General features: G+C 38.3%; 2 protein-coding genes across 13 annotated transcripts; one reads left to right on the top strand and one right to left on the bottom strand.

Moving 5' to 3' along the window:
- Positions 1-13,872: 13,872 nt before the first annotated feature.
- TRIP13 (thyroid hormone receptor interactor 13) lies at positions 13,873-27,608 on the bottom strand. Its single transcript, XM_063323944.1, has 14 exons — positions 27,525-27,608; positions 27,020-27,122; positions 25,280-25,445; positions 24,861-24,990; positions 23,533-23,588; positions 22,067-22,157; positions 20,542-20,614; positions 19,439-19,502; positions 19,159-19,245; positions 18,268-18,374; positions 17,073-17,226; positions 16,776-16,888; positions 15,497-15,566; positions 13,873-14,912 (listed from the first exon to the last, which is right to left on the bottom strand). The coding sequence occupies exons 2-14, from the start codon at positions 27,109-27,111 to the stop codon at positions 14,817-14,819; spliced, it is 1,299 nt and encodes a 432-aa protein (XP_063180014.1). The 5' UTR covers positions 27,112-27,122; positions 27,525-27,608; the 3' UTR covers positions 13,873-14,816.
- Positions 27,609-27,673: 65 nt separating this feature from the next.
- Positions 27,674-54,775, top strand: BRD9 (bromodomain containing 9). 12 transcript variants are annotated; one of them, XM_063325704.1, is made up of 18 exons: positions 27,674-27,793; positions 28,597-28,817; positions 30,558-30,690; positions 32,150-32,210; positions 33,127-33,271; positions 36,979-37,089; positions 37,931-38,043; positions 40,113-40,241; positions 41,073-41,205; positions 43,028-43,103; positions 44,248-44,343; positions 45,101-45,233; positions 46,051-46,162; positions 49,204-49,242; positions 49,703-49,774; positions 51,186-51,288; positions 52,915-53,082; positions 53,835-54,775. In XM_063325704.1, the coding sequence occupies exons 1-18, from the start codon at positions 27,721-27,723 to the stop codon at positions 53,933-53,935; spliced, it is 2,019 nt and encodes a 672-aa protein (XP_063181774.1). In that variant the 5' UTR covers positions 27,674-27,720; the 3' UTR covers positions 53,936-54,775. The 12 variants fall into 12 exon arrangements, with proteins under 12 accessions (XP_063181774.1, XP_063181776.1, XP_063181773.1 ...); XM_063325706.1 differs by having other exon boundaries at positions 37,928-38,043; positions 40,152-40,241; XM_063325703.1 differs by having other exon boundaries at positions 37,928-38,043.
- Positions 54,776-55,159: the final 384 nt, after the last annotated feature.

Raw genomic sequence — 55,159 nt, 5'->3', positions numbered from 1 at the left:
AAAGAAAGGTGATTCTTACAGATTATCTCTTTCTGTGGATCTACAGAAGCAATATCTTATAGCTGAAGTTCTAATAGAGCATCCAGTTATTATATCACTTCTCGATGGCTTGATATATTTTCAGGATCTGAATTTCTAAGATGAACCTCAACAGGAAAACCAGATATTGTTTCCTAATTCAGTTCTATTCCTATTCTAAAGGAATGTGGGCACAAATCTACTTGTAATTTTTTTTGCAAGAAGTGAGAAAATCCTCACAAACAGATTGATGCTGTTGAATATACTCATTATTATCAATAAACGTGTCCATTAAACCAGTAACAATATGCCTGCATGTTACTGCTGTCATACTCCAGTCAGACAAAGACTTAATATATGAAAAAATATAACTAGCTCAATGTTAGAGTCAGACTTAATCTTGAAATAAGCGATAGCCAACTATGGATTTTCCTTGCATAGAGACAGGGAGGACATTTTAAACAACATTTGACGACATTAGGTCTTCCTACATCCTCTGTCCAGGCTTACCCTGGAGAAAAACTGTTCTCTTTCCATGACTAAGAAAAAGAAGTTCCAAAAAAGCAGACGAGTGCAAAAATAAAAATCAAAATATACAAAATTTCTTTGCAACAAGGACTTTTTGTTAAGAAATGCAGTCAGAAAATGACACAGTAGTCAGAGTCTGTGTAACAGCCTGCAGCTCAGGTAGCACAGAGACGACATGCTAGGGAAGAAGCCTTTCCTCCCTCTGTGTTCCATAGAAGAGTGAAGTAAAACTGTTTTTTCTGTGGGGAGGTGATCACAGAATGCATCTCCTAATTTCCTTCACGGGCACAAAATCTGAACATGGTAAACCCTTGAGCCCCATGCCCGTGTGCCTGCTGTGTGAAATCTCACCAGCCTCTGCTTTGGCAGGACCAGCATATTTCAGTGTTAGCTGCAAGAAACTGGCACGGGACTGCTCATCTGTATGCAAATGCAGCAGGTAGTGGGGCTGATTGCTTAAAAAATACTGCTCTTTGGATATATTCCATAAGCAATACAGTCGAAGTTGGTCCTCCCTTGAACAAGGGGTTGGAAAAAATGACATCCAGAATTCCTTTCCAGTATAAATTCTTGGAAGGGTCTATGATTCCACAGGGGCTTTGGGTGGGGAGGAGGACTGTAAGGGCCTATTCACAGTGCCAACATGTAGTCCTGAGGTATGAGCAGAGAGAATCTCTCAGCAGGACACCAATACCAAGCCTGCTTTTTACATGCTCCTCAGAAGACACCCATTTGAATCAAGGAACTGTCCTTGTAAAGTCCACCCCACAACCAGAAAGAGACTGACCTTTTCTGGGAAGTATACTTTGCATGTTTGGAATGAGATTAACACAGAAACCAGACTGGGACGTGTGTATGCCGGACTGTAACAGGCATCAGCGGATGCAAGGGAAAGCTGGGTGGATGGCAGATGATGCTTGGGTAGGAGGGATGGTGATGGGCAGACCAGGCCCGTGCTCGGGAGGCACAATGATCAAGATTGTGTTCCTGACATCAGCGTACAGACCAGGCTAGATAACGTAGAGCTCAAGGATGAGACAGGTCTCCATGGCTTATATCAGACCTTGCCCTTTTGCAAAGTGTTGATCTAGCAGAGTTAAACCTGGGATATGGAAGTAGTAGTCTGATAGTCTGGGAATATACGTAAAGACAACTCCACCTAAAGTCAACATAGTTTTTTTTTTTTCTACTCGTGTACCCATGCATTCATAATTCTGGTACGCTCGTTGAAAGACCCTAAGCAATTGAGGCTACAGGGGGCACATCCAAACAGGCTTCATCTGTATGCTCGAATAAAATCTCCTAATGAATGCAGTACCATCAGGCGGGTGTGTGAATAAGACACTAGCCAAGAAATCATGATGTGATTAATTAGTGTCATCCTGGCCATAATATCACTGGTTGCTAGGCAGATTTGAATCTTCTGACAAGCCTAATGTAGCTACTATAGCGGCCAGGCCAAGATTTCCTCTCTACTGTTGCATCCCTGTCTCCCAGAGCTGTTTTTGTAATATCCCAGATGTGTTTGAAAGCATGGTCATTACAGACATGTGAAGGCTGATCTCAAGGGCATCCACACAAATGCTGCCTCAATACACTTTAGATAAAGCTTCAATAAGTTACTCAAAGCTATTTAACAGTCAGTAGGAAGGCCAGGAATAGACTATTCTAAAACTAGGCATGATCTGGCTCAAGCACATCAGTCACATTTTCCGATTTTCTTTTTGTGAAAATCCTTAGTATTATGTTGAACAAAGCTGGAAAAAAATAATGTAATAAGCCCTGTGCAAACATCCGCACTAAGCATCCACATTTTATTTCAATAACTCAAATTTTTTCCAATATTATAAAATGCCACTTAGTTAATCACTTCAGTAAACACTTGCTGAGCACTCCAGCCTCCCAGTTAATGGATGTGGATGATTAAAAAGGGGAAAAGTAACAGAGCATCCACACACAGTACATATTATGCTATTACAAATATTGAATGCAAACGAAAGAACAGCACTGACCAAAATGGTAGAAGAAGAACAAAGCTAACAAAGGGGAGAAAAAAAATTGTATTTACATGCTAAAGAATTATCTTTTACACAGACTGTATCCCACAGGCACCTTCAGAGAAGTGAAACCTGGCTCACCTCCCATTTATGAATCTGACTAACTGTCTTCAGAAGGTTCCCAAATCCAGCCAAGCATATGGTTTTATATCAGACAAGAGTCCAAGTATTTAAACTATTGCAACAGCTGCAAAGCAGGTTTGCAGGAAATCCTACACTTATCCAAGTTCTATTTTGTTTCAAAATGCAGAAACAATGCTATGAAGTACATTCGAGGTGGCATTAGCGCATTTAGCTTCAACGGGCACATGCCAACAGCCAGGTGTCAGGGCTCTGAGTGCACCAGGGCCCCCTTAACGGCCCCGAACAGCCTCACGTGGGGCCTCCACCCACACCCTCTGCCCACAGGCTCAGGAGCACCTTCACCCTTAAGGGAAACCCACTAAGATGGAGGAAAGAAACTCTCATCCAAAATGTCTTGTGGAGACCCCAAAGGGGTATAGGGCTAGGGTATAGAGGTTATTGGATACAGGGGGAAGAGAATTTTATAATCATGTGAAACATTATATTATGTCTAAAGGGAAGGATCAAAGGTGACGAAAAGCAGGGACCAAGATGGACTGGGGAGGAACAAGTGTGGCAAAATAGAGGTAAAACTGGATAAGAGGTCAGTTGTACGTAAACATGCCAGTGCTCAGTATGCTTGTCTGAGTGTCATCACTGTACTCTGTCCTGACTTATTAAATCCTGGTCCTAGCCATTTTCTCCATGGATGTGCTTGATTATGTGTGGGAATGCTAGCAAACTTCAAACCAGACACTGTTTCCGTCTGTCACAATTTGTGGGGTCAGCTGTGTTAACAGTCCTGTTGAGCACACGTGCTTAGTCTCGCTGCTGGCTGGACCTGGGGACATGGAGCTGCAGCAGGTTTGCATTGGGCGGGCTGGGACAGCAGGAATCCTCACGGGTTCTGAGACTTGCCAAAATTAGCTACCTTCTAGCATCCTCCTCAGAAAAAGATAGGGAAACTAGCTTTGGTGTGCAGGGGGTTTTGGGGTAGGTTTTTTTTTTGGTTTTTTTTTTATTTTGTATGTGGGGTTTTTTTCCTCCCAAGTCAAAGATTTTGCTCGTCGTCTAATTTCTTTGAACAAAGCATTAGCAGAAAGTTAATGCTTCTAGGACAAATTTACCAATTCTGCTTCTGATTACTCACCTTTTTTTGGTGAAAAACCTGTTCATAGCTAGCTTCTTCAGAGAGGAGTAATGTCTGATGCGGATTAAGAAATTCAGATTTCTGGTATAAAAACTTCATAATAACTGCACCTGAGTCTTGATTTCCTTGTCAAAGGAGCCATCAGTTGACATTAATCTTTTATTCCATTTAGAACTAGGTTACACTCCCTAAAGGTTCAGCGATTTAGCTATATGAAAACTTGACATAACTTACTGTTCAGTTTCAGAAGTGTTGCTCTACATTACATTTAATATGCAATCTACAACTAAGAACTGAATATTAGAACAATAATTAGCAGCAGGTTAATGCAGAAAAGAGGGCTTCCAGAAAAGCAAATGCTGTTCTAGTTCCCACGGCACCATCCCAATATTTGTTTTATATTCCTAAGAGAAAAGAGGAAAGCAGAACAAATGTTAAACCTCCCACACAAAATTCTCAAAGTAACATTATTCCCCCTAAGACTCCAGCCTTGCTGCCAGGCTGCTTTTTCTGTCAAGTTTCCAAATTCTTTTATTGAGAAAGGATATAGTTGTAATTATCCAAAGTGTAAGTCAGTGGGTTTTTACTCGAATAGATTAGCTGCACACTCTGTCATTGATAAATCTTGTACAATCATTCATCTAATTTGCATGGTATGATTACCACAACTAGAGAGACTCATATATATGCTTGTGTAAATGGGTTATTTGCCTAATCATCACCTTTACAGGAAAATTCATGGTTTGTATTAGCAATCTCAGTATTTATTCATACAAATGATCTCAGTATTTACTTCTACAAAGAAATATTCACTTGTGTAGATCTTTTGTTCTACACCTTCCAGTCATAGAATCATAGAATCATAGGGTTGGAAGGGACCTCTAGAGATCATCTAGTCCAACCCCCCTGCCAGAGCAGGGTCACCTACAGCAGGTTGCACAGGAACGCGTCCAGGCAGGTTTTGAATGTCTCCAGAGAAGGAGACTCCACCACCTCTCTGGGCAGCCTGTTCCAGTGCTCTGCCACCCTCAACGTAAAGAAGTTCCTCCTCATGTTTAGGTGGAACTTCCTATGCTCAAGTTTGTGCCCATTACCTCTTGTCCTGTCTCTGGGCACCACTGAAAAGAGCCTGGCCCCATCCTCCTGACACCCACCCTTTAAGTATTTACAAGCATTGATAAGATCCCCCCTCAACCGTTTTTTTTCCAGACTGAAGCGACCCAAATCCCTCAGCCTTTCTTCATAAGAGAGGTATTCAAGTCCCCTAATCATCTTCATAGCCCTTTGCTGTACCCTCTCCAGCGGTTCCCTGTCTTTCTTCAACCAGGGAGCCCAGAACTGGACACACTACTCCAGATGAGGCCTCACCAGGGCAGAGTAGAGGGGGAGCATGACCTCCCGCCATCTGCTTGCCACGCTCTTCTGGATGCACCCTAGCTTGCCATCCGCCTTCTTGGACACAAGGGCACATTGCTGCCTCATGGTCATCCTGTTGTCCACCAGGACTCCCACGTCTCTTTCCACACAGCTGCTCTCCACCAGCTCAGCCCCTAACCTCTACTCGTACGTGGGCTTATTCGTCCCCAGGGCCAGCACCCTACGCTTGCCCTTGTTAATTTTATAAGGTTCCTCTCTGCCCAAATCTCTAACCTGTCCAGGTCTTGTTGGATGGCAGCACAGCCTTCTGGTGTGTCAGCCACCCCCCCCAGCTTTGTGTCATCAGCGAACTTGCTGAGGGCGTACTCTAGCCCCTCATCCAGGTCATTGATGAATTTATTGAAGAGGAATGGACCCAGTACTGACCCCTGGGGAACACCACTTCTCACTGACCTCCAACTAGACTCTGTGCCACTAATCATGACCCCCTGAGCTCTGTCTTTCAACCAGTTATCTATCCACCATACTGTCCATTCATCTAGCCCTCTCTTCCTAAGCTTCCCTATGAGGATGCTGTGGGAGACCGTGTCGAACGCCTTGCTCAAGTCAAGGTAGACCACATCTACTGCCCTCCCCTCATCTATCCATCCAGTCATGCCATCATAGAAGGCTATCACGTTAGTCAGACATGATTTCCCCTTGGTGAATCCATGTTGAGTACTTCTGATAGCTTTCTTTTCCTCCACATGCCTTGAGATGACACCCAGAACAAGCTGTTCCATCATCTTTCCAGGGATGGAGGTGAGGCTGACTGGCCTGTAGTTCCCCAGCTCCTCCTTCTTGCCCTTTTTGAAGACTGGAGTGACATTGGCTTTCCTCCAGTCCTCAGGCACCTCGGCTGTTCTCCAGGACCTTTCAAAGATGATGGAAAGCGGCCCAGCAATGACTTCCACCAGCTCCCTCAGCACTCTCAGGTGCATCCCATCGGGGCCCATGGACTTGTGAATATCTAACTGATCCCTCACTCGATCCTTCTTAACCCAGGGGAAGTCTTCTTCTTTCCCCGTTACTTTCCCCAAAGTCCGGGACTCCTGATTGCTGGGCCTAGCAGTAAAGACAGAAGCAAAGAAGGCATTCAGTAACTCCGCCTTCTCCACATCCTCCATCACCATGGCTCCTGTCTCATTCAACAGTGGGACCACAACTTCTGTGGTCTTCCTTTTGCATCCAATATACTTCTAGAAGCCCTTCTTGTTGAGCTTGACATCCCTGGCCAGGTTTAATTCCAAGGCAGCCTTGGCTTTCCTCGTTTCATCCCTGCACGCTCTGGTGGCATTCTTGTAATCCTCCCAAGAGGTCAGTCAATTCTTCCACTTACTGTAAACTTCCTTCTTCTATCTGAGTATTTTATGTATATATACAGCCTACACAGTTTTTAAACGCAAGATTATATAAACTGACCAGCTTTATACCAATGAAATGTAGTTAGGAAGATAACTGCTAGAACTGGAAACAGTCACAAAAGGTTAAGCGATAATACACCTTAATAAGCAGCTAAATTCTTGAGTTCAGTTTCAAAGTCTGTTCTGTATTTCATTCAGTTAGTAAAGTTGTAGGATAATCTTACAGCCATCAGATCTGTTTTCTTAGACAAGTTTTCTTAGACAAACTTTGTACCCTAGACAGCTTTTTACTGAGTAGGAAACATTAGCTGGGATATTACTCCCATTTAGGTGCACTTCTACTTCTGGTAGGTCCCAGCAATTTTATTTGTGTAGTAAGCGTGTTGAAAATATCAACCTTTAGAGTGAGTTTAATTAAAATGTTTAACAAAGTAATTTGATGATTGCCCAGTCCTCAAAATAAAGACTAACCTTCCAGGGTTAGTCTTTACTCTGAAAAAAATGTTTTGGAAGCAAACCTCTTACTGGACAGCTCTAGAGACTGCCAGTACAAGAGGCAAATAAACAATCTACTCAGGTGCTCTTCCAGCAAAACTGAGAAAAGCCTAAGCACCTGCTGAGAGAGGCCAAGTACAGCGTAGCACAAATCAGCTCTTAATGGCTCTTCTTTCCTCTTTGTGATTCTCCTTTCTTAATGACTGTGACTGAAGAGCTGCAGTGGACAAGTGCAGGGAAGCCTCAAGCTGCCTCTGGCTCTTAGGTCTTTTCCACAGACCAAGCCTGATCTCGAAGCCTTCTGAAATCAAAAGAAAGATCTAAGCCCTGAAGTGACCTTAAGGGCTTTTCGATCAGCCTGAAAACGGGGTATTTGTTATTCTTGACAACATTGGCTGTCACTTCTCACCACCGACGAACTATTTTTAAAAAAATAGCGTACTCTTTGGAGGGCATAGGGAAATGGATTAATATTTATTGTAGCCAGTAAGTCTCCAACAGTAGAAATACACGTAAAGATAAGAGCTACTGTAGTTGGTTTATTGGTGTCTATCTGTAATTATAAGCTCAGTTTTACATTGAAACATAGCAAGCTCCTGTCTACGTAAAATGTCAAGACATTAGAAAACATGAGCTTCTGCAGTGTTGTTGATAGCAGATGGTAAAAATTAGAGGGGCCTGTAACTGAGTGGCCTACGTTTGTGTTTTGCTCTGCTTTATGCATGGCCCCCAAGCTGTGTGTCCTGGTTCCAGCAGGGATAGGGTTGGCTCTCCCCAGGCTCCGGCAGGGACACAGGTATTCCATCCCGTGTGAGCCATGCCCAGTCTGGAGCTGGGAGCTGCCGGGGGAGCGCGTGGGGGCGTCCTGGCTCCGGCCGGTGAGCTGTGGTACCGTCACTGTGTTTGTACATTCCTCTGCCACTGTTATTGTTGGTGTTTTCTTCTTCCCTTTGCTGTTCTGTTAAACTGCCTTTGTCTCAACCCACAAAGTTTTGCCTTTTTCTTCCGATTCTCCCCCTGCGGCCGTGGTGGGGAGCTTGAGAGAGCGGCCGTGTGGTTCTTTGTTTCCGTCTGAGGCTGAACCAGGACGATGTGGTGCTCATATCAGGGCTTGGAACAACACCAACGTGTTTGCAGGTGGCTTTAAGATGATGCTGAGCTGTGTTCAATGGAGAAATTGCCTTCCCACAGTCCCTCAAGCAGAATTCGCTGCGACGGTCCTGAGCCAGAGTGAAAACAGTGGCATGCTCTTCCAGGCCCTTTTGAATAGAAGCACAAGTGTGTAGTTTTAGGATGAGGGCCTTCCCTGGGAGCAGAGTGATTTTTGACCGCTTCACACCTGGATTGCTAAGGGGCCTGAGTACCAGCCTAGCGCCATTCCTAGAAGATTACGAAGTGCAGTAAGACGACAGCCCTATTTAATAATTAATGATTACCTCAGATGGATAGCAGCAAAAATCTGCTCTAGCAGCAAAAATCCTTAAAGACATTTCCATGGCAGCTCTTTGCTTCTTCTTCCGCAGAGTTCTGCAAGTAGTGCACCAGCATAAATGAGGAGATAACAAACTGCTGCAAGAAATAGGAATGGTCAGCTGGGGATGGAAATTTAAAGCATGTTTGCAATCAGAGAATATGCAGCATCATGCTATTGCTTGAGATTACATAAAATTGAATTCCAGAGCAAATTACTGTACAAATAGTTCTACAGTTCTGATAACTACAGCTTATTTCTATACCGTAACAAAAGAAATCTGGGGGAAAGGAAAGTTGCTTGGAAAACAGCATGCTCCCTAGTCTACTTTGCTGCATATTGCTGAGTACGTTTTGCTCTAGCCTTGAAAAAAAGATAGTGCAGAAGATGGCAATAGTCAAATAGGAAACAAAGAAAAAGTCAGAAGAAAAATCAAATGTTATTTAAAAAGAATGCAAAAAAAAAATGTTTTCCTACACAAATTTAAGAAATTATAATATAGGGTAACTGGAATGCCTACTTTTAAATGAGAATATTGGTAAATAGTCATGTCAAGAACAAAGGAAAAAAATCAGTGGGAGGATGTAACATCAGAACAAAGTATGCCGGAAAGGCTACTCAAGGAACCCGTAAGAGAAGAAACAACTCTTAACTCGATATTAAAAAGTATACATGATCTGATTCAAAAATTTACCATGTAAGTTTCCATCTCAACCTGTGACACAGACTGTGACATGACTATGACATGAACTGTGACATAACTGAGACAGGAGCTTATATTGGGCAGCACTTTGCAAACGGCAGTTCTTGTCAAACAGCGGCAAACAGCAGCTCTTTGTGAAGGGCAGCCTTGTGCACGCTGCATCTCTCCACAAATGCCAGGAAACAGCAGCTCTTTGTGAACAGCTGTTCATGAATGGCAGCTCTTCAGCAGAAAAAAGACTTGCATCAGGGGCGTGGGGATGTGCGTGTGATTTGTTTTGTTTTCTGGCTACTAGCAACTCATCCATGCATGATATAAATGCCTTCAAGGTATAAAACAGCAAAAAAAAAAAAAGGTTAAGGAGTGTGCTGGAATAATCTACCTTCACTTTGCGTCACGCTCACCACCGTTCTGTGGGGTTTTTTGTTGTTTATGGGCTGAACTTTGAGATTACCCTCTGGAATTTTAGGCCATTTAGAAAATTCTGAGTTTTGAATTTGATCCCTTTTCAGACATTATTGTTTTCTTGTTTTCAAGCCTTTCATTATAAATTCAACTCCTTTAAACTACTTGGCTACTTTGAGGCCAGCAGCAAGAAAAAAGACACCCTCTCCTATGGCACAGAGGTCCCTGCCTGAATCATGCCATTGTTCATAAGCACGGTAGGTCAAACCAGCAACTGGTTATAAGGAAACGTGCTTTACCCAACCTCTACTTACTACGTTAGTGCCTCAAGAATCCATGCAGACTGAAAGAGGAAGAAAACAGATTGCATCCTGCTTTTCGGTTTAAGGTGATCTGCAGCAATGTAAAGGGTAAAAGGTGTTTTACTATGACTAGGAGCATTGTAGTTTGGGCTTTCCACTGGAAACGCTTTTTCCCCTACCAACTCGTACAGAGATGGTAAAACAGTGGAAACTTATTCTTCTCAGAAAGTTTGTCTCGGGAGCAGCAGAGAGGAGATGCTGTATGGCAGCCTGACTAGTAAAACACAATGCGGGGCAGTAACAATCACTGCTACAAATTCTGCAGAGAAATCATATCACTGAATACCCTAATTCCTGTCTTTCTGTGGAAGTGGACAAAAGTTGAACACTGTTCCTTGAATGACATAGTAAACACGTGAAATACAGGCAAATACTGACTATTATATCCTTTGAACACACTTCAGGAGGACAGATGAATTTAAAATCACAGCTAGGAAAATTGGGGTGACTAAAATATAAGCAACTTGTCCATAAATGCCTTCAGAGGATGTAAGAGCAAAGATGCAAGTAGCAAATTTCTTTACGTGGCACAGAAAAAATGATAAAAACAAAAGGAAGGATTATAACTTAAATGCAATTTTCATTAAGTAGACAATTATTCCAATCAAAGTATATATTTTGTACTTACTAATGTACAGAACACCACAGTTTTATATACAATGCTTTTATTTACTCAAGTCTACCCAGAAGACTTCGATGGACCTTCAATCATTGTTCCAATAAAGGCTCATTATATATGAAATATAACTTCATCTGGCTTGAAGTTGAGCAAGGAAATGCTTCTTTAGTTAACTTGTTTAATGCTCTTAATTATCTTTCATTTAAATTCAGGGACGATACTTAGAGAATTCAGTGTACCATCAAATTTGTAGAGAAAGCTATTTTGTCTCAGACCCAGCAGTTTTGACTTACAGCCCCAGATGCCTGATTTAAAATGCGTGCATCTGCATCCTCATTCTTTATCAAATAGCCTGACACTAATTTTTTAGCAGACCACATCAACTTTATTCTCTTCAGCTCTTATGAACACATATATAACAGATAAATACATTAATTAAACACGAATCCTCTATTGATTTCTAGAAACGTGCCTTAAAATAATCAAATTGTTCTCAGTGTCTGGCCTTGGCTCTTTTACCCCGGGTTCTCATCCCTTTCTAAACTGAAAAATTTTGAAGTGCAACACCACGCTGGAAGTGAGCCATGAAAGTAGGATCATTTGACACGAACTGTTTATTTCCACAGGTCCAAAGTTTTAGACAGTTATTTAACCTTCAAGATTCATTTTAGAAAAATCACGGTCTTCGCATAATTTCCAGGGGATAAATTGGGTAATAAAAGCCTTCCCTCTTCAACCTCCTCTCCCACAGTTTTGAAAATCATGTCACAGAATCTGGATCATAGATGAAAACTTTCAGCTGCTTGGAAAAATGTTAGTCACAGAAGTATCTCATAAAATAAGCAGTGCTCAGCTTGGCAAAGGGTCTAAGTTTGCTTTTTGCAAGCAAGAAAAAAAAAGATTTTACTTTACTATTTCAAGATTATTTAACTGTTACAAAATCCCACATTCTATGCACTTTAATGTGCTACGCTGGAAGTCTTTACCTTCAGAAGGCTCAAAATATCACCACCTACGCTTATACTGACCTAGATCCCATGTGTTTTTCTAAACCCACCACCCAGTGGATGGGATGGTTAAACTACGGTACAAAATAACTTCTGTCATAGCATGGAAAACTCACTGTTTTTCATCTTTGGATCAAATTCTGCAACAGCTTCTTTTATTTGGCAAAACATTTTCTATCCCAGAATCTCTCTTTCTGTAAGGCTAAGCAGCGAAATTCTACGGTGTTACATTATGTTACACCTAACCTTACATTTAGAAGAGGCATTTTTACTGCAGCAAAGTAAATCTTTCTCATTAGGGCTTTTCAAACTTTCAGTCAGCATTCCCATTCTCACGACTTCCTAAAACTCAAGGATTCATGCTTGCCATCTAGCGGCTTTGAACAGAATTAGAAATCTGTTAACAACAACATAGATTATTTTTTTTTTTTGTGATAAAAGATGGTTGTTTTAATTTATGGTTATGTTTGAAAATCAAAAAATTGTTCTGGAGCTGTACCTGGAAAAGAGGACTATTCCCTCAATATAACCATTAACTGAACACAGAAAGAAAACAGAGGATTAATGCGTGGGCACTGTGTCTCCTGTGAAAAGAACAGCCACGGTTACTGCTTTTGAGCATGCAATAGATTTGCACCAACTGGGGGAGAAGGTCTAGAACCTCTTAAGCACCCTCTTTCCGCCAAATGGCTTAATCCCTAGGATGCTCCATATTTTATGTTGTCTAGTTTCATTTATTTTGTAACTCCTGCGTATAGAGGAATGTATCGTCAACAAAAGGAGCAGAAAATATTTCCCTCAAAAGCAAATACAACATGTTTCAAGGCGATTCTCTTCAAAGATACGGATGCAAAGTCTTCAGAATTTAAAATCGTGTTGAACTAAAATTCTCAAGAGAAAAAAAATCTAAAATGTCCATTTTCTGCAGGGAACGTAGGGCACTACTTTCCCCACAACTGGAAACCAGGGAGAAATAAGCCTCCCTCTTTGTGCAAGTCTTCTTTCTGGAATTGCCACCTAAAATAAATCATTCATCAGAACTAGTTAACTAGGATTTTAATAAAAGATTAACCTACTGCAAGCCACAGCACAAATCCATGTACTACCAAAACTGCACATACTAAAAATGGCCTCTAAATTCTGCTCAACTCTCAGAATACTAGCATGTCCTAGCTTGAGTAGAAATACTCAGTGCATCTATGAAATGCTAAGAAAAAGGTAAAATACATGGCTGGGGAAAACGACATCATCTCAGATCAAGGAATGAGGAGGGGAGGAGGAGCAAACTGCAGAAACAGCTGGTCTTCACAGTGTTTATAGCCTTGATGCAATCAATGAGTCTACAGAAAGACCAAACAAGCAGTGCTAGTAAGGTCTGCTTTTGAAGCAGAGAAAATGTATATCTCCTCAATGACACATACACACGAACTGGAGATTTGTAGAGCCTCTACAGTTCTTAAGGAATCTCAAAGCCAGACTAGAAGGCAATTCCATGCTTTTGCATTACCATGGAAGTATCTATTACATGGATCACCCAGACAGACACACGTAATAATATACACCTGTATTGAACGAATCCTTATTCTCAGTCTCTAAATCTCTTTACTTTAAAAGCCACAAATCCACTATGGACTAGGGTCTGCATAACATTTTTCTTTACAGTAGTCTTTCTATACCTGGCTTTGATGGAAGTTTCTTGCATTTACCAATATTTCCAAAACAATGATCGTGGGGAAAAAGAGAGTACACAATTGCAAATGACTGAATGTTGTACAATCTTCTCACTTCTGTTCCCACCCCGCTCAACTCCCCTTCTTTTTTGGGGATAGGGAATAATATTTACTAAGTTATTTTCAGAAGTAATATAATGAATAGACACTTAGACAGGCTTAATAAAAAGGCTCTCTCTACATAAGTATAGATACCAAAATAAACATTTACTAGCAATTGACAAGTTATGTGCAGTTTTTTAATGCACAGTTTATAGTATTCATCAATAAAAATAGCTTATGACAAAATCTTTCATCTCATGCATGTATAGTATAACATTGATTTAAAAGATACAAATTAGGAAGGAAAAAAATGCACTATCATTAAAGTATTTCCAATACCAACAGCTAGGAGGCATTCTTTAACTGGGTATCATCAACTTAAATCTCACTATTTTATCTTCATTTAAGAAAAAATAAACTTCTAATTTGGAAACTCCCCTTACATTTCATTCTTTCAGGTGACTGCAGATAAAATACTTCTAAATACAAAAGAAAAAACAAGAGGTGATGATTTTGTAACCTATATCATATAGGATATGTATTTACCATATAAAAGTTGACTCTGTTCCTTTAGGAACTGGATGCATACATTTCCTGGCTTTTGCACTACAAAATATTTTTCTCCACAGATGATTTGTAACTTTTATGTCATGTTTATAAAACAAATCAAAACCAAACTTCATGCATTTTAAAGAACCTTTCTTAAGCAGTGTAAGAACCTTTCTTACACAGTGTAAGTTTTCAGTGAGAAAACATGGTCCACTCAGGTTGACGTTCCTTGCAACAACACAAAAGCACAGTATTACAAAATACAATTAAGTGATCTCTTGATTTTAAACTTTTGAATCTGCTGTAATTAAAAAGTAATACTTGATATTAAATGTCAAGCTAAAGAGATGTCAGTATAAAAGGTCTGGGCCGTCATTGAGCACTTTGAATCCTTCCCAGTTTCATGCTTGTTGTTTCAGCAGCAATAACAGTGCATTTAGGACAGAAGTATCAGATCCAAAGACTGAATTTCTAATGCTATTAAAAATATAAAAAAAATCCAAAGTATAAAAACTGATGCTTGGATAGAAAGTTAGTGATTAACAAACAAGGAATGGAAGACTGCCCACTTCTAATAACTGCAAAAGATGAAAACCGACTTTCAGCAAGAATTTTTTAGAATTCTCTTCTTGGCATTTGAAATAACGCTTTTGAAAAATATGCTGTAAAATTTCTTAATTGTTTATTAATGAATATTTCAAAAAGCTGTATTAGGCATTCCATTTTTTTTAAGGTGTTGACAATTCATTTTACAGATGCATAGAAGTTCCACAGTTTGTATGAAAAATACGTACTTTGCAGAGTTAACAATACAGACAACTATAAATCAGAAGAGTATCACACGCTGTCTGCGAGTTTCTTTCTTTCTTCGAATTGTTTATCTACTGCAAGTGAAAGAGCCTGAAGAAACGTTGTCATTGTAACACTGGGGGACTGAAAATAAGAGAACATTTTGTTAGACACACTAGAGCAACAAGCATGCATAATATTTTACATGCTGATCACAGTATTTAAAAGAGAACTATTTGACTTCCATATTACAGATTTTTCAAAATGCTACAAAACATAAAAATACAGGTTTCTTTTAAAACAGCTAGCATAGTAAAGTCAAAGTCAAGCTCTGTAAAATCAATCACTATTACTGTGGACTTGCTTCAAAAAAGGTTTTTAAGAAATTAGTATTATTTATAAAGTGGCAGAGTTTTCTTTCAGCAAGAAATTATTAGAGAACCAGTATCTATCAATATCTGCCATAACATTTAATTAAAAGTACAATGCTATTGGACAGGTCAATTCCACACCTCTTCTTCAATCTCGTTTTATTATGGGCATTTTATTATGGGCAGCACAAAATTGTTTCAGTCTACAAAGCTGCAGAAACAGTGTAATTTAGCTTAAAAGCGGGGTTTAGGCCCAATCTTTTACTTCTGGCAGTTTCCAAATGTCTTCCCACCTCTCTCAAAACCAACCCAAAATACAATGACTAGAATACACTTAATTGAATATAATAAACTTACTTGAATATAAAGCGCATGTGCTAGGAAAGGAAGTTTTCTCAGGACCCGGCCACTAAGACCTTCACTTCTTCTATAGTAAAACAGAGACAAGTGCAGCTTAAATGCTAAATACCTGCTCTTAAAAGAAGATCTTTAATTTTTCTGTGTTTCTCCCCTAAGTTGCTCTAAAAAACCTCAAACCACAATTCAGCAGGTCACTTGCAGCACTTTTAGCAGAAGCAGGAAGCAAACAGCCGACTTCAGCCTGTTTGAGGCTATACAGTACAGAAAAGCAAGCAAGGGTACAGAAAGAGCATAGTCACGTTTGTCTGCTGAAGCTTACATCATGCTCTTCACATCACTGTGCCATATCTCATAAATTCGGGGGAATGTCTACATGGAAAGGGTATGGTACAGACAGAACCTTCCATCCACACTTGGAAGGAATTGAAAAATTTGTTTTCAAGGCTGGACCTCACGGCTACTGCTTATCTCCTTCCCACTATTTACTCACAGCTTCTTTTACTTTGCCTGCTTCGTATGTTTCTATGTCCTTCAAGCACCACTCTGTGTATGTAGAACCCAAACCTCAATGCCTGGAAAAACTTACTTCTTTTTTTTCCACTCCTTACTGGTTAAGACTGCATACTTAGGAACAGACGGAAAACACACTTTCATGACTTAATGAATGTTATTTTATTTTGTTCCATAGGGTCCAGCACTTTGGAAAAAAAACATTGCTTGATATTGTGAATATCATTTTTATTGTTTCAGGATTGTTATGCTGTCATGAAAGACTATTTGTTCTTCTAGCATACTCAGCAAAACATAACACTCTCCATTTACACTTCACTCCTTTCCCCTTTGCTTCTGTCCACTTATATCTTGATGCTAAAACTGACTTAGTCAATTGCAAGGCATTCCAAGACACTCTCTTAGCAGGAACTAAGGCCAATGCTATTTCTGCTAAACTCCATTACAATTCACAATATCCACTGAAACCTAAGGCATCTTGCTTATCCAGACAGCAATTTGTCAAGAGGACTTCAAAGGGCAGAGCAGAAACCAGAAGCAGTACTAAGCCAAGCCAGATCTGAGACTAAGAAATGCTGGCAAATCCTGATTGCTTCCACCTTTTGTCCCCTGAAAGGTTTTGCATGAACCTTAACAGAAAATAAGTGAGAGTTTCAGAACTCTAGCTATTATGAAATTCAATTAATCACTTCACAACTCATTATATATATACACATACAAACATAGATACATACATATATATAAAGGTATAATTTCAGAATCTTACCTTGAGATTTCTTTTAGTACAAGGCTTAACCGTGACACGTTATTTTCTACGAAGCCTATCATCTCTAGCTCTCTGAGTGTTAGGAGCTGCTGTCGAGGATATATGATTTGACACTAGAAAGAAGAGTTATACACTGTTGTGTGAAAAACTCAGAGACGTTCAAAATTAAACTCTACAGTAAGAGTGGAAATACAGAGAAGGAATGAAAATGGTGTATTTTTGTTATTTAGGAAGTATGACTGAAATGTCAAATTTATTAAAATATGACATTTTACAGTCTTGCTTTCAAAATATTACCTTCATCAGTTCTTCCAAGCAAGAAAGATATATTCTAAATATTGCCGCAGTGGATGGAGGTCCAATGTATTGCTTTATGTCAGCCCTGTCTACAAAGGCCATGTCAATTTTCTCCGTAATATTTGAGGTAGTCAGGATAACTACATTTGGATACCTTCAAGATAAAAGCATATTTTTAGGTCACATGTACAAGAATTATCTCCTTTTGCAACTGGCAAATTGATACCTTCCTTCTTATGACTTAAGCCATTTCATGCAATAAGCAGACACATCACTCTTGTCAGGCAGCAATTATATTAAATGATCTGAAGCTCTTGGCCAGTTATCACCGATCTATTTCAATGCATAGACTCTTTCTTTCAGCTGTTTTGCAAGTGTCTGTAGTTTCTCCAACCCTGTTTTAGAAGTGATGTACATTAACAACCTAGAGCCTACTGGTATAGTTTCTGCCACACACACACAAAAAAAAGATTATGAAAAGACGACTTGTAAATTTGAACCTTTAATCTACATGTTTTCCATTTCAATTCAGTGAAAGTATGTGACACATTCTAACTGCAGATGATATTAAAGTGAGCTTAAAAGAGAAATAACATCTCCTTGCTCTAAGAAATACTGAAAGAACATTCTCAACCAGAGCTATTTTTAGACGAAGCCTGTGAATTTTCACGTATGAATAAGTCACTCACCATTAGTTAGCCGCAAGACAGGGCCAAATTCTAGGGCACCTTTCTTTCTGTGAACAGAGCCAAGTATGCCCCAAAATGGGAGGGAAGTGGCAGGAATAAAACAAGACACAGTACACTGCACTAAATCTAGCACACAAAGCAGACCAAGCATCATTAACAATTGCTTCTTAGCCATGTGTCGTGCAAGTCTGCTTTAGATTGACATCCAGAAGCTGTAAATAGTGAATGAGTGCTTCATTGATCTTATTCTTGTCTCTCCAAAGCAGATATCATGACCAACTGTCCTGCCTCTCTCCCTAGCTTTAAAGGAAGTATACCACCTGTAGATTTGATTGTTCACTCAGTTACATGCAAAATATTCTGTCGGATTACTCCTATTTCTTTTCACAATTAGCACCATTAACAAAGAATAGTTCACTAACCAATTTGGTTTAGTAGGAATTAAGATTTAGCAGGAATCCTGAAATTGTCAGTTACCTTTTGCTGTTGCAAGAATATGAGTTTACCTTTTAATCTGATCTATTTGTGTCAGTACAGCATTCACCACACGAATAGCATCTGAAGGCTCTGTGCCTGCCTTGAAGGCACTGCGGGCTGCCGTGAGGCTTTCTACCTACAAAAAAACAAACAAACAAGAAAAAATACCAGCGATCATAAAAAAAGACACATAAAAGATTGCACATTTGGAGTGCTGGCAGTAAGCAAATAACCCAGACAATGCACCTTCAGATCCTTGTGTCTGGTATCTAAAGATTCATCTTCAAAATCTTTTGTTAAGTAGGAATTTATAGGGAGAGCGAAAGAAATGTCATGGAGGCAAAGTGTAGTGAGTAAAATTCTGGTTTAGAAACGAAGGCTGGTTTTCATTTTAATTAAATTACAGGATGAGGGGACATACACACAACAGAATAATGAATACATTGACTTTAGAATGAGCTTCCCCATAGGAACTCCAATATAACAAAGCTAATAAGGTACATACTTACTAAGTTGCTTATGTATGCAAGTCTGAAGAGAATCTAGACAATGAAACCAACTGTAATAATGCTTTTTAGAGCTTTCCAACACAGTAAGAGCACAACTAATACAAATCTAGGCTACTTTGAAGTTTAAAACAATACTCCATCTCCACACAGCACCAAGGGAATTTCCACCAAGAAAGGTTTTGCTTCATTTTCAGCTGGAATTTGCCTGCTAAATCATTCTGTGTTCCTCCCAAACGTTTCAAGACTGCAGTAGTCAAGATTAAAATTCACTCTTCTGCACAAAGTTATGTAACTTACAAAAAAGCATAAAGATGCTTTTATTGTTCTTTACAAATAAGCATTATCACAGTTCCCTCCCATCAATTTACTTTCTGCTAAATTTTATGTACCTCAACACCATTAGAATCATACCTCATCGATCAGTACGAATACAAGAGCATCTTTGTCATCAATTAATTCTTGAATCTTCTGGAACATCTTGGTTACAAGCTTGCCACTCTATAAAGAGACCATATGCTTATGTTTAACTATTTTCCTTATCACACAACTTTCCAAGCCTTACCATATTTAAAGATGGAAATTTATTCTGAGTAATCTTTGGAGCACACAGTTATTTTATGAAACAAGCTCAACAGAAAGACTGTAATTTCTAAAACACAAAGTCTACTTAATTAGCTACATCAATACATACCTCAGAAAACCATTTAGAGAAAAGGCTATGGCTGTTTATCTCAATTAACTGTCCATATCTATACCTAAAGTATGAAGGGAAAAACAAGTATCAACTCTACTGTAAATAAAAGTCAGTAATATCATTAACTTCTGTAAGTCTCACTCCCTTCACCTCAACCCTGTAATTCTGTGAATTAGTATAATTAGTATTTTAAATTACTTACTTTTAAAAACATAATACCTGTTTTTAGTTTGTCATTTCCAGAAATGTGTCTCACTAGAATTCTTTATATTAAATTGCTATCAAAATTCCTTCCTTAGAGCAGGTGGTATTTAAATATAGTTTAAGTAACAGTTACAATGCTAATGGCCTCTTTCTTCTGTTCTTGTAAGATTTAGTCAAGTATATAAAGAACACATATAAAAGCATGAAGCTTATTTCCTTAGCTCTGCATGCATATCCTTAGGACAAAACATCTCAACCACACTTTATATCGCCCATGTTTATCATAAATTCAGCTTCAGCTAGAGTCAGATCACTCCAGTTATTACAGTTTATGTCACATCTAGTACTTTATATAACATTTATTTTTTATATAAGTTTGTTAAGTTGCTATGAAGTTTAAGGCTAACCCTTATTACTTGTCTAATATACAGACAGATCTCTGTAGACTGTGGCATTCAGACCATCCAAGTAAAAAACAAACTGGTTACAAAATCACTACCTATTAAAAACAGGTTTTCTTGACCATGAAGATACAAACAACAGCTTGACCATGAAGATACAAACAACAGGCTCATTACTCTATGATCCTTTTCCCTTTAATATTCCTTGATGTGCAATATGAGCACAAGCAAATGACGATATCACCACTGGAATTTGGTTTACGTACCTGGGCACAAATAATTACACATTTTAAAAGGCACTAAAATATCCTAACCGGTGTCTCTATCAGATCAGCTTTACTGTTAGGTAAAGGTAGCCAGGTGCACTATAAAAGAACTATGAACATTAGCACTTGGCACCAGTTACTTGAAATCAAATATTAAATATCTTTGTGCTACTGAAAAAGAACAATTAACAATAGTAAACTAAAGTGAAAAATTTCCAAAAACGATCACCTGTATGACAGTCGAATTGTCAGTTTCTGAGCCAATGCTTTACAGAGAGAGGTTTTACCAGTTCCAGGAGGGCCTAGTTTGAAATCAAAGCCATACATTATACAAAATCTGCATCAGATTGTTAATTACATGTAACACCTTTTTAACTACCGTATTTCATTACAACACTAATTGTAGAATAAAGCCACAGCAAACAATGATTGTATTTTGAGACTACAGTCCTACAGCTGAAAATTATATAAATTCGAGCTCAATTATTAGTATAGGTAGCGTAATAGTTTGTGTGCAGACACCATAAAGTTAAAATATTCAACAGCCACAGAAGCAAAGTGTATCACCCTAGCCGGGCTTATGCTTATTAGCAGTCTCAAAAATCAGTGCTATGCCTAAACTTATGTCTTCCGGAAATATACTCTTCTAACATGCAAAACAGAAACACATGACGCCCAGTTTGATCAGCTGTCCACTTTCCCAGAAGTCTCTGTCCTGGGGCAACCCAGAGCATCTTAGGAAGTAAGCTCTGGGACAAACCTTCTGGACCTGGCTTGACGCTTTATGGAAGAGCCACACAAACTTTCTCCAAACAGACAGGTACAAGCATAGTTAAACAGAATATGAATGTATGGAAGTTGATGTGTGGGTGCTAAACAAACTAATAACATCAATCAGATGACAGTGCTTCCATTCAAAGCCAGTACTGCCATTATAGCGTAAATGTATTTTGCACTACAACAGTTGTATATTTCCCAGTATTAACTTCTTTGTGATGACAATAATGAGCTCATTTCTAAAATTAAATATATCTATCATAGATATATTGTTAACAGTCTGAAATAGTTTTCCAAGCAACATCCTGCAGCTTCTAAACTGATAAATAGTTATAACTTAAGCATAATCAAGACTCACAACAAACATTTCCACTATGACCTTATACTTTTGAATACCAGTCTTGATGACAAAATTGTAATTAATCAATAGCAAGCTGCATTTTGCAAGAAAATAGATGGAGTTGATACTTATCTCGTTTATGGTATAACCTCCAGTCAGCTATGACTGAATATTATGGCTTCACTGAAATAGTAATAACTAAATTAGCAAGAGTACTGCCTTCATAGTTGGCAACAGAACACACAGCATTAATAACACAACACATAGATTGATTTCCCAGTTTCCTCTAAAGTTTTTATAAAGCGATAACTAAACAATTTTTTTAATACTGCAATTGAACTATAACTAATATATGGCTCCTAACATCCTCAGTATCTGCATTATTTTTGCACTTTATAAAAAAAACACAACCACTTAAAAAATGAAAATTTAAAAAACAACTACTGTCACTGCATTATAAGTTTCATTGATTTGATTCTGACATTACATTTCATCTAAATTTGTATTATAGAGAGAATACTTCTCTCTGGTGCTTTTGGATCATCTAATTTCACTACGCAGAAGTGCAATAGAAGTTTTTTCAGAAAGAAAGTATAAACAGATGAACAATGAATTACTTAAGACAGATATTTTTTACCATGCAGCAAAACAACTCTGTTCCACGATATCAGGTTGCTGTCAACATTTTTGTCAGAAAATAGTAATGTTGTCGTCACATAATCAAGTAACTAATTGAAGAGGAGAAAGAGAGACATACAAATTAGAGTCATATCAGCAAATACAATTACAAATACAATACCACTTCTTTCTACCAACATACATGTACAGACAACAGTTCTATAAGCTCTGGCAGTTATGTCATTGCAACTTTTGATGAATGCACAGAATCTTCAAACTAGAAAATGACCCCATGGAACTGTTTTGTTTCTTCTGACTGTCATTTAAATTAAATGTCATTAAATGTCAGCAGTCAAATGGGAGAGCGCAGCCTAGTCAAATCATTCAATGTGCATTTGTATGAACAGTAACAGTGCTGGCTGACATTACTGCAAAGACAATGAATTGTCTAGCTGCTGCCAGAAACAGAGTTAAAACTCCCTTCCCTTCCACCTAGCCTGCACCCACTTCTGTTACGTGACCATGAGCTATGGCCACAGTGGACCAAAACCAGGTGGAAATTAGCCCATTACACATTAAGTTCAACACTTTTAGTGATTTAGTTTCCTCAGTTAGTTTACTGCAAGGTAACAGGAGTGCCAGTAGAAGGGAAGCACTGCAAATACAGCTGATAGCAACACACTTCTCTTTTAGCCATAGCAAGCCACCAAAGTTGCCTTATCTTTAAAAAACCCCCACACCAAAGACACAACAGATCTTTTGGGACCTTCACAATGGAGAAATAGATAATTGGTTTCAAAGAACGCTATGTACATTTTTTCTAAGCCTCTTTGAAGTTATTTTTTCTACCAATTTTCTTCCCCCCTTCTAGAAAAACATGCAATTAATGAGCCTTAAAACAATGTGTAGTATTTTAATAAAGTGAATTTCTACTCTATTCTACAGAAAATTAATTGTTTTCTTCACGGAGGCTGATGAATATATCTGAAGTGAAAACCTTCTGAGAAGTTTTAAGTTGTTACCAAAACACCTCCAGCTGTTAAATTTATGATTTCTGTAAAATAAGCCAACGCATATGAAGAAATTCTTTAATTTGTGGGATGAGCATCACTGAATCCAGTTTCACAAGGAAGCTAAGATTTTTTGCAAAGCTGACTTCACAGTAGCACATATTGATGTATGTCTGAGATAAGATGTTTAATGTCAAAAAGTCAGCTCTGCCTTCTTTTGTTAAGTGTACATCAGAGAAGTATGGAACTATCAAAATTACATAGAGATTTTAATAAGAATATACAGCTTTGCGACATGGATAAGACTATCCTACCCTTCAAAATATTTAAGTGTAATAAGTAGACATCAGAATTCTTTCTTGAGCAGGTGACTTTCAAGTAACTTCTCCATGGGATGCAGCAAAGTTCAAACAGGCTACATTTCAACTCTTACTTCTCTTCGAGCAATTTTAATTGTTATGCGTTTTCAACTTACGTGTGATTTTACTTCAGTGTCATATACAAGACTTTCCCAAAGGCCATGGAATTCAGCTGCAAAAGCAATATATTATATACCTGCTTAGGATAAATCAATCTAGGAACTTGTAATCTACCATTACAGCACAAAGCAGTTTTCAAATTATTCTCAACAAAAATTAATGATTAAGAACATATTTATGAGAGCAATTAAAATATATAGAAAGAAACATATGTATTATTTTTCTCAAAATGCAAACACTACTTTCTAACAGACAAATTCAGCAGTTTCACAACTTCTGTTTCCTCCAATAATTGTGAGGAGAAATTAATTTTCTCAATATCTTAACATGAAAGGAAAAATACCATTCTTTTCCATTTCTGTAGGAGATGAACCTACATTTCCCCAAGATAAAGAGCTATGAAAAGTCGGGGTGGAAGGAGGGTCCTAAGCCAAATTTTATCATTCACCTTTTTTTTTTTTTTTTAACATCAACATGTAGAGAATGAAAAACAGCAAGTAGCTCAATAATGCGTAAAAAAATAAAGTTGTAATTTGGGTATCAAGCATTTCTAGCAGTTAGTTTCTAGCAACAAAAAACAACTGAACAATTACAAACCACAATAATATGGGAATAATGTCAAAGTATCAGATTTAATTCTTCATGAAGAGAAATGTAATGGATAGCTAGGCTTTTCACAACACGGAAAGAGCAAGAAACGTCTCAGAATTGCTTTCTCTTTGAGCTTAAGCTTACACCTGTACTTCTCCTACCAGGTGCAGAATCCAACTTCTCCAAGCACAAGATAGTAACAGGGAGGCCACACTCTATTGCAGAGTGTATTCTTCTTTTCAGAAGATTTTTTTTCAGGACTCTAAATCTCTTTAGTTTGTTTCAAATATTATAAACAAATACAATACAAACTTAGTTTGTTTCAAAGGCAGCACTGTCTTGGGGGCTAGAAGCCAGCATTGGGCTCTGGAAAATGAATGTTTAAACTGATGAGTTTCTTGTGGCTCTCCAAATACACATTTGGAATGCAGCTTATAGGGTTAAAAATCTGCATGCTTCTGATTATGACTATACATTTTATTCCATAAGACCAGTTGCTTCGACCCATCCTCAAGTATTACAAAAATAAAGGATGTGTTGTGGAATCACCCGTAGTTCAGTCAAAACCATGAAGAAGAAAGCCCAAATATATTGGTTCCTTCGACAAAGGACAAAGTTAAACAATACATACAAATAATACCTTTAACAGGTAACCCTGTAAACGCTTTTAGCCTTTTCAAGGTTTTCTTTCATTGCAATTGCTCTAGACCTTTCAGAAATATCACGTAGGTACCTGCTGGTAGCACCCAGTGGTTAGCTGCAATGATATCCTCATTCTCTTCTTCCAGGTTTTCAGAGCTCGGTCCTTCTTCATTCAGATGAAAAATATGAAGAGAAAGACTGCTTTTGCTCAAGTCAATAGGCTAGAATGGACATAAAAAGACTTTTAATACATCACACTTCTCATTCAAATCTAATTATAACATAAGAAAGTTACCGTTCTGAGCTAGCATTCAGCTTTGAAGCCTACTACTTGTTTCAGACCTTAGTGTAGGCCCAAACCCCTTTTCCTGGTTATACCAGTCGGCCTAATAAAAGATGCTACATCATCTTATAGTCCTTGTCTTGCTTATGTCTGTAGTCTATCACTAGTCTACCTACAACTAGATCATATGCATATGAACACAACTGTACATTCTTGACCGTGAATACCTGTCTGTCTTTCAGTTTCAGCTCTGTGTCTACAATCGAAACGGACTGCACATTGCTGTTAAGGAAACCATCATCAAACTCTGTCCACTTGTAATCACCAAATACAACGTTATGTCTGTTCAACAGCTTTAAGACACTCATCCTGATATCTTCTTTCTTCGCCGTGCTAACAACAAAGAAACAGCATTATTTATGGCATTGACATTTACAAGGAACTAATATCAGAGTGCTTTATTTCATACACGAAGCCTATATGGAAAACAGCTTCCATCTCACAATCTCCCCAGCTCCCCCCCTAAAAAAACCAACAAAAAATCCTACAACAAACCACCCCAAAAAAACCACACACCTCCCCAAAAAAACCAAAACCCACTCAACCCCCGTAACATTCTACAGAAAAAACCCTATCAAATTCAGTTTGTTTGCAAAAGCAACAACTTTAATACTTGTTTTTTAATTTGTGTGTTAAAAGACACAAGCCAAATAATACTATTTGCTCTGTTTGCAGTCATATAGGGGACAGGGAATGACATAGCTAGACGATTTCAAGAATGGAAATCGCTTATGCAATCTGACTGCGTTTCACTAGGTGAAACAGAAAAAATCACAGCCAAGCTACTGGACTGATTTGGTCCACTTAGTTTGGAAGCTCTATTATGCTTTCATGCCTGAGGACAGCTGACGCCTCAGGATGGGGACACCTTATAAGGAGAATTCCAGTAAAAGACATAAAAACTACAGGAAAAGGAATATAATTTTAAGATTTCAGAAAGGCTTTAACTTAATTTTGCAATTTCAGTGATGCATTCCCAGTGTGAATTCCCAGTTCCTTAAGTCTGACAAAAAGAGAGCAGTGGATATTTTACATCTTGACTTTAGCAACCTTGGACGCACTCTCCCATAGCTTTTAGATAGCCAAACTGGTAAGGTAAGGACTGGATAAATGGGACAACAAGGCAGCTGGACCGTCCAGTTCAAATGGTTGTGATTTGTAGTACAAAGACTAAACAGAGCTGTCAGTAAGTCACGTAGGGAAAGGCGGGGTGACGCTGTCAATATTGGGACCAACAGTTTTTACATCTTCATTTACACCCTGGACAATGGGATAGAAAGCAACTGCAGCAAGTTTATGGATAATACCAAAGCAGGGAGAGCTGTCAGTATACTAGAAAGCAGGGCTGCTATTCAGAGAGACCTCCTGAAGGTCTGTTTCTCCATCTCCTGCCTAGACAACAGTACAGACCAGAGACCAACTGGATGAAAAGCAGCTTTGCAGAAAAGGACCCAGGGTTGCCTGGTTGGCAACCAAAAGGTCCCATTGCCAGGTTGGCAATGAGTCTGCAGTGTGCCTGCGCTACAAGTAAGGCCAATCTTATTTTAGGCTGTGCTAGTAAGAGTGCAAACATTAGGGAAAGCGATTCTTTCCATCTGCTGTCTGTTTGTGAGACCACATCTGGAGCACTGTGTACAGTTTCGGGCTCCACTGTACAAGAGACAATGATATCCTGGAGCAAGTCCAGAATACGGCCACCAACTCGATTATGAGACTGGATCACATGACACACAAGTAGAAGCTGAGAAATGGGTTTGTTCAACCTTAGGATGCGACACCTGTGTGGAAACTCAGGGGGGAGTACAGAGAAGGCAGAGCCGAGCGCCGTGCGCTTTTGTAGGTGCGTCGCACAAGGACAAAAGGCAACAGACACAAGTTGCAGCAAGTAAAGTTCTGATCAGAGAGACCTGCTTGATTTCTGATGAACTTCCACATGGATTTGCACGTTGTCACACACGTTTGGGAGCGCTTGCTTCAAGTCCACAGCGGCTTCATCCATCCTTCTCGCTCCTAGGGGGAAAGCAATACCAAGGAGATGGAAGCTTTCAGCGACCGTTAAGCGGCAACAGCACAACCAGTCCTTCCCGGCACGGGAGGCGCCGTGCCCCGTCCAAGTGCCCCCGGCGGGGACCGACACTTCCCTCCCTCCCTCCCTCGGGAGATGGCGACGCCAGCCACGGGACAGGCCGCGAGCGCAGTCCTCCCTACTGCGGGCCTCCACGGCGGGGACCGAAACACCTCACACCAGACACGGCCCCGAGAACGGCGCGCCGCGATCGGGAGACACGGGTCCGCCCGGGGAGCGGCGGGACCGGGCAGCTCCTCCACCCCCTCAGCACCCCGACTGCTGCGAGGGCTGCGCCTCCACCGCGCGGAGAGTGAGAGAGACCCGTCTCGAGCGCAGAAGAGAACCTGACGCGCTGGGACACCGCTGCCGCCTTTTTGAAAGAGGCGGGCTGGCGAGCGCAGGCCCGGCCCTCCCGCCCTGACCTGGATTTTCCTCCGCGTCAGGCGGAAGGAGCCCTTCCTTCCGCCCAGGGCGCTTCCGGGGGGGGGGGGAGGGGCGGGCGCTGGGGCGAAACTGCGGCTGGCGGGGCCGGCTTGTGCCATGGGGAAGAAGCACAAGAAACACAAGGCAGAGAAAGCGGAATGGCGCTCAGCCTCCGCCACCGCCTACAGCGGTAAGAACCGGGGGTGGTACAGAGTGGGGGCGTCCATCTTCGTACGGGGTGGGGACCCCGTACCCCTTCCCCCCCATAGCTGCCGGCGGGACCCGGCGGCCCTTCGTGGGCTGGGTCGCAGCGGAGGGCCTGGAGGGGAGAGGCCCTTGTCGGAACGTGTGAGCTGCCGGGGGCGGGCGAGCGCCCCGGGGACAGGCGCCGGCCCGTTTCCCGGGAGGGGCGGGGCTGCGTGGGGCGGGGACGGAGGGAGGCGGCGGGTTGCGAGGCTCCTGAGCGGCGGTGGTGGGAGAGGGCGGGCGGGCGGTGGCTTGGAGGAGGTGGGAGGTTGCCGCGTCCGCGCGAAGGCGGCCCGGGAGGGGCAGGGCGTGCGGGGTCGGTGGTTGCGGGGTCGGTGGTTGCGGGGTCGGTGGTTGCGGGGTCGGTGGTCGCGGGGTGGGTGGTCGCGGGGTGTTTTGAGACCAAGCGTCTGCGTGGCTCGGAGGGTTGTTACTGCTGGATTCCGGTTGCTGCATTGGTTGAGTGACACTTGGTTTCACTTCAATCTCCGGATGTTTCCTGGGAAAGCTGAGGAGTTCGTTCCATACGCGTTCCAGGTTTGCGGAAAATCACGATGTAAAATGTGCTGAACAACTTTCTTAGCTTGGATTTGTTAGTATGTTGTTATTATTCCCTCCAAATACATTGCACATATTTTCAAACTGCAGCAAATTTCTTGTAACAGTATTTCGAGAAGGAGCATCAGTAATTGCTTTATGCTGTCACCTTCATGTGCACTTATGAAATATTTTACTTTTTAAATCTAGATTATGTGGATAAGCCGTTGGAAAAACCTTTAAAGCTGGTGCTTAAAGTTGGAGGAAGTGAAGTGACTGAACTTTCTGGGTCGGGACATGATTCTAGTTACTATGACGACAGATCGGATCATGAGCGAGAACGACATAAAGAAAAGAAGAAAAAAAAGAAAAAGAAGTCGGAGAAGGAAAAAGAAAAACATCTAGATGATGAGGAAAGAAGAAAGAGAAAGGTAACCTGTGACTTTTAGAATTCAGATATACCAGTCTTTTCCATGCTTGCTTATCAGATCTAAAAGATCTTGCTTATCAGATCTGGCACACAGTACTGGAACAATTTTTGAAAAAAAAATAATAAATCACTGTTGCAAGAAGCTTATTGTTCAGAGACAGCACTTCACAAATGTAGGAAATCCATGTGTGTGTGTGTGTTGGTTTATTTCTCCAATTTAAAAGTGATATTCCGGTGATGATTTTTTCAACAAAGGAAAAGCTTGTTTGTTGTAACTGCTTGTTTTGCTTGTCCATTTGCTTTGTCTATAGATATGAATTTTTACGTTGGATGTTAAGTTCAGACAGGTCAGAAGTATGTTTTGCTACCCTTTGAGGCGGGTATTTTCAGCTTTTCAGATTAATCTGGATTGCATTTCTGTTCCTGAGATATGCCAAGTTATTGGACATTAAAACCAATTTGTCTACTCAAAACAACTTTCTGAAATCTGATTTATAGAGTACTGTGGTGCAATAGTCTTGTTGTCTCTTGTTTAGGATAACCTGCATGCTAGGCTTTGTGGTTTTGTTAGTAGCAAATGTGTGGTCACCTCAGTTGTCTGCTGAACATTTAGGAGTTAGATTGAAATCAGCAAGAAAGTGTTGATGATACAGTTACCTGTACAATTTGATTTTGTTAATATTCTTTTGTGTACTAATGATTCTCTGACCTCACTGCTTTTTTAATTCTCTTCTGTCATGTAGTTTTACTATTCTCAAATGACAGTTTTTCAGTACTACTTTGTATGTGTGTATGGCTAACATCTGTCATTTTGAATTGATTTATTTGTTAGGCTTGTATTACTTGAAAGTGATATGTCTTGCAGGATCATTCAGAAACTCTTGAATACAGGGTAGACAGTTGAAAATTTTCCTTGTACAAACATCTTCAAATGTTTCGGTTAAGAGTGTGGTTGGGAATTGAAATGTCTTTAATACAACTGTCTTTAATACGGGATCTTGCAGCATGAATTCAAATTATTTGTTTTGCCTTTGGTAAACGGGGCGGGGGGGGAAGTTGTTTGGATTTTTTTTCCCAGAACTTCGTTATTAGTGCATTGCAAAAGAAGCTACTGGATAGATAAGTAACAAAACTGTAGTCTAAATAAGGTTAATGAAAGTATGCTTTTCTGTGGGAACATGAATAGTGACTGTAAGATTATAGGAATGACTCGGGCATGCCTTTGCTTTGAAGCTCAGGAAGAGATCACTAATTGCCACCGCTGTTACAGAGCATTTCTTACGGTTCTTTTGTAGGCTTCCTAAATTACCGTGTACTTTATTGATTCCTGTTTAATGCACCAAAGAACAAAACCATATTGATCAAAGCAGAACTACAGACTGGTCTTTACTGAATAGTACATTAACTTCATTCGCTCTCTGGTGTAGCTTATTATCATGCGATTTTACGTATAAATAGCTTCAGCGTTTTACATTCTTTTCAGTAAAAGTACAGTAACTAATGGTAGAACAGTAGTATATTTAAATACAAAGAAGCAAAAGTGAGCAGTGTTAGTTTTAATTGGAGAAGAAAATTTAAAAAGTGACAGTGAGAACGTATGCACTATTGTTCAAACCATATTATAACTCAGCTATAGATTGAGTATTCCAAATGAAAAATCACTGTCTCTAACCTTTTAGTATGTGGGATTGCACGTTCCAAGTACATTTTTCTAAAATCTGTCATCCTCCTGCTACGCTAGGAAGAGAAAAAGAGGAAAAGGGAGAAAGAACAGTGTGACACTGAAGGAGAAACTGATGACTTTGATCCTGGGAAAAAGGTGGAGGTTGAACCTCCTCCTGATCGTCCTGTCAGAGCATGCAGAACTCAGCCAGGTGAGCAATGTGAAAAATTAAATCATCTTGAGGGTTTTTAAAAGCACACAGGACAAAGCTTTTGTCAAAGTACCAAAATGTAAAATTTCCATGAGGATTTGTTGAAATCTAGAGACTTTATTTTTTCCCACTTTCTGCTATCTGAAAAATCAATATTCCTTTTGATGCCTCTGGATTTTAGTAGGTTTGTTTCCATGTGACTGAACTTGCCAAGGACATCTGTCTCTGGCTCCTGTTACTTGGCAGAATAAAGCTAGTGTAAAAGTGCCTAGTGTTCCCCTAATTCCTTCTCCTTAGCATTTTCTCAGTATTTGCAGAGCAACGCTCAGAACATCTGAAACTAAGTTTTGCTCAGTTCAAGGTAAAAAATCTTGTGGAGACTGCTTAGCTGTTGTTATGGTCTTTTTTTATAACCTATGTGAGGTTTTAGTTTTAGTGTCTCTATTTTCCTCAGAAGTATGGCAGTAAGTTGTGATAGGGTGTCTCTAAAGACCATAGTCCCCCCAGTTTTCATTTACCAATCTTCTTTAATTCTCATCACCAGCCTAAATACTTATCAGTTGTGGGTGGCAATTTCTGCAGGTTTAATCCCTTCAGATTTTGCCATGATTCTCTACCTGTAGCCATTGCTTGATATTTAAAACTCAACATTATCCAGTGGAAATTTTACTTACAAGAATTTTCAGAGACATCATGATCTCTGAAAATGGAATTTAGTAGCAAAAAGTTGGGTCTTCAGTAATATTTTGAGTCTTGTCATGGAAACACTGCCCGTTGACTGGTCAAGTAATTTATTGAGGAATTTTCTAATTATGACTACATATTAAATTGAGGAATGGTGTCCATCAATTGTCAAGGTGACCTAGTAGGGGAAACTGAAATTTTCTGGTCAAAGCTTTATGTCTCTGGACCCTTGAAAAACTGACAAGCTGAAAACTGATATCTGTATTGACAAGGCTTCCAGTTTCATCTGCTTGGAAAATGTCGTTCGAAAGCATATAATATTACCTGTTCTGGTTAAGAAGGAAAATGTCTCTCCATTATAATGACGAGGAGCTGGAGTATTAATTCTAGATTTCAGCATACTCCTTCTGAATGTGGATTTCTTAACTGCAGTATTTGAGCAACCAAGTTTTGCTTTTCTTTTCCTGTAAAAATCAAAACAGCTTACTTTCACCTTATTAATACATTTTCTTAAAACTACTAGACTTAGCATCACATCTGAATTAATGTCTACTAGTTTTTAATGTGATTAAAATTCAGTATGGAGTAAAGGAGAAGAAATAGTTACTGTATGCTTAGAAATCTGATGTTCTGCTTTGAAATCCATGTCTGATTGACCTTCAGATCGATACAAGCTGTACTTGTAGTTAAGATTTTCTCTTTAGTATTTATATTAAATAAATATACCTGTATTCTGTTTCATTGCACTTTCCCATGTTTCTGTCTCAAACTGCAGCTGAAAATGAGAGCACACCAATTCAGCAATTACTAGAACACTTCCTTCGCCAGCTTCAAAGGTATTAAGCATATTGTATCTACATCTGGGTCGACAGTGTCTAATGCATATTTATACGTGTTACTTTACAACTTCTTTTCCTGGTTTTCTGTTTGAAAATGTGCCTAAAGAATGACTGCAATATGTTTGGTAATGCTTGCAACCATCTCAGACCGGTTTTAAAGATTAGTTGAGGAAAATCATTACCAACTGTGCAGTCCTAGCTTTTGGTGGGGGAGTTTTTTGGACAGGGGCTACGTTGCCATTATAAATTTATTAAATATTAATGGCTTAGCTTAGGAATTAAAAAACAGTTAGGAAAATTAATAATTTAAAAGATTAAATTTTTCTCATGAAATTTTCTTTTAGTCTGTGTCCTGTGTCAGATATCAAAGCAAGTTTATATCTGGTTACTTGATAAAACTCTTAATTTGTACGGGCATTTTATTTTATTCTTTTCCATAAAATGTTAACCCTGTACCTCGAGTTTAAAAAAACCAAAAAACCCAACACAACAAACAAAATACTTGATTTTCCTTTTTTATTACATAGCAATAAGCTGAATTTGGAACGAATTCAAAAATATTAAACACTGTAGTTATTTTTAGAGGACCTCATGAACAAGAAGAACTGAAGAGGTTATTACTCAGTGAAGCCAAAAGATCCATTTGGAGCATAAATGGAGACACAGAAAGCATACAAGAAATAATTAAGTAATTCAAGAACTATCTGAATATCTTTCAAAAAGTCTACATATGTGTAATCAAAATTCTTTCCTGTATCAGGAAAATTTTCAAATATGCTTCTGTTTTATGAGAGTACTTGTAGTGTTTTTTCTTTTTAAGCAGTACTATGGGTTTTATACCATTAATGTGGTATAAAAACAATGATAATTTTGTTTGCTGATATAAATGTAAATGTATTGTTTTTATTTTTAGGAAAGATCCTCACGGGTTTTTTGCTTTTCCAGTCACGGATGCCATTGCTCCTGGATATTCCATGATAATAAAGCACCCCATGGATTTTGGTACCATGAAGGAAAAAATTGCAGCAAATGAATACAAATCAGTCACTGAATTCAAGGTGAATTGACAGAGATTTAGTTATTTCAGAACTGTTTAGTAAGAAACGGAAGATTTATTTAACTGTAGAAGCATTTCTGACAATTATTTTAATGTCTGTTTTTTCATAACTGAGTACTTTCCTATATCCTGCGTCTTAGAATGGGTTTCTTGCTTGGTTTTTCCCTGTGGAAGCTCTACATTTGTCAGATTCTACTACAAATTACTGTGGAAACCAAGAACGTGCTCTAAAATTCTATGGAATTCATGCTGCTAGACATAAACATGAGTAAGACTACCACAAAGACTCATGGGGTTGAAGAACCTGGAGCTCCTTTTTTTTTCCTAGACCTGGTTAGGTTAATTAAAAGGCAATTTTGACATGTTTGCAAGAAAACTGTGGATATACTGAAGCATTTTGTATAAGATTCAATAACAACTATGTATTTTTTATTTTTAATTATCCTATTTTCCATATAACTTCATTTGGCGTGGTCTTTTGGCAGAGACTTACTTGGCAAGTTTATTAGCAACTTGCCTTAGCTATTTTGGATATTGCTACTGCTGTAATACTTTATTGGATGCATTGTGGTTTTACACACAGTGCAGAAAGAAATCTTTTCATGGTATTGTTAGCTCATGAAGGGAAGAGAGTTTTGTTTAACTGATTCATGAAGTTCTGTTAGCTGCCTTCAGAATTATTATTTTCTAGAGTGATGTTGATATAATGGTAGACACGGCAGAGAGCATTGGCTTGCTTCTCAAGGTTAATTTTTTCTTGTGAAAAGTCCAGCAAGGTGAGCAGGGAATGGCCTATATTTCCTATAGGTGCATTGACAAAGATTATTCTGTTTTGTTGTGTATGCTTTATTTTTCAAAAAAGTATAGAGATTTATAGGAAATAGTAAAGAAGGACTCATAATAGCATTACCATCAGCAATTGACCTGGACAGGCTGTAGAGCTGGGTGGAGAGAAACGTTCTGAAATTGAAGAAGGGCAAGTGTAGGGTGCTGGCCCTGGGGAGGGCTAAGCCCCTGTACGAGTAGAGGTTAGGGGCCGAGCTGCTGGAGAGCAGCTGTGTGGAAAGAGACGTGGGAGTCCTGGTGGACAACAGGCTGAGCGTGAGGCAGCAATGTGCCCTTGTGTCCAAGAAGGCGGATGGCATGCTGGGGTGCATCCAGAAGAGCATGGCAAGCAGGTGGCGGGAGGTCATGCTCCCCCTCTACTCTGCCCTGGTGAGGCCGCATCTGGAGTGGTGTGTCCAGTTCTGGGCTCCCCGGTTGAAGAAGGATGGGGAACCGCTGGAGAGGGTACAGGCTCTTTTGAGTGGTGCCCAGTGAGAGGACAAGAGACAAAAGGCACAAACTTGAACACAGGAAGTTCCATGTAAACATGAGGAGGAACTTCTTTACTTTGAGGGTGGCAGAGCACTGGAACGGGCTGCCCAGAGAGGTGGTGGAGTCTCCCTCTCTGGAGACATTCAAAACCTGCCTGGACACATTCCTGTGCAACCTGCTCTAGGTGACCCTGCTCTGGCAGGGGGGTTGGACTAGATGATCTCAGAGGTCCCTTCCAACCCTGATCATTCTGTGATTCTGTGAATGCTATCAGATCTCTAAATTCTGTTGGCTTGCTGAATTGTCTTATTCAGCAACTTAAAAAGGAAGTTTGCATGGGAGCTCTGTGGCTCTATTTAGTTACATGCAAGGTTGCCGTAATGAAACTGGCAGGATAGCAATATAAAAAAAAAAAGAAAAAGAAAAAAAAAGTGATGCGAAAAAAAAGGTGATGCACTATTGTTTAGACTGACAGATATTTTTTTTTTCTGAAGGACGTGGTTTCTGCTGATCCTCTGAGCAGCAATAAATGGTTGCTAGAAGTCTGTCCATCTTACAAAGAGATTGGACTCCCTTTCTAGATATATGAATGTACCTAATTATGCTTATGTCTTCATAATTCTGTGTAATACAGAAATTAAGTTTATAGGTTTTTGATCTCTAAAACAAGGCCTGCTCAAAGGGTTATCTTTCATTTCTGATATACCTATTACAGCTAGCTGAGGCTAGTCAAAAGCCAATAAATAACCTGTTGAAGAGTAGAGTCCACAGGAACCATTTGCTGCATTTAGAAGAGGGGAAATTGCTGCAGAAAACTCATCAGTTTTGCTGCTGAAAAAAGGGTCTACTTCAAATTTGGACAAGCAAACGACTCTTCTCTGTCCTTTTCTGCAGCGCTTCAAAGGCCATCGCTAGATGTATAGCTCACATGGGCTTCGTTATCTGCTTCATAGCTCATAGTTTGCTCCTCCATGTCACCTTCTCAATTTCTAGTTTTGTTATGGTCTCGTTAAGCGAAGGCAGATGGCTTAAATGCCATAGAAGTCACAGACTACTAGTCTAGACTACTAGTGATAATTACTAAATGATTAGGAGAGCACTGCTCTGACATCCCTATACAGAAACAGGAAATAAAACAGTTTTTCGTTTTTACACAGTCTGGTCAGGATTGCAGTAGGGCAAGTATATTTTTGTAAATACTGTGTGCCAGAGAAGGTCTTTAGAAAGGCTTATATGTCCAACCACCATAGTAAGCTTCAAAAATCTTTGTCTCAGCGGATCTATTTCCTGGTTTGTAAACTCAATGGGTAAACTTTTCAGAAAGCATACCGTTCTGTTTGCATATGCTTTTGCACATAATCAAGTCATCAAATATAGTGGACTCGTGCACAAAAACCATTTGCGTTTGTGTCTACAGAATAAATGAAACCTAATTGCTTTAACAATCGTTGAAATACTGAAAAGTTATTGCGAGAGAAAAATATATTCTCAAATAAGGTGCCAGTTTAATTTGTTAGGATCCAATTTGTGAAGTGCCTGGAGAGACTACTGCATGATTCTTGGTTATTGATTTGCTAACTTCAGAAATTTTCAGAGGCATATAATGTCTTTTTAATTCCATGTTTCATAAAGCTTCTACTAATGCTTTCTATGCTTTACTCTGTGGATCGCTAGCATGTGACTAGAAAAAAGGCACCCTAAAAAAGCTTTTGCTTTTTTTTTTTTTTTCTTGCAATCTTCAATGGGTTTTTTTGGTTCTGTTTACAGTGGAGTGTGTTGCATTAGTAAAAATTGCTTGAAATTACGTATGACAGATAACCATTCAAAGGAGAACACAAAATCAGACTTGGCTGTTTGGTTCTTCTGTTGCATGCGATGAGCATCTAGAATGCTGCTTCTTATGCTCTGAAGTTTTCTTTTCTTTATTAAAAGTGTAAGCAACCGAAGAATTGGTCCAATTACTAGAATTAAAATTATATATAAGACACACTGTATCTTTCTGATCTCCTTGTATTTCTCAATTCAATTCTGATTTTAAAGGCAGGGAAAGCACTAAAAAGTACTTCCCTTGGTGCCTTCCTTAATTTCTCCATTTCTTCTGTTTGATGCATTTGCATAAGGAGGAAATGTTACATTTGGCATTCAGGGAAAAGATTGGGGTTTTGTTTATAACCAAATAGCCAATTCCAAACAAAACTGAGCATCTTGAAGAAGCAAAAGGGGTTCAAACCTTTGCAATTCTGTGTTATCTTTTGGCTTGCATTTACTCCATTGGCCTGTTGCTAAAATATTATTTTGTTCTTCTCAGAGCTGCTATGACAGAATGTATCCTCCAGTCATTTAACAGAGGAGTTTGAAATTCTAACAGTTCTTTTGTTTTGTATTTTACAGGCAGATTTTAAACTGATGTGTGATAATGCAATGACTTACAACAGACCAGATACTGTTTACTACAAGCTAGCCAAGAAGATACTGCACACAGGCTTTAAGATGATGAGCAAAGTAAGAGACCTATTAAAAACAAAAAGCAGAAACTCTTTGTGATCTTTTTTTTTTTGGTCATACTTAAGAGGAACATAATTGATAACAATGATAAATGTTGTTTCATCCATTTGTGATTAAAAATAGCAGTGCCTGTTAGTGGTGCTATATTTAAGGACTTGATAACATTCTTGTTATAACCATACCCTTATTTCTCAATCTGATCTGTGCCACTGAAGTCTGTAGGAGCTTCTTCCACTGGCTTCAGTGGAAGAAATTAAGATCCATGAATGTAAAACCCAACTGTACAGCATTACTTCTGGCTGAATCTTTGAAAACCAGATCTTATTTAAGTTTTATTTCTGCATTAACAAGAAAGCTTTTAGGTTTTGAAGGTGGTGGGTGTAGGGGAGGTTTCAGGCTTTTCACAAATGCATGCGTGCAAACACATGTTTTTACTTGTATACAGTTGTTGGCTTGTAAAATGAAGTTATTTTGGTCAGCTGCTCTGTGTGTGCGTATGTGTGGGTGCATGTGTTGCAGTTATGGTAAGTTTTGTGTAAAATAGGCAGTTGTCTTTGCATATGCAGTTTTTTTTTTGTTTGTTTCTCTCTTGATAGTTGGGCTGCAGAAATTCTGATGCCATGCTACCATGACCAAATCATGTTGCATCGCCATTGGAAACGAGGCATTAAGAACAAAATAAGGCCATGGCCATTCCCATCCCATCCCATTATCATAGCATCTTGGCTATGAGGGAAAGGTTAAGTCCCTGCCGCTCTGTCCTTTCTGATTCTAGGAACGGCTGTTAGCTTTGAAGCGCAGCATGTCGTTTATGCAGGACATGGATTTTTCTCAGCAGGCAGCTCTTTTGGGTGATGAAGACACAGCAGTTGAGGAACCTGTCCCTGAAGTTGTTCCTGTACAAGCAGAGACTACCAAGAAATCCAAAAAGCAAAATAAAGAAGTTATTAGGTAAAGGTTTTAATGGGCATGCTTACTGGTTTGTTACAGCTTTTGTAATATTAGACAGCAGCAAAGAATTGAAGAAAAAACCTCCTTCCTCCTTGTGGTCCATAAGATAAATGGGCAATTTTATGTATTTGTTTATTTATAGAACTAGTTTAATAACCCAGCGATTCCCAACTTGAAACAAACAATTCAAAGAATGACTGCATATTCTATAAAACGCTTGCAGTTAATGTATTTTTTTTTATCCTTTATATATATAGAGAGAGAGAGTAAATAATGAGTAGTGTCTTCTCATGATGGTTTGAAATATTTCTTTCATTTTTAACATAGTCACAAAAATTAATTATTTTTTTTTGTCCCCTAAATTGATTGACTGTATCAAAATCTAAATCTTTCTGGGAGGGCAAAGTGGCCCCAGATCAGTAAATGATTTTATTTAACTTTAGTCTTATCTGGCAGGATATAGAGGTACAGGAGTTTATTTCTGCAGCAGATGATAACATCTTCCCGATGAAATCTTATTAAGCTACTTTGTAAAATGTATTGCTAGTGCAATAGCTATCTTCCAGCGAATACGCACCACCATGTCACAAAGTCATGCTTTTATAGCTAAAGCCTAATTTTAGTCAAATTAAAGGGTTTTCTTTTCTAATTTATGATTTCAGCAGAAACTGTGATTTACAAGCAAATTATGTTCTTCAGTGTTCTTACATGGACATCCTAGCATAGATGTTGAATTTAAATTGTAGAGCATTTTATCAACTGGAATTTTAGGAAAATAAAACAGTAACAGAGCATTACAGGTCATGCCTTAAATACTCTGATTACGTAGATATGTTCTGCAGACTTCTTTTTTAAACATCCAAATTAAAAAAAAAATGTGAAATGTGACTTGTTATTTCAAGTTCACGTGCTCTCATTTTTTTGTTAAAAGCAAACATTTTTTTAAAAAGTGAATTCTAATCAGCCACATAATTTTGTTACACTTCAAGTATTTTTGTAATTCTGCTTAATGTCTGGTGGAAGAAGTACTATTTTAACATAGTTGTTTTGTGGAAATAAGAGACTGCAACATGTATCTTCAGAAATAATTTTAAACTGAGTAATTTTTTTTGCTGGAACTATTCTAATGTCAGCATACAGAGACATATTTATTGCTGTATCATGGAGAATTATCAAAGCATAATTTGTATTGTGCTTAACAATTAACTGAAAGTGCCTTTCTGTAAACAAGACTTATTTGGGGAGAAGTAGTTTGTTTTTTGTTTGGTTTTTTTTTTTTTTTAAAGATAGGATGATTTTGTGTGTATGGTGCCCAGAATAATAGATTTGCTCTTCTGAATAATTCTTACATAAACTCCATTACAGGAGTAACTTTGTATTTTAACACTTTTTGTGTGCTCATTTTCAAATACACATAGCTAACAGAGCAAGAAATTAAGGCTCCCAAGCTTTGTCTTTAATATCTACCTTAACATACATCTCAGATAGAATGACTGACCTTTAATTTTATCCTGATACAAGTTTCCTTGTGATTAGTTGTGGTATAAATTTCCTGTTCTTTTCAATGTTTATGTACCTTTAGTAGTTGGAATTAATTTGGTTTTTTCTAATTAACTTGACCTTTTAAACACTTGCATTTTGGCATCAGTAGGATAGATATTAGTCGTTTTGACATACGGTAAGAGCTTTGGGGGGAGAGTCGAACGTAATAGCAGATATTTTTGCCTTCACGTTTCATGATTAAAAACAGAGAAAGAGCTGAAGTCAATGTTTGCAAAGTGTTTAAGCAGTTTAGACTTCTGTGCTGTAGTTTAAAAGTGACTGGATCACTTGGACATCCTAATATCTAAGTAGTTTCTGAAAATTTTGTCCAGGATGTTGCAACCTTCTGAACACTCTCTCAAAATTCCTGTCCATTAAGTATTCTGTAGACTGTGATAGAAAGTGCCAGTTGTTAAGGTGTTTCCTGCTGTGTACGCAATTTCTTAAGCTTTCAATGAAACAAAAATCGTATAACACATTTGTCTCATAATAGTATGATCCTGTGATCTTTTTATTGTCTTTAATAGCAAAACTTTCTTGTGTATCGGATCTGAATCTCTATACAGAGAGAAATTCTTAGCTAAGCAAATGGAAGAAGATACCCCAGGAGAGAGAAATGGATTTGGTGTGAGGAGATGCTCTACCCATTACCTAAGGTGTTTGGCCCTGGTGTCTAATGTCCATATAATACCCTGAAAGATTTTGATGTACGAAGCTTATTTTAAATATATAATATAATGAAGACTGCCATGTCCTGCTGATATCTTCACACTTCCCTTTATAATACTACCTTTCTCTGATTTTACATAATAGCCAAGATGTGTCCTGTTCCATCTTTGGTATGCTTATTGTTATTTTTTATTGTTTTGGTGCTTTAATGAAAACGATCTACTGAAAGATAAATGTTAAATTCTGTAATTTCAATGAGAAGGAATGGTGTGATTGATACTGATTAGGAATACTAATTGCCAATATTAACAAACATAGGAATTCAAGGACTCCCTGTTAGACTGGGAGCAGTGTCCTACTTTTACAAGCAACTAAATGACATAATCCTCGTAAATGTAGCTGTTGGGTTTTTTTTTCCTCAGAGTTAACAGAGTCTCCATTCCCTCATCATGTAATTTTGTTTTCCTGCATCTTTTTGTTTCGAATTTGTGAAGATAGCATATTCATGCATGTGGGAGACTAAGGACTCATACGGCATTCACCTTGTATTAATGCAGTTTTAGTCCCAATCTCTGTTTTGTAATACTTCCTTTATTTTCATCAAGGTATAGAACAATTACATTTTTGAAGTAGTTTGCTAGTTGTCAGCTTCTGCTGCAAAACTTCAGTTTCATAATATGATTATCATTCCGTTTAAATGCTGAAGTAGAGTGACAGTGGGAGAGGAGTGGGACTGATCTATTTAGCAAACCCAGAATTCAGCCCTTTGGTTTGTTTTAGCTTTTAATGTCTACAGCTACTCCTCTTCTCTTTCTTAGTTGCATATTTGAACCTGAGGGAAATGCGTGCAGCCTGACAGATAGCACTGCTGAAGAACACGTCCTGGCACTAGTGGAACATGCAGCAGATGAAGCTCGGGATAGGATCAATCGATATCTACCCAACAGCAAGGTCTACTGCATGGCAGGGTTCACAATTCCGTTTTGTGTCTGACTATTGAATGCTTTGTTTCATCTTAGGAAACAGGCTATAGTATTACAGTTTCTAAAACACTAACTTCTAGGATATATGCTCTGTGTGGAATACCAATATGACTATTGTCTATCATTTAGTCCCCACTGAAGCCTATTGTAGGGTGTCCTAAATGGATCTCAAGTTGTATTATGCATTGAACATTTTTAGAAATTCACTTTCAGAAAACAGCGAAATGTTGCTCAGTCTTGAATGTGGCTTCCTTAATTGCAACCCTTAGCATTGAAAGTGATTAAAATAGCATCACACTCTTCTTATTGTTGTACCCCCCAAAAAAAAAACAACCAAAAAAAGCCAAATCTTTGGCATAGGTTGAAGGGTTATTGACATTTTCCCACTAGCAAGCCAAGGAATTCAGGAATTTTTAAGTGTTAAATTGCTGTTTTCAGTGAGAAGTCCAGAACCTCTTCTGCTTTTGTACCTACAAATAGTAGCTCTCAGGTATAGCACATCTTTCTTTGAATAAAAACAGAGACGCCCTTCAGTGACTGGGAAAAGATAGCAGTAGTTTGTCCATGTTGGAATTTTGGACAGTGTTAACCACAGGTTTGATCGTCTTGAATGTGATTCTGATACTGTTCCATGTGTTTGGTTTTTGTGCTGTTACAAGAGTTAGAAGGAAAATCTTCTAATAATGGCTAGCTTTACTGAAAAGGCCTTTCATGTTGATGCAGTCAGTTTTGCAGTCTTCAAGAAAGAGTTGTTCTAGGTGTGTGTCTCTTAGTTGTCTATGTCAGTAATCAGCTAGGCAACTGTCCTGGTTTGAGGACTAGATCACTGCAACAACCTGCTGCAGATCCCACTGAATGTAGGTAACACAGACACCTGTTCTTAGGGTTCAGCTATTCTTAACTTTTGCCGTCACTTGAAGGTGTTGTTCTGTTCATTCCCTGTCAGCATTTGTCACCTCTGTTTTTATTATATGCCTACGTTAGCTTTGGCCTTATGTATGGAGAGAGTTTTAAACTTTTTAAGAGGGAGGGGAAAAAAAAAAGAGAGCGATTTATTGTTCAATTTACTTGGAAGTATTTGCTAATATTTCTTTAGGGAGAGCATAGTTTTCATTTTCCGTCTTTACTGAGAAGTTACAGTCTTTTTTTGCACGATTCATGTGTAGTCATTTTCTGACGTCAGCTTAGTTTATTGCATCAGTTCTGGCTCTATCTTTACAGACCCCAGTGTGTTCTATTGTCTTTCACATCTCTGGCTGTCTTTTTAGCGTTGTGTCTATGTGCTCTGATGGGTCTGTCACAGCACTTCTTCCTCTTTAAGAATTTGATCGTGTGTTCATAAAAGTACTTCTAATTAGAGAAAGTTGTGGGTGAGATGTGGAAACAAGCAGTTCAGTCTAGATTTGAAAATGAAGAGCGAGGTAGATTGTGGATAGGAGTTACAGTTCTGCTTCTAAAAAGAAAGTGTGTTCTAGGCTTGGCAGTCAGAAAGCCTGGCTCCATACTAATTATAAAGGAATTGGTTTTGTCTTGGATGTAAACTTTAGATCTGATTTAGAAAGATGAATAAGGAGTTGTATATATGACATATGAACTTTTACTCCTAAGTCTTCTGTTCTGAAGCATTTGCTAGGCAGTGATAAACAGTTGTGACCCAGGAATACCAGAGTGCGGGATCTGAATACAGATAAAAATGCTTTTTATATGTTTCTGTTTAAGTAAGCAACTCCTTCTTTGAGTTCGGACTGTTTTAAATGATCGCTTCTGTATCTTTGTGGTTCTATCTACAGATCGGTTATCTGAAAAAAAACGGAGACGGGACTTTATTATTTAGTGTAGTAAATTCGTCTGATCCAGATGCAGAAGGTAAATGCCATAATCTTTCAAGCAAACGTTTCTAATGTTGAATGTTCTAGCAGATTTTGAGGTCTTAACTGTACATACAGATCCTATGTGTATAGATGAGGGTTTTTAAAAAAAAAAATACATTCCCCAAACCATTTTCCCCAGCAGCTCTATGAAGTATCTGCAATACAAGATGTTTCTCTTTGCGTTTCAAATTTTCACTCTTCAGGTGGCCTGTTTTACTGATGCTAGCATCAAGAAGGTAAAAAAATAACTAATTATAAGCACTTACACATTGCTACAAATTTATAGAGAACTTGGACGACAGGCTTTTGCCCTGAGTACCCTGTAGTGTTAAATCTAATGGGCAAAAAAAGGTGAATGGAAGTGCTGTAATCCTATGTAAATGTGCAATACACAGATGCAAATACAGAGTCATTTTTTACCTTTTTTTTTTAATTTCCTAATTTAAAGTCTTAGGTAAATTTCAGTTTTAAGTTAATTAGGTTTTGCTTAATTGTTTTTCTTTAGTTCTGCGATCCGTTCTGTGGGTTTTTGTTTGTACATTATTTATATTGTCTTATCCTTTCTACATAATTACCATTCGATTCCGTAACAGTGAGAGAGGTTTAAAATAACTGGAAGTATCCTAAATGATGTTGGGATTTTTTTCAGTTTAAAATGAATTCCAAATTATTTGAGTCATTTTAATTAAGTGGTTCTCAGAACTTTAGAAGAAGGCAGTATTGCTATAGCATCTTAACAAGTTTCTTCATGTGGTGTCTGGATTTCTATAGACAAACTACCACTTAGTCAACATAAGAAATTGCTTTTATTACTTCATAGTATCTGGATCTTGAATGTTTATGAATGAGCTGGTAAAACAATTTCAGATGCTGCTGCATACTTTGAAATAACTTAGCAAGCCATAGATCTTGTGAATAAAAGACGGGAACATATTTACAGCATGTATTTGAAATTTAAATGGAAAACCTGAATTACACTACCTGTCCTTTAAAAAAAAATGTACAGATTAAAAAACACTTAGTGTTTATGGTAACCGCTGCTTTTTATAATAGCAAAATCTAAATATTCACCATAAATAAATTTTAAACATGAAATGCTTTTCTAAAAATTATTATCTTCTTTTTAATCAAATTGTTAGAAGAAGAGACTCATCCAGTGGATCTGAGTTCACTGTCAAGCAAATTATTACCTGGCTTCACTACGCTGGGCTTTAAGGATGAACGAAGAAATAAAGGTAAATGCCAAATAACACGTTTCAACTTTGTGTTAATTAAGTGTTTGAGCAATTTCGTGATACACAATAATTTCAGAGTATACCTGGCTCCAAATGAAAGTTCATTTGGTTATTTATATAATATATAATTATTTTTTTTACAGCAGAATGCAGTTTTAATGAAATTGACTTTTTTCTTATTAAACGTAATTTAATTAGGAGTTTTGCTTTAGTGTTGTAGCCACGCTAGAAGCTTTCCACTAATGGTACTCTGATTTCTCTGGAGGAAATAATTTTTCCTAAGCAACTGCACTTAGAGTTGCCAAAAAAACCTTTTGGCTATTTGCATTTTTGTATCCTATGACAAGCGTTTCATGAACTGGGGATTTTTTTTCTAGTATTATTGACATTTTTGTAGTTTCTAATCTGCTCTTCAGAAGCTGACTGGCAAACAACAGTGAAGTAGACACATAGAAAAAACAGAAATATAAAAGGTGACGGGGGGGTGAATCTTTTTTTATGGGAGTGGGGTAGTTAACTTATTTCTTTATTTTCCAGTAGTATAAGTACATTTATTTATATGGTTAAAATAGTTGCACTGATTCTAGAGTCTGGAAGTGTCCTTGAGTTATTGGTCTTGATTGGAGAAAAAAAAAAAAACACACTACACTTTCTGTATTTGTTTCAGAAAACAAAAGCTTCCTCGCCCTGCCCCCCCACCTCGTGATCTTTTACACTTGTGTTCATCATTTGTCATCTCTTTCTTCTACCTGTCTAGTAACCTTTCTTACAAGTGCTAGTACAGCACCTTCCATGCAAAACAACTCTATATTTCATGATTTGAAATCAGATGAAATGGAACTCTTGTACTCAGCATATGGTGATGAAACTGGGATACAGTGTGCCTTAAGGTAAGCACTTCCTTATTAGGAGGACTAACTTCTTATAGCAATTTTATGAAAAGTGATTTGGAATAAACATTGACTAGGAGCCTCCAAATCCTGATATTTTTTTCTAGAACTTATTTTAAAAAATAACTCGCTATAAAACTTGAAGCTAGCTTTCATGCTGGTTGGTGATTTGTTTTTTTGTTTTGTTTTGGGGAGGTGGGTGTTGTATTTTCTTTTTTTTTTTTTTTATTTGCACTTTTAAGTTACCCTCTTTATTTCAAGGCTCTTAAGGATCTTGTTATTAGGGTCTTTGACCACAAGATATTATAGGTTGCTAAAGATCTAGCATTTTGCTTTAAACACAGCAGTAAGTAGGTTTAGATATGCAAGTAATTATTTCAGTGATTTTTAAAACAGTGATATTTTTTCAAGGAGTTTCAAAACAGTTAAAGCTACTAGAAAAGGAAAATACCACTCTTCATTAAATTGTCAATCTTGGAGGGAAAGAAATAATGACAAGCTTTTTTCTTTTCTTTGTGTTGTGTTTTTTGGTTTGTTTTTTTAACCCACTACCAATGATGGTTCAAGTAAAAATTTGCTGGTAGATATGAAAAACAAGTTTGCACATATGTTTACTTCCATTAAAAAAAAGAAGAAAGAAAACAAAAAACCTATCTTGAAGGCCTGAAGTGCTTTTCTGAAGAAGCATAAAAGAGTAAAAGAACAAAGAAAATGTAGGTGTAATGCAGCGTAGTTGGGGAAAACCATATTACAAGTTGAAATATTTTTTTATGAAAGTAAACATTTTCTATAATGCTTATGTCTCCATTCCTACTAGCTTACAAGAATTTGTGAAGGACGCTGGAAATTACAGCAAGAAAATAGTAGATGATCTTCTGGACCAGATCACTAGTGGAGATCATTCCAAAACTATTTATCAGCTGAAGCAGGTGTGTCCTTCATGCACAGAAATGTCACCGTTCATCAAAACAAGAAAGGACATCTTTCTGTTTTTTAACATTGTGTGAGATGCGTTGTTTTCCACTGTCAGTTTAAGCAGTGCAGGCTTAGCTATTCATGCAACCATGCGGTGACCCAAATTAGAAACTGAATTAATCAGCAGAGAAGTAATCTTTGTCTTTCTATATCTAGGTCAATTCTCCCATGTGGTTCACTATGTGACTGCAGAAACAAAGAGGCCGGGGAGGAGGGGGGACAGACGGGGAGCACAACACAGCAGGGAGGAGAAGGGACCAGCCACCTTGAATGGTGTTGGGGCAGTCCTGTGACTCAGTGTCATGACTTACATATCTGCTTCTGAGTTATATTGTAATACTTTTTTTAATGTTGTTTTGTTTTTCTTAATTTAAATGCAAAATATATTTCTGTGGAAGGGTTAAGTGTTTGGAACATTGAAATTATGTTGGAGAATAGATCAATATCGCTGTACAGGTATATATTACCCAACAGTGCTAACTTTTAAATTCATGTAGTATGTATCCTGCTCATCCACAAGAAAGGTTCGGGGAACTACAGGCCTGTCAGTCTGACCTCGGTGCCTGGGAAGGTTGTGGAGCAGATCATCTTGAGGGCCGTTAACACGGCACATGGAGGACAGAGCCAGGTGATTAGGCCCAATCAGCACAGGTTCATAAAAGGCAGGTCCTGCTTGACATACATGATCTCCTTCTATGACAAGGTGACCCACTTAGTGGATGAGGCAAAGGCTGTGGAAGTTTTCTAGCTAGACTTTAGTAAAGAATTTGACACCGTTTCCTACAGCATTCTCCTGGAGAAACTGTCTGCCCGTGGCTTGGACTGGCATACTCTTCACTGGGTAAAAAACTGGCTGGCTGTCAAGTCACAAAGAGTGGCGGAGTTAAATCCAGTTGGCAGCCAGTCACAAGTGGCATTCCCCAGGGCTCGGTACTGGGGCCGGTTCTGTTTAGTACCTTTATCAGTGACCTGGACACGGGTATCAAGTGCACCCTCAGTAAATTTGCAGATGGCACCAAGTTGAGCAGGAACGTTGATCTGCTTGAGGGTAGGATGGCTCTACGGGCTGGACCGATGGGCAGAGGCCAATGGTATGAGGTTCAACAAGGCCGAGTGCCGGGTCCTGCACTTGGGTCACAACAACCCCATGCTGTGTTACAGGCTGGGGGAAGAGTGGCTGGAAAGCTGCCCAGCAGAAATGGACCTGGGGGTGCTGGTCGACAGCCGGCTCAATATGAGCCACCAGTGTGCCCAGGTGGGCAAGAAGGCCAACAGCATCCCGGCCTGTATCAGGAATAGTGTGGCCAGCAGGACCGGGGAAGTGATTGTACCTCCGTACTTGGCACTAGTAAGGCTGCACCTCGAATACTGTGTTCAATTTTGGGCCTCTCACTACAAGAAAGGCATGGAGGTTCTGGAGTGTGTCCAGAGAAGGGCCACGAAGCTGGTGAGGGGTCTAGAGAACAAGTCTTATGAGGAGTGGCTGAGGGAACTGGGGTTGGTTAGCCTGGAGAAAAGGAGGTTGAGGGGAGACCTTATTACTCTCTACAACTACCTGAAAGGAGGTTGTCGAGAAGTGGGGGTCGGTCTCTTCTCCCAGGTAACAGGCAATAGGACAAGAGGAAACGGCCTCAAGTTACTCCAGGGAAGGTTTAGACTGGATATTAGGAAAATTTTTTACACTGAAAGTGTTATTAAGCATTGGAACAGACTGCCCAGGGAAGCGATGGAATCCCCATTCCTGGAGGTATTTAAAAGATGGGTAGATGTGGTGCTTAGGGACATGACTTAGTGATGGTTTTTGTCAGAGTTAGGTTGCTGGTTGGACTTGATGATCTTAAAGGTCCATTCCAACCTGGACGATTCTATGACGAAGAAAAAACTTGTATTTGATTTCCAAAAACACTTTACCTAGGAGATTCATATTAGGACTGGAGAAGAGATTTTTCTCAGAAGTGTGTATAATTCTAGTAGGATTGTTTGCATTCCCAAGATAAAATAGGCTACCAGAAACTGCAGAATCTTGTTTCGTGTTATCTTCAGTCTGAAAACCACTCTTAGTTTGAAATAATTATCTACTGTTTAAATTTATGACATTCTGAATGATTCAAGAATAAAGAAAGAGAGGCAGGGTGGAGGATCAAAGGTATTCAGGCTTCCTGACTTGGTGGAAATGATATTATGCTAAATCTCTGCAGACTTAGAAGTAGAATGGTGTGGGTGATGTTTGGGAAAAAGGAGACAATAGAATCAAAAATACAGAGGATCCTTCAGAATTTCATGATTTTCAGTATTTTTTTCAGTCCCTATTGGAAAAAGATTGTATATGAAATGGGGAAGAAATATAAAGGCTTAGTTCAAAAAAAATTGAAAGTTCAAAAACAATATTTTGAGTATTCTTCTACATCTAGAAATATGTGTATACAACACATTGAACTTAGCTTTATAATAAAACCTGAGCCTTTCCCTTTTTGCCACCTTGTTCTATGAATATAGTTCCAAATGGGAATTTCTGAATGCCTTTCAAATGCCCAATTGCTATTTACTCTTAGAAATGCTGTTCAGTTGTGACATACGTGGATATGTACAGATTTTCTGTTGTTAAATGTGTTTCAGTGGTGATGTGCCATGGTGCTTTATTTGTGAGTACTTTGTACTGCTACATTTGAGTGAGAATGAATATCTCTGAAAGGGCAACCTTAAGTGATTTGGCATCAGAAGTTACTGAAGTAATGACCAGGATATACTACTTGAATATAAAGTTAATGGGCAGCAGAAATAGTGTAAGGGGACTCGAAAGATTAGCTAAAATGCATAATATTAAAATATTTCAAAAAAGTAACTGTTACATTGTAATCACATTACAGATACGTGAAAAAGTTAGCTGTCTCTATACTCATTTTGTATGTGAAGTTTGAATATGCTTGAAATTGTACAGAAGAGAGGTCTTTCTCCTATGTTGATTAAAGTAATTTTTGCTATTCTCTCTTTCCAGAGGCGAAACATCCCAGTAAAACCACTGGATGAAGTTAAAGTAAGTTATGCTGATACCCAGTCTGTTGGGGTTTTGTTACTGGAAGAAGTGTCTTGGCATTTAAAGGAGATAAAGTGATCGTCTCTGGTCTTCCAACATTCACGTTCCTAATTTTGTTCAGTGTGCATATATTTTGTATAGTAATACAGAAAAGCTTGGTAAGTGGAGTGTATGATAAAGAAAAGGCTGGTAGGTTAGTCCTAAAGAGGCTGTTCTAAGAGGCTGTCCTGTTTAGTTCTAAATTGTTTATGAGAATGTATATGGTCACTCATTAGAGAAGAGCTGCACTTTATTTTTTTGCAAAGGATCTATGCAAACATCACAAAACATGATAGTGTTCTGTGGTAGCCTAGGATCTGAACATGGTAAACCAGTAAATTACACAAACTAAGGGTATTCTGAGGAAGCATAAGTATAAGCTGTGAAATGATAAGATCTAAAATATGATTTGATTCTTTAGGTTCTGCCAGTTCTCATAAAAGAAGAACAGAAGTTGCATAATACCTGTCCGGATTCTTCCAAACAGATTATGGTAAAATGGTTTGTGTGTAAAAACGAAAACAAACAAACAAACAAAAAAACCCAACGCACACAAAAAATGTGTATTGAAAAATTAATTGTGTTTCAGTGCAAGGACATGCATGCTCTGATGCAGGAGATTAAAATCACAGTATCTAGCATAAGCTTTCAGTACTTAACATCGATTCTCTCACACTCAGGGCTTTTTTAGTGGCTTTGTTTGTCCTGTTGTTCTGTACTCTCTAGTTTAATTCAGCATGCGTAACTAAATCTCAGAGGCAGAAAAACCACTTAGGAATCTGAAATATACTAGATGAATACTGCTGATGAATATTTGAGGTTTAACCTGCTGTAAAAGTGGAAAAAAACCAGTAGTATTTATCAGTTTTATAGCTGACATTGAAAATGTCTCGTAGAATGTAGGGCTAAATAACGCATATCTTAATGCTTTCACAGCCACTAATCAAATCTTTCTTTAAGTGGTAAAGGTTTAATCTTGTAAATTATTTGTGACAACAGAAGATATGCACTGTGTTCCTTGGCAATTCACATAAAATTATATGGATTACATTATAGCAATTAATAAAATTTATAGTTTTGTAAATATTTCTTATGTTTTGTGGAAAGGTTTGTATTTCTCTAGAAGGTGACTTGTTAAGTTAATTCATGAAAGTGCTAAGTTTCTTTTTCATCTTTCTAAAAGATAATACCTGGTTGTGTATTTACCTGCATGTCTTATTCCTGCTGCTGGAATAGACAACCTCAGAGAATTATGTTAGAATGTATTTTGCAGCTTTATGACTTTTACTTTGATCTCTTACTTTTTGCCTTTACATAGCAGTATTGCAACAGGTACGAAAAAATGGAATTGTTGTAGTTCAGGCTGTCTTAGGTTATCCAAGTGTATAGAAAAGATACTTGAGAGACCAGCTCCAGCTGATACTGTGTAGAGGGAGGCCCACTTTACTGGTTGTATTAATCACATACTAAAAAATGTCAATAAATCCAGTGTTGCATTGAGATGGTGAGGGGAAAAGGGGATCTGGTAGTGGTTCACAATGGGGGATACTGATAATGCTTCCCCTCACCAGGCTTCTGCCATGGGACAGGGATGAGTTGAGCATGTAATCAAGTCCCAGAGGATTTGGTAATGTTGGTTTCAAGAGTCCTGGAAGATGAGATGAATGATATTTAGACTACCCTGCAGATCCCTTGCCATTCATAATGCCTGGTCTGTCCTGGAGCCATGTTTGAGCTGCCTGTGAGTTGCAGGTCAGCCAAGATGGTTATGGATGCTCCAGTTTCAAGTGTTGTGGTGCACTCTTTCGAGAATATGGACTCATGTGTTTACCTTAAACATTAAAAACTCATTATGACACAGCTTGTCACTATTGCTAGTCTTTCTGTTTCTTGTATTTTAATAGGTTGGAGAATCTGCTGGAGACAGTAACGCTTCTGACTTGGACTTTCTCTCTATGAAACCATATTCAGATGTATCTCTCGATATTTCTATGTTAAGTTCATTAGGTAGGTAATTAAATATATAAGCAATCAATTATGGTTTAGTTGTACCATTTAGACAAAATAACAGCTGGATTTGCTAAGAATAAAAAAGTGTTCAAAAAGTAGTAATAAGCCTACATTTGATGTAGGTAAAAGTCTAGGACTGGTACAAGATAAATGAAACCTTGGTCTGTTTTTCCTTTGAGACATCCATGTGCTAGCCAAGCTAACAGTTCCTGCACCAATGAAGAAACCAAAGTATTTGTACCTCACAATTTTTATAGCTTTGCTTGGTGTTTATGTGTTTATGTGTTCATGAACAGCGTGGAGCTTTAGCTCAGAAATGTTATTGCTTCATATGCTGTCTTTTGAAAAAACTGGGGAAGGAAGGAAGGATGTGATGTTCAATCATATCACCCCTTGGAATGTCCCAAAGCAAAAATCAGAAGAAACTTCAGGTGTTAGAAAGCCTTTAGCTTCAAATAAGGCAGTATTGGGATGTCGTTTCAGGTACACGTCTTTGATAGGTATCCTTTAAATAGTATAAAAATTAATGTTCCCATTTCTGCACGCTTCTGAGCTGGTCAAATGTCTTCAAAAATGTTATCACAACACAAAAAAATACTCCTTATAGTTCAAGATATCTTTAATTCAGAATGTGAAAGATGCCAAGCTATTATAAAATATAATCAAGGTAATGGAAAGCTTAAAGAAAAAAAAAGGCTTCTACAAATTTGTCCCATAGATGCAGTATTCTTTGAAAAGCAATCATAAGCTCTGATGATGCTGTCACACACTAATGTTATTGCAGTTCAGTAAAAAATGAATAAATATCTGTTTTATAGATAACGTTTAGACCTATCAGTTGTACTATGCATTTCTTGCTCCATTGCAAGCTGCATGTATTTTTGTTCTTTGATCATTTTGTGAATAATCATACTTCTAGATTACTTAGCTTCCAGAGAGAGTTTATGGCATTGTTTCTTAGAATAATTCTTGCAAAGTTAGCAAGGTCTGCATTGAAGACAGCCCAAAGAGAAGGGACAGAGTTTATTTTCCTGTTAAAAATTGAGGGACATTTTTTTAAGTCTTCAGGTGAAAGGACAGAGTATGTTGGCGCATACTTCCAGTTCTTTCCAATTCCACAATTTTATTTGGCTTGCTATAAAATCAGTGTAGCTGGAAAGATACTGTTCTTAAAACTTTCTGTGATGGGGATTTCTTCACCTCCATAAATTACATGTTCTATTTTAATGGTATTTTAAGTTAGATATTTAAGTAATCTTTTTACTGACTTCCTCTTTGCTGCAAACTAAATGCATTATTTCATGTCTGGAGTTTAGCAGATGAGGAAGACAAATGAAGCTCTCTTGACTATTTAAATACTGAGAGTCAGTTCAGTTCCAGCCATTTCCCATGGCGCTCTCCTTCATCCTCCAATATCGCCAAATTCATTTCAGCACGCATTTCTTGAAAATGAAAACAGATCTGCTGCTGTTGCCTTTTAGAAGTGCAAAGGAAAATGCAAAGTTGAGGTCTTTGTGTAATAGACAACACTTGTCATAATTTATTTTAGAATTTTTTTGGTAAGTCGTGAGTCAGTCTGCATGTGCTAATTATGGTTTTTGGTTGGTAACTGGTGGCCCTTAGGGAAAGTGAAGAAGGAGCTTGATCATGACGATAACCATTTACATCTGGATGAAACAACTAAGCTGCTGCAGGACCTTCATGAAGCTCAGGCTGACAGAGTGGGATCCCGGCCATCATCCAATTTGAGTTCCCTCTCCAATACCTCTGAAAGAGACCAACATCATCTTGGTAAAGTTACCTGCGTCAGAAGCTGCAGTACTTCTGCTCTAATTGAAACGGGTTAAAACTTACGTTTTAATTTACATAAATCTTTGCATGAAACTACTCTGATGAAACAGTGTGTTGACTACAGGGTCATGTTTTAATTTTTAAATATGCGTGCCAAAGGCAACTAAGAAGACATACTTTTGACCTGTAGAGTTAAGGACACTAATTGTATTTAGTTATTGTTTTATTAGGCACGATTGAAGTAATTGTGAAGTAAATTGATACTGACTGGCAAATCCCTATATGCCGTTACATTTTATGCTCTTAGAAATACTAAGCGGTATATAATAGTTATTCTACTTCAGCGTAGTTGTATGCAGCAAGTTAACAGGTGGGATTCTACAATAGCCTTCCACTGTAAACTGTAAAATTCAGTGATAAGACAGGATGACAGGGTAACGTACCACTTAACAATTTGATGCCATTTCTAAAAAGTTAGGAGGTGTTGGTTGGATGATACTCAGTTACATTGTGTATAATTTTTCAACTCAGAGTAATAGAATAATGACTGCTTTTCAAAAAGGACCTAATTACTGAAGAATCTTGTACCTTCGTTTTCAAAATCTCCTCTTCAAATATCATTTAAATGCCCGTCTTGCTTTAAAAGTCAAAAAGAACATGTAATATAATCATGCCGTTTAATGGACATAAGTATTTAATCATTATTTTTCTGTACTTTTAAAGGTTTTGATTTTTTTTTCCATATTCTACAGGAAGCCCTTCTCATCTGAGTGTTGGAGAACAGCAAGACATGGTTCACGATCCCTATGAATTTCTTCAGTCTCCAGAAACCTCCAATGCCACTACTAACTAATCTGATGTGTACTATATATATTTTGTATTTTAATTGTACTATGTTTTTGTCCATGGCAGAAACCTCAAATATGTCCTCTTTTCTATGAGGATTCCTGTATAATAATATTATGTATGCTAGATTAAACAAAAGAAAAATACCTGCTTAGTACATCATGTTGTTAGCAATGTACCAAAACCTGCTTTTGATTTGTTTGTTGAGGCAGGTCGTTGTATACTGATACGTGAATCTTGACTGAAAAACAATAAATGTGTTAGAAAAAATTGTATTTTATAGAAACTAAAAAGTGATCATTTTCCCAGTATGGCAGCAGTCATGAAATGTTACTAGTAGAATTATCTACCAGCTTTGTTCAGGTCTTAACTTGAAGATCTTCAAGGAAAAATATTTTATTTCAGCAGTGACAGACCTGCATGAATTCTGATCATTATCATGTTTCCCTTCTCCCATCTAATAATCTGTAGAAGTTGTTTCTGTTTCCCCATATTTTTAAATCTTTTTTTAATCACTCTAGAGAACACTTAATTTGAGAGTAACAATACTTGGTAGTTGCATTAATATGCTCACTATGAGAATTCTACCCTGGATCTAAAGAAGATGGATGTTTTTGTGATCCCGTGTGTCTTGAAACACAAAGAAAATATAATAATTATATTTTTAAATTTGATATGTATATTTACTTGGATGGAAAAAATACTGGATAAGGTGTGCTTTACAGTAATCTTAAAATAAAACTTTTCTAATTCAGTATTGATGCCACAGCAATTTTGTACCATTGATATGTGCGAGCTGTACAGATGTTATGAATTTCCAATATTTTGTAAATAAATATTAAAAATACAAACCCACTTTTGATGTTTGCAAGTATCTTGTTCTTGCCAGGAGAAAATTAGCTTCCTTAGCTTTTCTAACTCTGAAATACTAGGAGGTTTTGTTCGAATTTTTCTGCTGCTTTAATTTTTCTGCATGGCTTTCATCATGCCACGTGTAATTGTAAACAAAATTAATTTACTTTCCAGGAACCAAGGAGGAGGTTTGTCAGATATCAAAGTCTTTGATTAAGTCTAGACAGGAAGATCTGTTCACTAGCTGCCTGCTCTTTCTGTTGCCACAAGTAATTTGTGGGACTTCCACCTGAACTGGGACAAAAATTTCTGAGTTTCAAACATTCTTCTTGATGCCCCATCCCTGGAGGTGTTCAAGGCCAGGCTGGATGGGACTTTG

This window comes from Chroicocephalus ridibundus, chromosome 2, assembly GCF_963924245.1.
Source record: "Chroicocephalus ridibundus chromosome 2, bChrRid1.1, whole genome shotgun sequence".
Taxonomy (NCBI): domain Eukaryota; kingdom Metazoa; phylum Chordata; class Aves; order Charadriiformes; family Laridae; genus Chroicocephalus; species Chroicocephalus ridibundus.
Note: the sequence above shows the minus strand (reverse complement) of the source record. Positions and strands in the feature narration are given on the sequence as shown.

Bases quoted from the DNA above. Each gene is read 5' to 3' on its own strand.
- TRIP13 (XM_063323944.1), bottom strand. From the start codon at position 27,111: ATGGATGAAGCCGCTGTGGACTTGAAGCAAGCGCTCCCAAACGTGTGT. The intron at 22,158-23,532 runs GTAAGTTGAAAA...CTCTTCAATTAG, and splicing joins ACACTGAAGTAAAATCACAC to TTACTTGATTATGTGACGAC. The intron at 19,503-20,541 runs GTGATCGTTTTT...TTCATACTTTAG, and splicing joins ACAATTCGACTGTCATACAG to GTATAGATATGGACAGTTAA.
- BRD9 (XM_063325701.1), top strand. From the start codon at position 27,721: ATGGGGAAGAAGCACAAGAAACACAAGGCAGAGAAAGCGGAATGGCGC. The intron at 40,242-41,072 runs GTGTTTGGCCCT...TCTCTTTCTTAG, and splicing joins TGCTCTACCCATTACCTAAG to TTGCATATTTGAACCTGAGG. The intron at 51,289-52,914 runs GTAGGTAATTAA...GGTGGCCCTTAG, and splicing joins TTCTATGTTAAGTTCATTAG to GGAAAGTGAAGAAGGAGCTT.